Source organism: Mastigoproctus giganteus, chromosome 3, assembly GCF_048544385.1.
Source record: "Mastigoproctus giganteus isolate SK-2022 chromosome 3, ASM4854438v1, whole genome shotgun sequence".
Lineage (NCBI taxonomy): Eukaryota > Metazoa > Arthropoda > Arachnida > Uropygi > Thelyphonidae > Mastigoproctus > Mastigoproctus giganteus.
The window spans coordinates 216453602-216525690 of record NC_143577.1 but is presented as its reverse complement, the minus strand read 5'-3'; the positions used below and the strand labels follow the sequence as shown (position 1 = coordinate 216525690).

At 37.9% G+C, this 72089-nt stretch overlaps 1 protein-coding gene across 1 annotated transcript; it reads left to right on the top strand.

The window, feature by feature from the left end:
- The first annotated feature begins 31514 nt into the window (after positions 1-31514).
- Positions 31515-66318, top strand: LOC150088710 (glycine receptor subunit alphaZ1-like). Its single transcript, XM_090370290.1, has 6 exons — positions 31515-31610; positions 46185-46411; positions 57222-57304; positions 63106-63231; positions 63497-63870; positions 66086-66318. The coding sequence occupies exons 1-6, from the start codon at positions 31515-31517 to the stop codon at positions 66236-66238; spliced, it is 1059 nt and encodes a 352-aa protein (XP_090226416.1). The 3' UTR covers positions 66239-66318.
- Positions 66319-72089: the final 5771 nt, after the last annotated feature.

The following is a 72089-nucleotide window of genomic DNA, read 5'->3' as shown; positions in this document are numbered from 1 at the left end:
ACCTGGATAAATTTGCTGAAAGTACGGCATCATTCACTTCTCTACTAGATCTCTCTCCTCCTCCTTCAAAGTCAGCCTCAATTGATAACCGTGCATCTTTAGGTCAGATCTCGGACACTAACTTGTCCTGGATTTCTGCACCAGCCACTTTGATTTCTGTTCTGCTTTTCATAGACTGGAGACATAGGGAACTGAATTCCTCTTCAACTGATGATACAGAATACATCACACGAAGTTGTGATTGATCCTGTTCATCTATCTGTTGTGAACTATTGCGATCGTTATTTATATAATATTTTACTGATATTTATATGCATATCTTACGTTTTTATTTTAATTTTTATATTACTTTATTCTAACCGTATGCTATTTTATATATAATGTTATATGTAATGCTCCTGATCAACTCTGCTGTAGCGGACAATTCTACAATAAAGATTGTTTATTTATTTAATATATAAAAGTAATTGTTTTCACTTCACTGCACATATCTGCCAACATAATATTCACCCCACATTTTTTAATACTTTGTAATCAACAGCGCTTGAAATGTAAAATATATTTGGCTCTGTGATTTAATAAATTAAACAATCGTGCTTATGTTTTCAGCGCTTTCATAATGCAGTTTAGTTATGCCTTCCTAAATTTTAATAACAGTTGCAATATAACACGTATTTAATTTCTGCAATGATTAATATAGTGTATTTGTGTGCGTGCGTGCGCGCGTGCCTGGCCGCTGCGCTACCAGGAAGCAGCGATCTCCAGGAAGGCGGCTTCTCAGTACCCGTCCACGCCACGAGGAGGCGGGCACACCTATACACGTACTAAACTAAATGTAATATTACCAGCACCCACAGGAAGAAGCGCAAGTCGTATGGGCGAAGCCGTCTCCTATAATCACGTACGGTGCTGAAGACCACAAAGAATCCCGCACCAACCGGAGAAAGTGTAATACAAGCATTGATTGACACATGACTAATATAATAATAAAATAGTAATAATTCATGAATTATGCACTTAGTAAACAAAATACATAACAAAAATCGAGAAAAAAGCAATAAATTGTATGCGCCAACCGAGAACATTTCTTTTCTGTGCATCCGCCATATTGCCCATTCATTCCTCTAATCAGCGCACGACAACAAACATAATCCAGTTCTTCAGCTACAATACACGGTAATGGATAGCTTACGTCATATGTATTGAAAAATGAATGACAATTGCAGGATTTCTATTGGTCTGAAATTTAAAATGGCTCGACAAGTCTTTCTGAAAGAGCTATGAAAATTTCGTGAAAAAGTCGAGTTACTACATGCCATGACCGATAGACAGGCGGAACAAGGAGAAGACAATAGGTGCTTTGCGTATATATGCTAACGTGCCTAATAACTCTTATAGTCTAGAGCGATATAACGTAATCCATAATACCATAACATCTATTAAATGACATTGCAAATGTAAGAAGGGAAGCCAAAGGTTTCATGTACATATTCATCTTTTTCCATTTTTCATTTGAATAACTCTTACAGTCAAGCATTAAAAAAATTATATATATATATATATATATATATAACTTATCATCTATTAAATGACATTAAAAGTGCATGACATATATAAATGTAGGAGGCATATTCTTCAAACTGCTCACACAGTACCATGAAATTTCGCAATTGTTATGCGGGACTGAGTGAATCAATATACACGTATATATCCTGGTGCTTGTGATCGAAATCTTTGAACGTTACTGCTATAGTAGAAATTGCTGTTAACGTATCAACTCCATCACAAACTGAAACAGTAACACTAATGGACAAAGGAGAATGAGGAGGAATCATTTTAGCAGTGTTCTAGTGCAGTGGTGCTCAATCTTTTGTCAATGTCGAAAGACTATATTGGGAATTTTCTGAAACTTAACGAGCCGGGTAAGAAAAGGGTAAGTTTAACGTTTGATGCTGTTTTTCTCCGTAAGAGTTAATGAATACGCATGCCGCCCTTCTCGAAAAATAACTACAGAATGCAGCATTTAAGCTTAGCATGACTTTTAAATTTTCTATTTATTATTATTAGCCATATGGCGCAAGGAAGCCTGAGGCTTATGCTGCACCAGGCAAAAAAAAAAAAAAAAATTGAATTACCGCGTGTGTGTGTGTGTGAGAGAGAGAGAGAGAGAGAGAGAGAGAGAGAGAGAGAGAGAGAGAGAGAGAGAGAGAGAGAGAATGATGATATCCAGCTCAGGACCCTGGATGTGCCAAGCCCATCAAGGAAAACGTTTACTATTTAAACTTCTAAAAATAATGTCAAAGCACTTTCAGTTTTGTCACATGCGTACATCACTCTGTATATCTAATGGTGTCTGTGCGGCTGGTGGATGTATGCTTATATCTAAATAGCCTTAAAGATGACTGATTTCATGCTAAGTTTAGCTCCGTATTTTGCCTGTAGGCTACTGACTAGTGATAATTTTAAAAATTCCTTCGGGGACTTAATAAAACTTTGTCGAACGTCGGCGAAGGTGCGTGGGGTGCCTAGGCCTAGGTACCCTACACACCTCCTCCCGACTTTCACTTTCTCCCGAAAGCACAATTGAAAAGAGAGCATAATACACTTGTTTGCAACAAATACTCGTATATGCTATTCACAGATATTGCAAAATCTTAAAAGGACTTGTTAAGCCTAGGAAGACTTAGTCAGTCCTGTGCTGCTTTGTGAGAAGTTACTTCCGGAAACACGGCTTTTTCTTCCCATAAAAGAGGCAAACTGACAATTAAATAATAATTAGGCATTAGGGACACCTTATACCAAATTTTATTTCTTTACTTTTACCTTTACGCTTATTCAAAACAGCCCAACCTAATACTATAAAATATATGTGCATTAGGATTTTGGGAACGACTACATCATTTTCCATATCTCGTATAGTAAACAACTTAATCATTGAGATGTCCGTATTGTGATTAAATATTTATGATTCAGAAATCAATTTCGTCAATATTTCGCTGACAACAGCTATTATTTAAATTTATCACGCGGATTCTTCATTAACTGTAGACTATTATAGTGCAAGGAAGTTAATAAAATGCTGCATTTGTTTTCAGAGTTCTCCATCCTAATGGTGTCTGTGCGGCTGGTGGAACTAGCAGTTTTCTATTCGTGTCTGTTCAATCGCCTAGCAAAGTAAGTATGAGCAACACGTTCATGTGAAGTTAATGGAAGCTTTGTGCCAGTAAGGCTTAGAAAGCGATTTCCTAACTGGATACCGTTCAGTAAAAGCGATCGGAAATATGATAATGCGTAGTTATAGCGTTCGTATGAAGACTAAACATGTTAGATAATGTACGTATTGCATTGCAAAGTACTTCGGGAATTAAATTCGCATAACATACTCCAGAAGTGTTTACCAAAACGACTTCATCAGGTCAAGACCACGTCATGGGTAGTAACGAGATTGGATTTTTGCAATTGTGGGGGGAGGGATATTATTTGATTTGTTATAATTAAAATGATGGTCATTTATCATACAAGTCATTTATCATACAAGATCTAAATCGACGTTGGATTCAGATTCTCTCGTCACGTAATAACTAGGTTTGGAATGTTTTAAAATTTTTGTGTAATCAATTAATTTTTGCATAAGTTAAAAATACAAAGGGTACTAGGAAAGTTTTGCAATATGACGCAACAATGAATCACAGGAAGCTGCTTGTTGCTGCATGTTGAGACATGTCCATACGTGCATAGTAGCCGCCGCGCCCAGTCGATGGGCTCAGTTATTCATTAGTAGTGAGAGTGTAAAGTGCTTACGATGGCATCGTGGTCACGAAATGAGATAAGGACAGTTTTGCGGTATAATTTCGTGCGTGGTTTAACCATAGACCAGTGCTTAGAAGAAATGACTCTTGCACTAGATGATGATTGTCCACATCGCACAACGATATTCAGGTGGTATAGAGAATTCCAAAGGGGAAATTTCACTCTGGAGGATTCTGAGAAGCCGGGAAGGCCACGAACGGCAGTTACGGAGGAAAACGTTACTGCTGTGAGGAAAATGCTTGACGAAAACAGGCGAGCGACCTACCAACAGATAGAGGATACTTTGGGCCTAAATGCACCAGCAATTCGTTCGATTCTGCAAGATCATTTGCACGTGAAGAAACTTTGTTCTCTCTGGGTGCCGCATCAACTGACTGAAGAGCATATGACACGACGTGTGACTGGGTGCCGGGAGATGTTAAAAAAGTTTGATAAGGGACAATCTCGGTATGTGAACAACATCGTGACAGGTGACGAGACTTGGCTGTACTATTACGATCTGCCGACCAAGGCTCAAAACAAAGTTTGGGTCTTTGATGATGACGACACACCCGTAATTGTCAGAAAATTCCGATCTGTAAAGAAGAAAATGATAGCTGTATTTTTCAAATCGAGTGGAATTGTGGAACGTGTCGTTTTGGACACGCAGAAGACAGTCACAGCTAAGTGGTATACTGAACAATGCCTGCCTAAAGTCATTGGATCTATGAAGAACCTGCGGCCAAAGTCAAGAATGGACACCTGGTACCTCCATCATGAAAATGCTCCAGCTCACCGCGCTACAGCCTGCACCGAATATTTGACCACGACAGGACTGAAACTTCTCGAGCACCCTCCCTACAGTCTAGACATTGCTCCCTGCGACTTTGCACTGTTCCCGCATGTGAAAACGAAGCTAAAAGGGAGGCGGTTTTCCAGTGATGAGGACCTTCTACGGGCTTGGAACAACGAGTGTGCTTTACTCCCTAGTGAAACTTGGCAGAACTGGTTTAAAGATTGGTTTCGGAGGATGGAGAGGTGTATTGAATGTAGAGGAAATTACTTTGAAAAAATTAAATAAACAAAGCTGTATTGCAAAACTTTCCTAGTACCCTTTGTATATACAGAAGTTTTTTTTTTTTAACCACCTTATAACGTAGGTTGATCCCAACCCTTCTCCAATCGCTCTCTGTCTCTCTCTCTCTAGTACATCGCCCAAACGAACTTTCAAATTCTCTGTCTCCTACAACCCTTTTAATCGTTTTTCTTTTCTGTCGTACTGAATTTATAATTTAAGGGGAATAAATTTTCTAATTGTCTTACCGTTGCCTTATAAATATCTCATTTCAATATCTTGATAGTTATCTTGATTAACAAAAATAGCATGTCTCAAACCGAAATATCTTTTCTTTTATTCCAAATGATTTATTTTAAAAGTCATTATTTAAAATGATTTTCTTCTCCGTATGTACCGTGAGCATTGCTTGTATATATCTTTGAACAGCCTCTGCTCAAAATTTTGAATGATATGTATCTATGCTCTGGAAATCAAGCACCGATTATAGAAATTGTTTGGAAAAAGTAAAAAAAAAAAAACAAACAAACATAAATCTAGTTTTAATTTTACTCACCATTGTATCATTCCACTTTGATATGCTATAAAATGTTAACCTGGCCAATATTTGAGGTGCGAAAAGTGGTTACAAAAGGACAAGGAGTTGGAGTAATTTCTTAGTTACTTAGTGCGCTATTTTCGTTTCCGGTGAGGATATTTTGAAGTTAATGCAGTGAAGGAAATCTAGATCCAACGGTTATTTATTTATATATTTAATAACACATTATAAGTTTGCTAGCAAGCACCAATTATCGCAATTGTCGAGCATCAAGTAAGAACATTTGGAAATGGAGGTCGCAGTTAATAGTAATAGTGATGAAAGGCGGTATCCAGTTTTAATATGAGAAAATATAAGATTGAGCATGCAGAAACATAGACAAAATGAGAATACTTAGCAACTATCTGTCCTTAATTTTCTAACAGACTCGAAGGAATGCAGAACGTTACAATCCTGAAGGATGAGATATTCCCTTCTGGTTACGATAGTTTTACTCCTCCTCCAACAGAAAATGGTGAGCAGCTTTCTTTTATACTAGATTAGATTAAAATAATAATGTTTAGATACAAAATTATGTGTTACTTAAGAGAAAATATATAGCAATTAACCCAAGTTCGGAAATTTGTAAAAAAGAAAACACTGCATCTTAAATATATGCTGTTCAAAGATACAGTATACTAAAATACAAAACTGAGAAATTTATAATTAGTAGTAGTAGTGGCATGTGATGCAAGAAAGCAAGTGTATGAGCTTATGCAGCAGCTGACAAAAAAAAAAAAAAAAAAATTACAAAACAGTTCCGTCTAAATGTTTGTCCAGTTCCTCCTTAAATTTATTTAACCTATCAACTTCCACAACGATATATGGAAGTTTGTTCCAGCAATTAACCACCCGCTGGCTAAAGGCAAATTTCCGCACATCTATTCTACATCTGTCCTTTCTTAATTTGAACTTATGTCCCCGTAGGTTGGTAATCTGAACAAGTGGAAGGATCCCATCAGAATTCAGCGTGCTCAACCCATTCAAGGCCTTATACACCTCAGTCAGATCACCTCGCAGGTGCCTAGTCTCCAACTGCTGCAATTTGCAGAACTTAAGCTTCTCCTGGTAAGAGAACCCCTTCATTCCCGTCACCAATCTTGTTGCCCTTCTCTGTACACGCTCAAGCAAATCTACATCCTTCCTAAAATGAGACCTCCAGACCTGTACGCAGTACTCAAGGCGTGGCCTGACCATTGCCTTATGCAGAGGGACAATCACCTCCTTTTCTCTGCTAGAAAAATTCCTGTATATCATTGACAAAATCCCATGACCTGCCCTGGCAGCCTGTCTGCATTGCTCAGATAACTTCATATCTGACTGCACAATTACGCCCAGGTTTTTTTCATTTTCTACCATCTTAAGTGTAGTACCACAGAGTTGGTACGTTTCTCCAGGGTTACTTCTACCCATATGCAGTACTTTGCATTTGTCAATGTTAAACTTCAGTTGCCACTTCTCAGCCCATCTGCCCAAATTTTCTAGATCCTGTTGCAGTAGCACACTGCCATTCTTCTTCTTCTTTGGTCCTTAGCTGGCAGCTGGGGGAGGCGGTTGGCCACGCAACCAGTATGCTGCTGTAGGTGCCGCAGGGTTTCGGACTTGCTCTGTGATGTTCTTCCATACCTTACGATCCATGGCTTCAGTCCTGGCCTGGTTAAGGTCGAGACGTCGGCTCTTCAAGTCATCTTCCACTTGCTTGGCACACGTTTTCCTAGGCGCGGTCCGTTGGATGCTCCATTGGGTGGGTCGTTGTCTCCAAAGGAGTGTGGATGGTATTCTGTTCGTGCCCATTCTACATACGTGGCCAAACCATCTGAGCCTTCGCTTCTGGATTTGGTCGGCAATGGTTGGTTGCTGTTGGCATCTGGCGCGGATGGTATCATTAGTGATGCGGTCGCGAAGAGAGATGCCCAAGATCTGCCGCAGGCATCGCATTTGGAATACCTCAAGTTTGTTCAAATCTAACTTGAGACAAATCCATGTTTCCGATCCGTAAAGAAGAATGGGCAGGATCAAAGTCCGGAAGAGTCGGATTTTAGTCTTTGTGGAAATGTTGGTCCTCTTCCATAGACACCATTTGAGCGAGGCGAACGCAGTGGCCGCCTGTCCAATTCTGCTGTGGATTTCCATGGTGGATGCAACTTTCTTCTCCTGGACCAGCGACCCAAGGTATTTAAAGTCCTGCACTTGCTCGATCTGGACGCCTTCGAGATAGATGGTGGTTTGCGACCCATCTGTTGTCAGGGCCTTTGTCTTACCAGCATTGATCTTCAAACCGTATGGCCGGGCAATGCGGGCAATGTCGTAGAGGATGTCCGTGGCTTCAGCGTCGTTACCGGCAAGGATAGCACTATCATCAGCAAACATCAGGTCAGTCACATAGTGATCCTTGTCATATTGTATGCCCTGTCTGTTTCTGAATGCTTGCCTCATAATGGCGTCGACCACGATGTTGAAAAGCAATGGGGAGGCTACATCCCCTTGGCGGACTCCAGTTTGGATGGTAAATTCCTCAGATAAATCGTTCTGGATGCGCACCTGGCTGGTTAAACCGTTGTATGCAGTTTGGAGGAGTGTGATGACTTTTCGAGGTACATGTTCAACCTCTAGTAGTTTCCATAAGGCAGGCCGGTGGACACAGTCGAAAGCAGACTTAAAGTCAATGAAAACAATGACGGTTCGCTGTCCACACCGGATCCTCTCCTCCATCAGCTGACGAATGGCAAAGATTTGATCACAGCATCCTCGCCCGGGTCTAAATCCTGCCTGTTCTTCTCGACTGGTTTGCTCGCGATGTTTTTGCAGTCTTGACTGGATGATCTTCATAAAGACCTTTCCGATGATGGAAAGGAGGCTGAAAGCACACTGCCATTACTGTCATTAACAACCCTGCAAAAGAGCTTCGCAAAGGAAAACGGTTGCTAATAACAAAATTAGTTACATACTATTACAAATACAAATTTAGTAATTAAATTTACTTTATTTGCTTTGAGAAGGGCGTTATGTGGTAGCACTACTAAGTTAATTTTAAGAAAATACACTTTCCACATGGTAAGTTTTAAATTAGATTTATTGTAATTTAATTTGTAATTTTTTTTACAATTATTTACCTTCTCTATTACATACTCAATAATACCACAGCGCATTCTTCTTCAATGCATTATTCAGACTCTTTTGGTTTGTTATATTTTCTAATGGACGACTTAATTAGGATATCTTTTAATATCTGAGTTAATCACGATGTTTACGCCACTTTGTTTTTTTTTTTTTTTTATGAAAACCCCAAACACGAAAGGTATCAAAACCTATAGTACTTAGTACCGTGCATGGGTTGGGGGAGAAGTATGGGGGGAGGGGGATGCCGGAAACTTTGCTCTAGAGACTAAACATGGGTTTCACCACTTCAAGCCTCCAATAAGCAAAGTGGTGGTATTTCACCGGTTGATGAAAGTCATCTACCATTTACATGAATGAGAAAAATTATTTGTGAAAGATGGATTCGTATCTTGATAATTTTGAACAGATTGATTCGTAATTTAACATTAAATTTATTGAATACAGAATATCCAGTATTCCAGTAATTAACAACTCAATGGCTAAAAGAAAACTTCTTACAATCTACTCTAAACAAAATTACCCCTTTAAATCTCTCATCCTGTAATTCACACAATGGACCTTCCTTCCCGCCTGCATCGCTCGGAGAATTTCCATGTCCGAACGCATTCTAAACTCCTAAATCCAACTCATAAAAATCCCTTTCTTCCTGCAGTTTTAATTCAACACCACTAAGTATTTAAGTTGTTATAGATTGCTGTTGTCAAAATGTAGAAGTATTATAGCATTACAATAAAAAATAACGTATATTACAATAAACGGGGGTAAAATAAAGTCAGTTAAGCGTTTTTTCTTTCCCCCCGTTTCTGATGATCAGGAGCCTCTCTATTGGGCACTCAGGAAGAGTACACAGCACTAACTAACTTCGCAATACAATTATTCACGAAGGAAAACAATTATCGCGATACAACCTGATCCTTGGGAGGACAATAACACCCAATAGATATATTACAAACCAAATGTCATGGACGAACTAAAAATAAAGGAGAGACACAGAAGAGTCAAAGCAAGAGCAAAAGAATAAAATCTCAGCATGAAGAAATAGACATGCTATTTGAGCCACAAGAGACTTGCGCAGGGCTACTCCTCCTGGGAGAGAGACCAAAGCAAGAATCCTGGGGACGGAGCACCTCGGACTTGATTAAAACGCGTCACAACGATGAAGTTTCTGAAAATTATAAAACTGGAATAACATCAGAACTAGAGTTCCATCTGGCTATCAAATCTCGCACCTGCGAGATCTCTTTAAAACCCCAAACCCTGGCTGGGGAGGGAGACACACGTACCCTACCCAACCCTATTTCCCTCTGGTGGGTCATGGGCATGCCCCACTAAAAAATAGGTGGGTAACCTTCCCTATCGACCCCTCTGCTTCCTATTTCCCCCCCAGCCTACATCAAAATTTTAAGCCACACCAAAATTCTTGCCTGACCCAATTAGACTTTATCAAACCCTTCAGCGTAAAACCCCAAACAGTGCTCCAAAAGCAAAACCCCAAATTCGCAATAAAACATCCTCGGGACTATTTATTTTCTAATTTTTATTTTATTTATTTTGGTCCTAGCCACTGACATCCAAGGCAAGTAGGTGGCAGGACCTGCCAGAGTACTGATTCAATCACTGGTAACACCCGGCCGACTTTCCCGTGGCTGGTATTGGTAACGTCAGGCCCCACTAGGGGCCCGGCGGCTAACAGGCTGGATGAACAATGGGCACAGCATACTACATAGTACATATCCCACACACTTTTAAATCTCTGGCTCGACCGATAAAGAGAATATACGCGGAGATGGGAGAAATCCCAGGAACCTTTAGACCCTCAATATACCAAATAGTTTGCGAGCACTGGGTTTTCACTTTCCACGGTAGAAATATTTGGATGAAAGTGTTCACCTTGTTCACCACTGACGTGTAAAAAGTTATTTGAGAACAGGTTTAAATGGAAACAAGAGGAAGTGTATTTTTAAGAGACAAATTTCAACCGAGATTTTGGTAGGGTTGTAAGCTTGGAAGTGCAGTTCCTCTTATATACTGCACTAATTGTACAGCATATATGATTAGCCCACTTCTTGTCCTGATCACCTAATTTGCAGCCAAAATAAATTTCACATGGTTTCTCATAGACTCATGGTTTCATCGTAAATTTTTTGTAACATCTTCAATGTTCCTGCACCAATTTTATCGAATTTTACTAAAAATTTAATAATAGTTCTTTGCTTTAAATTACGATCACTCATTTTTCCGCCGAAGGGTTAAAACACTGATTCACTTAAAATTCACTTACAGTACGATATGAATGTTGTTGACATGCGCAGTAGTAAGGTGGTAAACAACGATTCTTATTTCATTTTAGCCGCATCTTATATAACGAACGAAACAGATTGCATTAATGATATAACTGGTGTGACATAAAAACTCTTGAAATCTAGACCTGAAATGGGAACAGCGAATATTACTTTTTGTTGCAGACAGGCTGAATAAATTCAAGGTGACTATTCGTAACCTTGAAAACAAAATACATTCCATGATAGCTCATTCCTTAAATGTTTGTTGTTGGTTTCACCAACGACAAACATGTTTATAGTCCTTATGATGACAACCTCTTTTATTGGTGAAAATACATTGGAAATGTATTTTTACCAATGTATGTTCTCTCTACATTAGGCTCCTCAGGGGTGGCAGCATAGGGATATGGGAAACAAGGTTTCCGCCTATCTCTGAAAATAATTTTTCGGACAGACTGCGGGGGGAGGAGGAAATATATAATATTTGGTTTTACTCACAACTTGAACCAACGCCCACCTCCTTTTTACAAACGGACTGCGCATGATTAAACAAATTTGCCATAGCATGTATTTATTAAATTTTCTTTTCTAGATTTTATATATATATATATATATAGGGTGTCTCAAAAATATTGGTACAAACGTTTAGGGGAGGTAGGTAACATCTAAAAGGAATGTGAATCGCATAGGAAGCCATAACCGGAAACGTCACCTTAAGTCGGTAGGCGGCGCTGTGGGAAAATTTATGGTTTACTCCCAGATCGCGAGAGGGAAAATTTATGGTTTACTCATTCAAGCAGTAGTCGCCGCACGAAGAGCATGCATCGATATACGAACTGTGAGCTGGCAGACATGCACCTAGTGTATGGATTAGCAGAGGACAATGGACGAGCCGCTCAACAAATTTATGGAGAACGCTTCCCAGACAGACATGTACTGGACCACCGTTTGTTTGCGCGTGTGCGTCAAAATTTGTGCGATTATGGGTCATTCAGAGTTAACAGGAGTAGTGCGGGCAGACCACGTTCGACGCGAACTCCCGCCATGGAAGAAAGTGTGTTGAATGCCGTCCAGAATAATCCTACTACCAGCACACGTGCCGTTGCCTCTGCCTTAGGAGTGTCTCGTTGCAGTGTACAGCGTGTCTGGCATGACGATTCCTTACACCCCTTTCATCTCCAAAGGGTTCAGTTACTGCTCCCCTAAGATCATCCTGCACGTGTGGCTTTTGCGCAGTGGTTTCTCCAAGAAAGTGTTCAAGACTTGAATTTTCCAGCCTATGTTTTGTTCACTGATGAGGCTTATTTCACTCGGGAAGGCTTATTTCACTCGGGAAGGCTTATTCAATCAGCACAATGCTCATGTGTGGGCTCACGACAACCGACACGGTGTGGCCCTCATGCGGCACAACATCGCTTCGCAATAAATGTGTGGGCAGGTATGGTCGGTGACTGCTTAGTCGGCTCATACCTGTTACCATCCCGCATGAACTTCGCTAAATATCGGATCTTTCTTGAACAAGTTCTACAAGGATTACTTGACGATGTTCCAGCAAATGTGAGATGCAAAATTTGGTTTCAACATGATGGGGCGCCTGCCCATTATGGAAGGTGTGTTCGTGACCATTTGAACAGGTGTTTTGGGCGTCGATGGATTGGCCGTGGTGGACCCGTTGCCTGGCCCCCACGCTGACCTGATTTATCGAGTCTTGATTTCTTTCTGTGGGGGGGGGGCCTCAAATCTATCGTGTATGAATCGCTGTGGAGATGGAAATGGATCTCGTGGCGAGACTCGTCTGCGCTGCTGCTACTGTCAAAGAAACTCCAGGTGTGTTCGACCGTGTACGCCAATGCATGCTGTGTCGGTGTCACGCATGCATTGCGTCTCATGGTGGAACCTTCGAGTATCTGTTGTAACATCATGAAATGTATCCATCTCGTACTCCATTGTTAATATTATGTCAAATAAATGTTTGCCACTAATTACTGTGTTGTGTCATTTCTGCTTCTTGTGCGTCTGCTACTACTTTCCCGTGACGTTCCCGGTTATTGGTTCCTATGCGATTCACATTCCTTTAGATGTTACCTACCTCGCCTAAGCGTTTGTACCAATATTTTTGAGACACCCTGTATATATACAGGGTGTTTCAGTTAAACGTTTCAGAACTTCTAAGAGGGGTAGGGTACATCCTGACAACTCGAAATCATATAGCAATGTGGGGTCGGAAATGCTTTCCTGAAGCGGTGTTGTACACAGAAGCACCATAAAGAAAAGAGACCGTAAGTGAGAAATCGTTATAATAAAAGGTACATGGATTAAAGTAAGTGTTCGAAGTTTCTTCAACCTCGTATTGCTTTCGCACAGTGGTACCTTGGAAAATGTGCTACAAATCCCCTTTTTCCTGCTCAAGTGTTGTTTTCCGATGAGGCATCCTTCACAAGGGAAGGAATTTTCAACACGCATAACGACCTTATCTGGGCGGTCGAGAACCCGCATGCAATACGACGTCGTGCAGCACAGATTCGATTTTCGGTCAATGTATGGGCCGGTATTATGGGAGATCACCTCATCGGACCTTACCTGTTACCGTGTCGTCTAACCGGACCTATCTACTTGATCTTTCTGCAGCAAGTATTGCCACAACTTTTGAGAGATGAACAGATTTCTGCATCGACGCAACAGACAATGTGGTTCCAACACGATGGAGCCCCTGCCCATTATAGCGGAGATGTTCGTAACTACCTGGATGTCACATTTGGTCAACAGTGGATCGGACGTGGTGGTCCCGTGCGTTGGCCTGCTCGGTCACCCGACCTATCATGTCTTGATTTTTATTTCTGGGGTCATATGAAATCGCTAGTTTATGACACCCTGTTGACAATGCTGAGGAGCTGGTTGCAAGAATCGCAGTAGCTGCCGAAGAAATTCGAAATTCGCCTGGAGTATTCCAGAATGTTCGGATGTCCATGCGTCGGAGATGTGAGGCGTGCATTGTAGCCCGTGGAAGAAACTTCGAACACTTACTTTAATCCATGTACCTTTTGCTTCTTTTCATGTATTATTAAAACGATTTCTCACTTACGGTCTCTTTTCTTTATGGTGCTTCTGTGTACAACACCGCTTCAGGAAAGCATTTCCGACCCCACATTGCTATATGATTTCGAGTTGTCAGGATGTACCCTACCCCTCTTAGAAGTTCTGATGCGTTTAACTGAAACACCCTGTATATATATATATATATATATATATATATATATTAATAATAAGAGGTTGTAGAAAATGGTAACATGGTTAGAATGATATTTATATAGTTTAGGGACACTGCTATAAATAGCAGAAAGAACCAACGACCATAATGGCATACAGGTAAGTAGAAAGGGAACAAGCTGAAAAAACCGGAAATTGAAAAATCTAATCTACGGAAAAACCCGAAGGTACCTGAAAAATAAAAATAATAAAATAAAATAAAGGTACTTAATGCTGTAGACCCCATGATTTCAATGACCATCAAGAGTCAACCGTCGAAACCAAAGGAAAGACAGCAAGAAGTAAGGCCTCTGTTTCTGCCATGAAATATACATAGTACGTGGATAAAATAATTTTTATTTATTTTTTTATTTTTATTTTATTAATAACAAGATACACAACAGGTAACCATTAACAGTGTATCTGAGATCAGATCAATAAACATAATAACAATAATATGAAATCCAACAGGACGATAAACATTGATATAGATTCAAACAATAAAAGCATATGTACAAAAGAGGATTGTATTAAGTTAAGTTACCGGTAAAACAAGTAATAATTAATCCGTTAGAGAATAGAAAAATAATATAACAAATAAAAAGCTACAATAATTAGATGTGAGCTAGTCACTTTGCAGTTTAAGTGAAGAGGCAAACTTGTGGATGGAGTTCATCAGTGATTGGGAGTTGTCAAAGAAGTCAATGCGAGAGTCATTTGCTGATTTGCTGATTCTGTTCAGTGGACTGAACTTCATTAAGTCCGTGTTGGCAGAGTCAAGGCGAAACGGTGTAAGGTTCCTGACTTGTCTACAAGGAGCATTGAAGTTTATTTTACTCAGGATATCAGATGCTTCGTAAATTCCAGTGATTACTTTGGCTAGAAGGACGATGTCAGCAGTAACTCTTCTAGTGCACAGAGGCCTCAGATGAAAGTAATTACACAGCGATTCATAATACACTGAGTGATAGAATAGAGGATTGCGGTACGTAAGGTAACGGACAAAGTTTTTTTGGACTGCTTCAATTTTGTTAGTTAAAGTCTTTGTGTGAGGATTCCAGATGGGTGAACTGAATTCAAGGATTGGCAGAACAATAGTTTTATAGAGGATAACCGCATATCTGTAGCTTTTGAACTTGTATGTGTTCCGTTTGATGAATCCCAGTGTTTTGAATGCTTTGCTGGTGATTTTAAGGACATGGGCATCGAATTTAGCACTGCTGGAAAAGAGAATCCCCAAGTCGTTAACTTGGTCACACCTTTCGATGATTACAGAGTTAATACTATACTCCGTATTCATTAGTTGTGGAGATCTGCAAGATGAGAAAGAGATTACTTTGCACTTCGAGGGGTTAGCAGACAAGCCATTCAGAGATAGCCACAGAGAGAATTTATTGAGAGCACATTGAAGCTGTTGAGAATCGGTAGTCTCCTTCACTGCTGAGTAGATCTTAAGATCATCTGCATAGAGAGCAACTTGAACATTGGAGGTGTACATGAAAGAAGGAAGATCATTTACGAAAACAATGAAGAGAAGAGGACCTAAGGGAGAGCCTTGCGGTACTCCGCTTAGTGGTATAAAACAGTCTGAGTTCACTTGATCTATGATAACGCTCAAGGAACGATGCGTAATATAGCTGCGTAGCCATGAGAGCAAAGGGTCACGGATACCATATAGCTTAAGTTTTTCCAGAAGTTGTTCATGCGGGACTTTATCAAATGCCTTGGATATGTCTGTGTAGACTGCATCAACTTGTAGGTGGTTATCAAGAGCTTCCGAGGTGTATTGCCAGAAAGGAAGTAAATTTGTGACTACTGACTTGCCACTGCAGAAACCATGTTGATTCTGATCAATAAAAGGCTTGAAGAATTCGAAGAGATGTTTGTGCACTGCTGTGTCGAAGAGTTTAGCCAGGCTGTTTTGCAAGGTTATGGGTCTGTAATCGCATACGTCATTTTTATCACCTTTTTTGAAAATAGGAACTATATTGACCTGCTTAAAGTGCTTAGGATACTTCCCCAGCCTGAGAGACAGGTTGAAGATCCGCAGTATGAGGGGTTTCAATGTAGTGACAGTCCTTTTCCAAAATAAGCCTGGAATGTCATCTGGGCCTCTAGTATAGTCATTTCTCATGCTTTTTAATGCCGAATTTAAATCTTCATCAGTGATAAAGAGATTAATGAGGATATCATCTTTAACAGGTGTGAAGTCAGGAAATGAGGCAGGTCTCAATGTATCATTTGTTATAATGAAGCCAAATTGAATATTGAACTAAGCGCGGGCGGCAGTAAGGCCAAAAAGTAGTGGTAGGCAAGGGTAAAGCTATCGTATATTTCATGGCAGACCCGACAGAGGGGGAGAAAAACACACATAGAAAGGGAAAGGGAGAAAAGGTAAAGAAAAAGAAAAGCAAAGTAACTTACTGGAATCAAGTCAGTATACATACAGTAGAGAGAGACACATCGCACTGTGGCAGTAGGAAGCCAAATGAATTACTGCTAGTCTGTTCAAAGTATTTATGGTACGTCACAGCAACCCCAAGTGTTGGAAATTGGAGACAGTATTCGGACAAAATTAAAATTAAATGGGTATATTGTGTGATTGGCATTAAACAAATGAAGTAGTACATCCCATGATATAAAAGAAAATGATAAGCTTGCAAGGCGAGCAAAGTATGTTATAGTAGAAAATAGCATCTCGATATTGCGTTCGGTAAACTACTAGCTCACGAGAATTAAAAATGTAGGGTGGTATGATTGTGATTATCTGCTCGGGTAGCACAGTGGTATCATCATTTTTTTGGTAGGATAGTGAAAAGAGATCGGAAGAGGAAAAATTAGATGGGCTCGGACAGTCCAGGGTTGCGTTTCCCATTCCTGTAGTAGGACCCTGAACATAGTTCTGGGAGTATATTTCATGTGTTTCAGTCAGTAATGTTAAGCCGACCGGGCTAGCCAGGTTAGTAAAGTGCCTGCCTGGCAACCCAAACGTAGCAGGTTCGAATCCTGCTTCTGGCTTGGATCAGAGTAAAAATGCAAAACCTTTGGTGGGCATTATGGCCACAGAAGCCGATGCGCTAACAACTAAAAAAAAAAGTAATGTTAAAATAAAAAATTAAATTAAAACAAAATAAAGTTTTCTAGACTGTAAGACGTCAAAGAGGCTAGGAGTATTATCTGTACAAAATGTACAAGCCTGTAAGCAGTAGGATATCAGCTAGCTATAATATTGTGGATATCAGTTAGGTGGTTAAACGTCTTTTTTATGTTTGATGATATGGAGTGCTTTATTGAAATGGTAATAAAGGTAGGAGGAAACTTGTTGTCCAAAAAAAATTATCGCACTGAGCAATATCCTGAAGTGCCTTCCCATAATGGCTTGCTTACAAACTCCCCAGGTTTTAAGTTTCCTCGCAAAAACAACAGAAATGCAAGCATAATAGGAACAAGAAATGTGCAGTCTTGTATTAAAATTAGAAACAGAAATAGTTCGACGCTTAGAAATAATAACATTTTTATTAGCAGGCTAGACCCGAATACTACTTCCCAGCAGATGGACCAACTACTATTAGAGTTAGAAATTCCAGGTAGAGCGTTCAAAATAAGAACGAAACATCCCACATATTCATCATTTAGAATTGAGCTAAAGGATTGTGACATACAACAATATCTAAATCCTGATATCTGGCCAAATGGTCTACTCATCATGCCATTTTATGGAGCTATTGGAGGATCGGTCAACAACCCTAGTGAAAAGTTACCAACTAATTCTCAATCTGCTGAATTCTCTGCATAGCTAGAGAATAATATTCCTAATTCTCATCTTAATCCATCATTTAACTTGCCATCCAATACATCTGTTTGCAAACATCCTTCTAACACAAATATCCATCTCAGCATTTTTCTTCAAAATGTAAGAAGCATAAAAAATAAACTATCTACGCTTATTTCATTAATGGTTGAAGAATCGCATGACATCATATGTTTAGTTGAAACGTGGATGCAGGAATCTTTACAAGATGTCTTCCTACTGCCGAAGAATCTCAGCTACACGCCATTCATGACATCAAGAATTAATCGTAGAGGTGGTGGGGCAGCAATAATTTTAAAATCCAAATTTAAAGTTTTGAACACATACAACTCTAATACTTTCAACTTTGAAGGAATTTCCCTACTAATTCAAGTTAAGGAATCTCTGCTTCAAATTTATAATATTTATATTCCGCCTGGACCTACTGATGACATCATTAATGAAGTAATAACCTGGATCACCACTGTTCTTAAGCCTCAAACTAACATCATTATAATGGGCGACTTTAACCTTCCCCTGCCCAAATATAATCTACAAATGAAGCTGCTGTCTGACTCATTTTTAGTTCTAGGAGCAAACAAAATCAATGTCCCTGTTACAAGAGGTAATCAAGCGCTTGATCTTGTATACTCTAACTTTCCACTGCATGAAAAACTTAGTACGAACATTACATTTCAATCTGACCACAAAAGTATAGAACTGCAAGCAACAATTTGCTGCAGGAATCCTCGCCCCCTTCTGGAAATCACTAAAAGAATATCATCAATTAAATTCCTTCAGAAAGAAAAGTTTTTGCAGCTCTTAAAATACTACCCATGGGATTCTCTCAAAAATATTCCTATACAGGACGCCACCTTTCTTCTTATAAAATGGCTGAATCAACTGAAAACAGAGTCGGCATCCAAACTTGTTAGAATATCTTCTCACTCCAAACCTTGGTTCCAATCCCACCTGAAACCATACTTTAAAAGTAAGCAAAAATACCACAGGCAGTGGAAGAAATACGGCACTTCATCAGCACACATAAAATATAAAAAGAGCAGAGCTTTGTTTCAACTCAAAAAAATTCAGTCATACAAAAATTATGTTATGTCCACGCTAAAGCACAATAAAAGAGCACTTTCTACAAAAACAACAGCTACCTTACAGCATGATCTAGTTGTTGAATGGATAAGATGCAATATGAAAACAAGCAGATCTGACATTTTCACTGAAGGTATACAAAACAGATTTATAGCATTTAATTCCTATGAACAAGCAGACAAAGTGCAACATGTGTCTCCGGATCAAGCCCTGCTAGTTAGCCAACTTGTGAACAAAAATACAGTTCAGCATGCAGTTAACCAAATACGCCCTGATAGTAGTGAAGGCCCTGACGGCATCCCTGGTTTTATTATTAGATTGTCCAGCGTATACATCATTGATTCGTTAGTGCATATCATTTCCAGGTGCATCTGCCAGCCATTCCTTCCAAGACAGTGGAAAACTTTCAGGATTACGCTGATTCCTAAAAAAGCTTGCAGAAATAACCATTCCGGCCATCGACCAATTGCTGTTTCGTCAATAATCACTAAAATTATTGAAAAAATCATGCTCCCATATCTTCAACATGCAATCTTCGCCAAAGCACCTGTCAATATGCATTTTGGTCCCAGAGGGCGCTCCACAACAACAAGCCTAGCTGACACCATTGTACGCATCCAAACTGCATTTCAAGACAAGGCACAATGCGACGTATTTTATTTTGACATCAAAGGTGCTTTCGACAACATAGATCTCGAAAAAGCTTTTCAAATACTAAAAAATCACTTTCTCGTTGACGCAATGATTATTTCCTATCTTCAATACAGCCTAAATCGCAGACTTCTCCTCTTCCCCACTAATACTGACGATATTCTCGTCACAACCTCAACAGGCATTCCCCAAGGAGCCGTTCTCTCCAGTACAATATTTTCAGCATCTCTTCAACCACTTCTACAAGAAAATCCAAATCTACTGGCATATGCCGATGATTTAAAATTATTTATAACCTCCAAAGCCAGTGATGATATTCGCAAAGTTATCAATGATGCGAACTCACAGATTTGTGAAATCATCAAGTACCTGAAAGATCTCAATCTGAATATAAATGCAAGCAAATCTGCTCAAATTACTTATTCCCTTCAGAAACAACCCAACCACATAGAAATAAAAATTGCAGATGTCCCAATCCCAAATGTTTACGCTCACAAAGACCTTGGAGTTGTTTTTGATAAAAATCTCTCCTTTAATGCCCACTATTTATATGTTGCTCAAAAAATTCAAAAAGCAAAATGGTTAATCAAACAAGAAACAGCAGCGATTCAAGACAGAAAAACAGTCATTAAGCATGTTCAAAGATGCATCTTTCCCATTCTGTCCTATGCTTCCGAAATCTGGTCTGGTGCTCCCCAAGTAACCGTCAAGAAATTCCTTGCCCTGGAATATTGGGTTCTTAGATGGCTCAATAGGAAGCTTCGCTTTCCCCATACAATATCGAGGCAACAGCTTTATAAAAACCTAAAAACAAAGCCTCTGCAACAGATGATCAACGAGTCTGGAGTCATGCTTCTTGCAAAGATAATCACCTCTGCATGCGATTCACCAAATTTAGGCAATATAATAGCTGCCCCCAACAGGGAAAATACAAGAAACCAGCGATTCAAATCCAGCCTCTCCAGGCTCAAACAAATGGACAGAATGTTCCCCAATGCATTTCTTCACCTCATAAATCATCACAACATTGATTGCAACAGGTTAATCAACTCTGCAGCCTACAGGAGTCAGATCTCCGATGAAATGAAGAAAAATAACCCAACCAGTAATGGCAGCTGAAAGCTAAATGCCCTGTTCTGCAATTTTTAAATTCATAACTAAAATTTCTAACCATTGTTAATATCTATATAAAACTTGCTATGTACATATACTTTATATCATTCCTTTGTATTCTTATCTGCCCCTAGCCATGTGCTGTAATGGGCTTGCTGTATTTGCAATAAATGAATATTTATTTATTTATTTATTTATTATTGTACAGTATTCTGATGTTATGAGTTATCAAACTATTACAAATGGTAGCTAATCCTGATACACTAGGAAAGAGTGATGTTAGAATGTATTGGCGCATCGGCTTCTGTGGCCATAATGCATCTCCCAAAGTTTTTGCATTTTACTCTGATCCAAGCCCGAGGCGGGATTCGAACCAGCAACCTTTGGGTTGCCAGGCACTTTACCCACCTGGCTAGCCCGGTCGGCATGTTAGAATGTACCGTTTATGAGATGTTAGAGTGCCAGTAGCTGAAGTTAACTACATTAAAGTTGCAAGTAGGGATTGTTTCCCGGGATCGCGGTTGAATTTTGCTGCGGGGATTATACCGGGAAATTTTCTTTATCCCGGGATTTCCCGGTCTGAATTACTAACTTTAATAATCAATACTAACAGTCTTACACACACATTATAAGTAAATATATATATATATGCGATCATCGTGCACTGGCAAGATTTTTTTTTTGAGATATCGAGATAATTTGAGATATCGTCAGCAATAAAGATATGTATTATTTTAATTTAGGAATATATTTATTTTTGATACATTACATTTGCAATATATATATATATATATATATATATATATATATATATATATATATATATATATATATAAAGCAGAAAGCGAAAGGCCAGCACTTTCTTACATATCTCTGTAATGTCATCGTTTCTCGTGTCTCGACTCTTCTCGATTATACATGTCATTTGTCCTAGAAAGATCCTCTTGCAGTTAAGCCGCTTTATATATATTTTATTGTTTTAATATTTTGTGACGATGGAGAGATCAAAAACATTCGTCTGGCAGTATTTCATTAAATGTAATAATAATGAAGAAGCAAAGTGCAGTCATTGTGGTGCAATACTGAAATGTAGAGGTTTTTCTACAAGTGCCTTTCTACAAATGCCGAAGCTACAAGTTGCTTCGGCATTTAAAAACTAAACATTCTATTGAGAATAAATAAATAAATAACTAAATAAATAAATAAATCTTTATTTGTCCTACCAAAATTAAAATATAGGTGTACATTGGTAAGAGACAAATTCCCTTCACGGCAGAAAATGCCAGGGGATTAGCATAAAATGTGAATAAAAGAATGTTTAAATACAAGAAAAGTTAAATATACACGAACAGATGAAATACAAACTGCATTACTCATCACTGTATTACTGTCTAGAGTCCTGGCAATTGTAATACAATTTCATCTTAACATCACATCCACTGAATCAACTTGTGCGAGATGTACACTTATTGAAATAAGTACACACAGTTCTTGACAGAAATTCGAGATGTATACTTATTGAAATAAGTACACACAGTTCTTGACAGAAATTCACACAACTACTAGGCAACAGTAGCCTCAGCGAACCACACTGCGGTTTGTTTCCTATATTTCAGATCTTCAATGAGTCTTAGTATGTCAATTCCTATACGCGTTAGGCACTGAATAGATTCTAACGCACTGGCGGGTATAAACCTGTCGGCCATCTTCAGTCTGTTGGTCTTCATTCTCAAGGATTTTGTACCTCTTAATGCAGATGGCGGGATGTGCCACTCACAAAGCTGCCAGAAGCATGGTGATGATATCGTGCCAGTCATCATTTTGATTGTATTTATTAATCGTTTCCAGGCAATGATGTCTGGTAAACGCTGCAGTTTAAGCTGCCCAGAGAGCTGCGTGGTTCTTATGAGGGAGATGGTGCTTATGGTTTGCCCACTTCAGCAGCCAGAATTCACTCGCATATATTCTCCTAATTTGGGTAGGGGTGGCTGACGCCCACAATTCTGCGCCATACAAAATGGCCGAATACACTGTGGTTCTTAAATATCGTGCGGGTGTTGTTGTCTGTTTCACGTGCAAGAGGTGCTGTTTTGTTGTCCAACGTAAGTAGTTCATTTTCTTTACAATCAGGTCAATATGAGACTTGAACGTAAGTTTAGTATCAAAAGTTACTCCCAGATCTCTATGCGTCTCAACAACTGGGATAGATTTGCCATTAAGTTTCGGGTGTACGAGCATAGGCGATTTTTTGAGAGAGTACACCATGATTACAGTCTTCTGTGGATTTAGGGCCAGGCCAAATTTGTCTAAGTACACGAAGCTTATAATTAATCTGGTCGCATAATGCCCTATTGGTCATGGATGGTTGGATGGGTGTTAGGATCTTAATATCTTCTGCATAAGTGCATGCATCATCCCTACCTTTGCAGAACGGGATCATAATGGCGGTAAAGATGAGTCCAGATAATACTTCACCCCATGGAACTCCTGCATGGAGTTGGCGTTGGAGGATCTGACTATCTGTGCGGTAAAAAATGGACCGACGAGTAAGTAGGGCCTGTAGGAACTTCAGCAAATTTCCTTTTATTTGGAACGCGTGTTGGAGCAGATGAAGTAAGGCATGTACATCCAGACTATCGAAGGCTGCTTTTAAATCGGCATATATTATTGCAATTTCCTTTCTAGCTTGAAAAGCATTTAGTATTGCGGCTTGAACTGTGAGGAGGTTAGTAATAGTATATCTTACAGTTATTGAATAATGAATTTGTTGAGGCTGCCCAGCCAGTATCTGATTCGACAACTTTGGCAATAGAGCTTTCTCCAGTACTTTTAACAGGGTAGATGCAGTAGATATTGGCCTATAGTGCTCCACACGGTTAGGGTTTATAATTTTCGGCATTGGAATTACAGCATACTTATTCCAGTTCTCAGGGAAAACTCGGCAAGCAAGGATAGAGCCTACGTCGGCAAATGATTGTAACCTCAAACGTTCTGCAGGGGATGAATCTGTAGAACGCTCTTCGAAATGTTTAAAAAGTGTTCATTCTCAGCCAACATTGTTTAGTTTTTTTAAAGAAAGACACAAAAGAAGAAATCATTGCAAAGCGTGTAGCTGTAGATGGATTTCCTATCAGTGCCATATGTAAAAGTGAATTTATTCAGCAAGCATTCAGTGAAAAAGGTTTGCTTCTTCCTAAAAATCCCAATCATGTTATGCAATTAGTGTATAAACAGTATAATATTATAAAAGAAAATATAATAAAAGAAATTGAACAATCATTAAAAAATGGTAAGATATTCAGCCTTTCTCTAGACGAATATTCGTCGCTTAAAAACAAACGTTATTTAGCTATTAATGTTCATCAAGATAAAGACAAATTTTGGAATCTAGGAATGATTGCTATTAATGGTAGAATAAACGCCGAAGAAATGGTTGAAGAAGCAAAACAGAAGTTATTGGAGTTTAAATTATCAATAGAGCATCATATAGTTGCGTGCGTAACGGATGGGGCGAGTGTTATGGTGAAATTCAGACAGTTGATAGATTGTGAACATCAGCTTTGCTATTCCCACGGTATACACCTTGCAATATGCGACGTTCTATACAAGAGATGGAATGATTCGGAAGGTGTAATTGAGGTAGAAACAACTGAAGACAGCGAGGAAGATTTAGAAGAGGATGAAACGGAAAATTACGATTCAAATCTAAGCTTCGAAAACAATCCTGATAAGGAACAAAAATGTGATTTCAGAGATGACCTATTCTCCGGTGCATTAAACATAGCTAATATCATTAATAAAGTTAGAACGATTGTGCGAATGGTTCGAAAGTCTCCCTTGAAAAATGATACTCTTCAGAATTATGTTAAATCTTCATTCATGCAAGAAAATTTAAGCCTAGTACTCGATTCTAAAACTAGATGGAACAGTTTGGTAGCCATGTTAGAACGATTCTTACAGTTAAAATCACAAATTGAGAAAACAATGATTGACTTATAACATGAAAATTCCAATATGTGAAGCGGAGTATACAGCTCTTAATGACCTTGTGCGTGCGTTGAAACCCGTCGAAATCGGATCGCAAAACCTTTGCAGTCGTGATGCGACACTTCTTACTGCAGAGGGAGTTTTTTCTTTCATTATACAAGAACTTTCTGAGCAAAATTCTATCTTTTCGAGAAAAGTTCAGGAAGCACTAATTTTAAGGATAAACGAGAGAAGGCAAAAAAGCATTGGTTGGATTATTGAAGTATATAAAAACTGGAAAAACGTATTATAAAAGAAATAGAAAAATAGTAGAAACCGTGTTGCAACCATTTCCAAGCAAGTCAGCCTTGTTGGTTACAGCAAAACGAATAATAACTCGTCTTGGGTTTTTCGCTTCTGAATCATCGCAATCTGATTCGTCACATTCCGACTCCGAGAAAGAGTGTGACAGTGAAAGCGAAAGACAGCAGACACTTTGTGAGAAATTGGCGCGTCAAATCAAAAATCAAACTGAATGTGTTTCTAAAGACCCTCAACATGAAGCTGAAGGTCAATCACTTGCAAAGAATATATCCAAGGAGTTCGAAATCTTTGAGGCAACTGATGAAAAAAAACAAATGTATTAAAATTAATGGACGCTCTCGAATCCATACCACCAACAAGTGTAGAAGTTGAAAGGTCCTTTTCGGCTGCAGGACTATTTATAACCAAACTTAGAACTAGACTCAGCGATAAAAGTGTAAATTGCCTGTGTTTCTTACGTTCATATTACATGTCAATTGCCAAATCAGTTTCAAAATAAACTAAAGTGAAATAAAGTTTTGTTTAACAATGTAGTCACTAGTCTGTCAAGGTTTAAAAAGAACATGGTAAGTTTCTGAAAAGTAAGTTTTGAATTCGCTTCAATTTGTAGTTTTTATATATATGTGTGTGAATAAATAAAATGCTGTGAAATTTTCAGTTTTAATTCCACCTAAAATAATCCCGGGATCCCGGGAAAAGAACATTTTTATTCCCGGATCCCGGGATTACCGAAATTCGGGAAAAAGACAATCCCTAGTTGAAAGCATCGCGTTTGTTATATATATTGATTGTAGTATGTGAGCCACTAGTGTAGCTACCCTTTTTTTCGGGCCCGGAGGCAAAGAACATGTTCGGGCCCTACGTCATTAATGAAAATTGCAAAAACAGGAGACAGCCAAATATGCCGGGCCCCTAAAGGGCCCGGGCCCGGAGGCAATTGCCTTGCCTGCCTACATGGTAGCTACACCACTGATGTGAGCCATTAAAATCAATGTCCAGATCTAAGTAATTGGCAGTAAGGTTATTGCAGTTGGTTCTTTCCTGGGTGAGCTATGTAGGTATTTGAAAAATCTCGTAGAAAATTGGGCCAATTAATTACTAATAAATTGTCAATGTATCTGAACATGCATAGTTCAGTTGGTAGTGAAGTTTCTGAGCAGTATAGATAGAGGTTAGCTATGACACAACTAGTAGGGAAGCCCATGAGAGTTCCCTTGGTTTGCAGGTAAACTGTATTACCATCAAAGATTAAATTATTGGAGGTATATAGGTTAATTAAATTATTCCAATGTCCAGGTTTGCAGTTTATTATATGTTTATATTTATTGCACAGTTTGTTTAAAACTAACTTCATATTGGTTAGATCAATACTGGTGAAAAGACTATTGAAATCAAATGTTTGTATGTGTGAAATATTGCTATATTTTTCAGAGCTTCTAATACAGGTAAATTATTAGTAATTATTCTATTGTTAGGTAGGATATTCATAATGGGTTTGGGCAACTGTTCGAAGGCCTTACCAGGTTTATGTGCGTAGCTGTTTTTACATGTAATAAATCTGAAACCAGTACAATTCTTATGAAACTTGGGTAGGAAATATATGTAGGGAAATCGGTAAATATTAATGTTAAGCTTGAATTTTTTCTTGAAAGCTATTAACTTTTTTGTAATAATGTTGCTGTTATTGGTAATAGGCTTCTAAGTTACATTAGAATTGAGTTCTGTATATAAAGTATGGAAGTAAAAGGATTTGCATATGAAGGCGTAGTTGTTGGAGGCCTTGTCAACAGGAATGATGATAAACTGTTTATGCAGTTCTGATAATTGTTGTTTAATTTTGGTGAAGTTGTAGGAGGAAAGCCATACGATATTACAGTCTTATAGTTGTTGATTAGGGGGGCTTAGAGGGGAACAGGTATCCTGTGTGTTATCAGACACTCAGCCTAAAACACTGATGGATCCAATATCTCTCTATTACAGAAGATTTAGGAGAAGTCCGGTTGGCCTGCCTCCCTAAAATCCACTCATGCACACCTTCTCGATGGTCAGCCCTGTTACGTCACTTAGGTGGCAACGAACGTGTAGAGTGGTTCTCTTCAAGACGCCTGGTCAGCGTGAAGAGGAAAAGACCAAACCCTCCAGCAATGAGAGCACAACAATACAAATGGCCCTCAGTCCCCAGCAGCTTTCACTCTCCCTCTTACGGCAGCGAGAGGAAAAAGGCAAAACAGCGCAGACAGAGGAACTATAGGAAATTTTGGAATTGGTGGAAGAAATAAAAGAGGTGAAAGACTTGTGGAATTTGCAGAATCTCAAGGACTGTCAGTAATGAACACTTTTTTCAAGAAAAGGGTGAACAGAAAGTGGACATGGAAGAGTCCAAATGGATTAACAACTAATGAAATCGACTTCATCCTCACTAACAGAAGATATATTGTGAATGATGTTACCGTCCTGAATAAGATAAATGTTGGAAGTGATCACAGAATGGTAAGATGTACACTTGATATAGATGTAGGAAAGGAAAGGAAAAAACTGACTCGAGTAAATAATACAAAGGTCTTTGAAATAACAGAGGAGGAGAAAAAGCAGTATGTACTGGAACTTAAGAACAAGTTTGAGCTTCTGCAGACTGCTCAGGACCAAGATATCGACGAGGAATATTACAACTTTCTGAAAGTGATAAAGCCCAAGAAACCTATAGGGAAACAGAAATCCAAAGAAGAAAAAATTAGTCAAGAAACACTTGTCATGATGAACCAAAGACGACAAATGAAGAGCAAGAAAAACACTGACAGGGAGAAAATTGAGTATACTGAGTTATGCAAAGCCATTAGAAAGAGACTCAGAGAGGACATAAGAAGATTTAACACAAGAAAAGTAGAACAAGCATTAAGGGAAAACAAAGGATTTAAATCAGCAGCCATGAGCAGTAATACAGAAAGACAAATGATACTGAAACTGAAGAATAGCGATGGTGTACTTATAAACAGCAGAGAAGGCATAATTCAAATAGCAGAAGACTACTATAGAGAATTATACAAGGAGCGAGGGAATGATACCAGCAGTGGGGAACATGGATTGCAAAGTAGCAACACATACGACATACCCGATATTCTTCCTGATGAGGTAGAACATGCATTGAAGAAAATGAAGAATCGGAAAGCCCCAGGGGAAGATGAAGTTACTGTAGAGTTGTTAAAATTGGGAGGAAGAGACATAACACAAAAACTGGCAAGGCTCTTCACAAAGTGCATTATAAAAGGTGTGATGCCTAAGCAATGGAATAATGCAATCATAGTTTTGCTGCATAAGAAAGGAGATAAATCAGAAATTGGAAATTATAGACCAATTAGCTTGTTATCCCATATCTACAAGTTGTTCACAAGGGTCATTACTAACAGATTAGAAAGAATACTTGATGAGAATCAACCAAAAGAGCAAGCCGGCTTTAGGACAGGATTCTCAACTATGGATCACCTTCACGTAATATCACAGCTAATGGAGAAAGCGAATGAATATAAAACACCATTATGCCTGGCATTTGTGGATTATGAAAAGGCATTTGACTCCATACAGCATAAGGCAATGTTTCGGGCACTGGAAAGACAAGGCATAGATACTCCATATATTATGATTTTGAAGAAAATATATGAGAGTGCTACATCCTTTATTAGACTAGACAAAGACAGTAGCAAATTTAAAATCGAGAAAGGAGTTCGACAAGGAGGCACAATATCTCCGAAGCTGTTTACTGCTGCCCTTGAGGAAGCTTTCAGAAGATTAGACTGGTCGCAGAAAGGAGTCAATGTGAACGGAGAGTACCTAAACCATTTACGATTTGCAGATGACATTGTGGTCATAAGCCACGATCCCAAAGAATTAGAGGAAAATCTTAACCAGTTATGCACAGTTAGTAAGGATTTTGGACTAAAGATGAATATGGCTAAAACAAAAGTAATGATGAACAAGTATGCCACGGAAAGGGAAATAATGATTGAAGGAGCAGTAATTGAAAAGGTAGAGTCATATACTTATCTGGGACAAGTTATTAGCTGTAATAATGATAAATGGCTGGAAGTCAAGAGAAGAATAAATTTTGGATGGATAGCATTCAGGAAATATAGTCACATACTGAAGAGCAATATCCCAGTTTGTCTGAAACGTAAAATAATGAATCAATGTATACTCCCCACCATGACTTATGGAAGTGAAACTTGGGCACTCACCAAAAGAATGGAAGAGAAGCTAAGAACTACACAGCGAAGAATGGAACGAATTATATTGGGAATCAGACTGTTAGATAAGAAGAGAAACACATGGATTAGGCAGCAAACTCAAGTAAAGGACATTCTTATCAAAACTAAAGAACTAAAATGGTCTTGGGCAGGACACATAGCTCGAAGACATGATGACATGATGACAGGTGGACTAAGAAAATAACAGAATGGTACCCAAGAGGAGCTAGAAGAAAACCTGGAAGACAAAGGCGGAGGTGGATAGATGAAATTCATGAGTTTATGAGTAGTAAATGGATGGCCAGTGCTCAAAACAGAAGGAACTGGAAAGTTGCTGGAGAGGCCTTCATCCTGCAGTGGATTGAAAATGGCTGATGATGATGATGATGAGTTGTTGATTAATTCTCTAAACACAGTATTTATCCATATTTGGAAGGCTTCTATAAGAATGTTATATTTGTAAGATAGCATTAATCAGTAACTAAGTAGGTCTTGATATAGTTGCTCTTTTACAGCAGTAAGGTTGATTTTTGAGTATAACCTGCATTTATAGCCGTATGAAAGGATCTTTCTAAGCTCCTGGTAAAGAGCTTACTGGTAATTTCTAAATTACCAGTAATTATATGCCCAAAATGGGCATTAACACAGGGCTGTAAGTTTTTCTGGTAGCATATGCATCTGCTGGTATCAGATTCGAAGCACTTATTCCACCTGTTGAATGACACTGCATCAGGCAGTAGCTTCCTTGTATCGGCGTTGGTGAGATGGTAATACCACACATGTTTTTAGGCCTTCTTCGTACAGGTTCTTCGCCAGAACAGAATAACTAGGTTGCGATGGGCTTTTGTCTAGGTGCCACCCTTGATTCTGGGATACACGTACGCAAAGCAACAGGAGGTCATATATAGTATCTTATACAGTATATGTATAATGAGAATGTTAATGTATATAAAATTGTGTGTGTATATATATATATATATATATATATCTTCTTTGTAAGTTTTGTATATAATTTGTAAATAATTGTGTGTACAAATAAATGGGGAAAAATGGAATGTTGAATGACACTCCTTCTATACAACAGGCCTCCAACAACTATGCTTTCATATTCCACCTGTTGAATGACATTGCTTTGTATATTTCACCACTAGTTCTTTTTTTTTTTCTTTTTTCCCACAGGGTGGACAACCTGTGAGATAGAGTGCATCCATTGGTATTACACCACCTCCACTGGATGCGAACTTGGTGAATATAAGCAGTAGATAGCAGAACCGGTCCCAGCTAAATGTGCTTAGAGACGGGTACAAGGAAGCGACTGACCAGGTGTTGGCTGTGCTTGTGTGTGTTTACATAAACACACACAGACTGACAGTTTGCAAATTGACATTTGCAAATTTAAACTAAGATCCTTCAGCAATCACAAAAATAAGGAACAATCTACCATCATACTGATATATAATGCCAACATGGAAAGCATTAATATCAACAAATGCGTTAACACATATTGAAAGTAAAACAGCGATAAGGGGTTCTCTGTTTCTGTGATAATCAATATGCACTATGGCGAAATCAATTTTGAGGTTGAATAGCCAATCTAAGAGCAGTCATAGAAAAGCAAATTTCATATTGACCATATGAAATTTGCTTTTCTATGACACATTTATTACAGGAAATTTATAATTATATTTTATTTGTCATAGCAATATAAATTTTCTTCATTTACGTTATCAGACTTACAGTAACTTGTTTAATTTTAAAACTAGCATAAAATTTCCTTTGCCTTTCTATTTTTCACAAGCAGTCTTGAAGTAATATACTCAACGTGATGAATGCATTTATTTTGACTTACATAGTTCTTAAAAGTTCGCAATCATTGAAAAAAAGTTAACGTATCAAATCTACTTCTGTTTAATTTTCAGATACGTTTCAGAAACGAGGAAAGCGTTTTCTGGATAAATACCAGTACAGTAGAATTTGGGTTATCCGATATTTCGATTACCTGAAATTTTTTTTTTCGAAGTCTTTTTTGCTTTTGTTTTCCCTTAGTTTCACTCAAAGAGATTTGCACAGTTATATTTAATTGTACGGAACAAAACTATCACATGAATACGATAAACATATCGCGCGATGATCAGCTGACCAACAAAGATCCGATTCAGTTATAAGAACAAATAGTAAGAATGCAGCAGGAATACAAAATGCAAAATGCAAAAAAAAAAAAAAAGGAGGGGGATAAAAGATGGCTGAATCTTTTAGTTTGTTCGAGAACGGGGACTCAAATTATGAGTCATCTTCAACCATTCTTGTTGAAGATAACCCAAACATAGTATGGAGAGTAAATTTGAGTTGAGCATTGTAATCTTTTGCGCTGCTAGAATGAACTGTGTCAAGTGGAGAAGCAAAATTTTATGCAGACTTTTATCCTTCGTTTCCCATAATAGAACAATTTGGTATAACTAATAAGTATGCAAATATTAAATTTTATTTGTGTATTAAGTTTTAATCTCTGTTTGCGCTAAGGGGGCTTTCACTATATAGGGGTAATTTTATTGCTTTCCGGTGTTAATGTTCTTTCGTTTAATTTTTGTTTTAATGAATAGCTATGCTAAAGCTTAAACTGAAAGAATATGGCAGGGCTATAGCTGTTATTGTTATTTGGTTTTTAGGAGCATTAGCAACTAAGGCCATATTGAGGCTATAGCCTCAACCTACGGGGAATTCACTTGACGTAATGGTTAGTGCAATAGCATCATTGTTATGCGTGAGAAGTGAGAGAATGACCAAAATAGTGAAAATGGCATAGTTTTATGAAATCTCATATTGTAAATACCTTCACAATGAGTTACCTGTTGTTGCACCACCTCGATTAAGTAACGCTTCGCCAGTGGAGAAGACAATTGTTGCTTATTCTCAGTGGATACCACCACCCGACGATCTTTTCAAGACTGTTTGGCAAAATCAGGCAACTCGTTGTGAAGGTATTCACATGCGATACGATAAAAACGATGCCTTTTTCACTATTTTGGTGATTCACGTACGGATATCAATGATGTTATTGCACTAACTATTACGTTAAGTTTAAAAACTTAAATTAACTTTGCGAATCCAGCCTTATACTTTATTACATACATTGAAATGCTGCATTTATGACTTATATATGCATAATTTTTTTATTATTCTTGATGAAATAGGTGGGCCTGTCCAGGTGTTTGTGAAGATCAGAATTCAGAATCTCCTCTCTGTAGAAGAATCAGCGATGGTAAATATGCACTTCCTAATTACACACACACACACACACACACACACACACACACATCTGAAACACGTTTTGAACGTTTCGCACTAGACAGGATGATATACACTACATTATCAGAAGTAACCGGACACCTTGCATTTTTCAATGAACCTTGTATTGATACAAAGTTTAATAACGTGTAAGACTGACTGCCTTTGGCCTTAACTACACATTGTATCTCTGTCGATATACTCCGAACCAACTTTTGATAATAGGAAGGCAGTATTTTGGTCCAGTCCTTTCATACAACGATCAATTCAGCTACTGATTGTAGAAGAGTTGGCTTAGCTCGAAGCTGACCTTCCATAGTTCATCTCAAAAGTGTTCAGTGGGATTCATGTTGGAGCTCTGAGCGAACCAGTGAAACTTTTGCACGCCCATGCGTTCAAGCCGAATCACTACAGGTTGTGCATTATGACATAGGGCGTTGACATGCTTAAAAAGAAAAGGGTCCTTCCCCATACTATTGCCACAGTGCAGGAAGAGCGGAATTGTCTAGTGGCGCGCAAACTTATTTCACTCGCGACTCCCTTTATTAAATATAAAATTGACGCGACCCCTCAATGTAAACCCCGAGGTAGGATGACCAGATTTTTAGAAAACAAAAATGGCATTTTATAAATTATGTAGTAGAAAATTATATTCGAATACTAAGGAAGGAATAAAAAAATTGTCTCCTTTTTAATTTACATATTAAAATAATTGTTTAATATTTTAATTGAATACAGTATAGCAAAACACAATAATTCAAATTCTTCAATTAAAATTACAAAACAAAACAATTAATAAAAGGATGAGCCTGGATAACTGATAATATTTGGTGCAATATTTGAAATTGCTACTCTCATGTCGTCTTCTGGATCAAGTCTGGAACGTTGTTTTGCTTTTATAGCTGTTAATTTTGAGAAGCCAACTTCACATAAATTTGTAGACCCAAAAGGTAGCAAGTTTGTATCGTCATTTTCGATAATTCTGGATACTCTTCTTGAAGAGAAAGCCAACATTTTTCACAAGTTGGAGGTCCTGAAACGCGCAAGTAATGATTCGTCAGACTTCAGGTCGATAAGATCTTCCTTTTACTCAATGGTAATTTCGGGGCACGAAGAAATTTAAAAAACAAGGGGATCACGAATCCAATACAACTTTTTTTTCTGGAAATACATTAAATCGTTTGGAAAAATTCTTAATTAGCATTGTCAGGTGGGTGGCAATGATATCCCTAAATTGTAGACTGTCAATATTATTACTATTAACAAATTCAGAAAAACAAGGGAATGTTTCAGTATTATTACGCTCCAATTCAATTTTCCAAAGATTAAGTTTCTTTTTGAAAGCTTCTATTTTATCACTGAGTATTAATATCAGTTCCCTGTTCTTGAAGACTTAAATTTAAATCATTAAGTTTTTCAAATACAGGGTGTTTCAGTTAAACGTTTCAGAACTTCTAAGAGGGGTAGGGTACATCCTGACAACCCGAAATCATATAGCAATGTGGGGTCGGAAATGCTTTCCTGAAGCGGTGTTGTACACAGAAGCACAATAAAGAAAAGAGACCGTAAGTGAGAAATCGTTTTAATAATACATGAAAAGAAGCAAAAGGTACATGGATTAAAGTAAGTATTCGAAGTTTCTTCCACGGGCTACAATGCACGCCTCACATCTCCGACGCATGGACATCCGAACATTCTGGAATACTCCAGGCGAATTTCGAATTTCTTCGGCAGCTACTGCGATTCTTGCAACCAGCTCCTCAGCATTGTCAACAGGGGTGTCATAAACTAGCGATTTCATATGACCCCAGAAATAAAAATCAAGACATGATAGGTCGGGTGACCGAGCAGGCCAACGCACGGGACCACCACGTCCGATCCACTGTTGACCAAATGTGACATCCAGGTAGTTACGAACATCTCCGCTATAATGGGCAGGGGCTCCATCGTGTTGGAACCACATTGTCTGTTGCGTCGATGCAGAAATCTGTTCATCTCTCAAAAGTTGTGGCAATACTTGCTGCAGAAAGATCAAGTAGATAGGTCCGGTTAGACGACATGGTAACAGGTAAGGTCCGATGAGGTGATCTCCCATAATACCGGCCCATACATTGACCGAAAATCGAATCTGTGCTGCACGACGTTGTATTGCATGCGGGTGTCGACCGCCCAGATATGGTCGTTATGCGTGTTGAAAATTCCTTCCCTTGTGAAGGATGCCTCATCGGAAAACAACACTTCAGCAGGAAAAAGGGGATTTGTAGCACATTTTCCAAGGTACCACTGTGCGAAAGCAATACGAGGTGCATAATCCTCCGGTTGCTGTGTCTGGACACGCTGCACGTGAAACGGATGCATGTCTTGTTCTCGGAGAATCCTCCAGACGCTGCAATGGGAAACCCCGACTGCGTTTGCTAGACTTCGTGTACTCGTTCTTGGATTCCCCTGTACATGCTGCAGCACATTCTGTTCGACGGCTGGAGTCCGTGCTGTTCTTACCCTGTCCCTGTCAGCTCTTTCAAATGAACCTCTCTCAGCTAACCTCTGGTGCAGTCTTGCAAAGAAATTATGACTGGGAATACGCCTCGTCGGATATCGTTCCGCGTACAAACGCTGTGCGGCTGGCCCACTACAATTTGCAGCCCCGTACGCCAAATGCATATCGGCTAACTCTGCGTTCGTGTAATCATCCATCCTACTAACTTGGCGTTCTTGTGCGAAATTAAGATTCCCTGCACTAAAGCTCGGAATTTTCGATTCTGCCCATTGGTATATGATTTCGAGTTGTCAGGATGTACCCTACCCCTCTTAGAAGTTCTGAAACGTTTAACTGAAACACCCTGTATATCAACAAGGTAACTAAGGTTTCCAAGCCATTTTTGATTTGTAAACAATTAAGCAAGGTTCTGATTTTTATCCGATAAAATCAATAAAAACTGCATGTTTGAAGTCAAAAAGACGTTGCAACACTTTACCACTGGACAACCACCTCATTTTCGTATATAAAAGAAGTGTTTCATAAGCGAATCCCATTTCATTACAAAGTTAGTGAAAATTACTATTTAAGCTTCCACTTTTAATAAAGTTGATCACACTTACTGCATCTTTCAAAACTTCGTCCAATTCAGTTTGCATTTCCTTTGCTACTAATGCTTCTCTATGTAGACTGCAATTGCAATGGTTCTAAACTATATTTGGAGCAATTTCCTTTACTTCGCCCTTTAAACCGTTATTTTCTCCCGTTAATGTAGCCGCACTACCAGTACAAATCGCAACGCAGTTGTTTCACGTTAGATCATTTCTTTGAAAGAAAATATTTATAACATAAAAAATCTTCTCGCCCGTCGTTCTTCCTTCGAAAGCTTTGCAAAATAGAAAAATCCTCCAAAATATCTCCCTCATAGCAGTATCTGACATATACAATAAGTTGAGCAAGGTTGGAAATATCTGTGGATTCATCTAACTGTATTGCAAAAATTGGACTTTCTCTCAATCGATTTAATAAATTGAATTTTATGTTGTCCGTGATAACTGTAATACGCCACAAGACTGGTCTCTGGACAGAAGAATGGTTTTTAAATCGTTGCTGTATTTTTCTCTATGCATAATTGAAATCATTTTTGTTGCAGCAGGGAGAAGAAGTTGATATGAAAGCACCGAATTACGAAGCAGAATAAAACATTCGTGCAACAGACTTGCTATTTGCAGCACAATATGTCAATACCTAAGCAGAGTATGAATACATTCTGTGATAGATTTGGGTCAATTGATTCCGGTCCTCAGGCGCTGGAGTCTGCTAGTATTAACAATATGCATCTATATTGTCCATAACAATGAGTCCATAGCCAGTGAGCAAATTAAGGTATATTCCCGACGCAATAGGCAGTAGGGTTCAATTGTATCTCAGATTAGTTCGAGTTGTACATTCTCTACACCTACAGTATTGAAAAAATAATTTTAACAACAGATTTTTAGCTTTTATGTACACCAAAAATAAATTTATTTAAAAATTGCCGCGACCCCTCTGTGGGTCGCGCCCCGTAGTTTGCGCACCACTGGTCTAGAATGTCAACGTGCCGCGAGGCATTTATTTTTCAAGAAAGGTTTTTCCTTTTTATTTATTTTTCCTTCAACCAGTGGTTGAAGCCCAAATCAAGAAACAACCCCTTCTGCCAAACATATGTTGTACACATTGGCAATTAACATTCTCCGAGGATCCGCCATCAGATGATCCGCCATCGAGGATCCGCCATGGACATCAGATCAGAAAACCGTGGATCATAATTCATTACTCCTTAACACAGCATCCCAACATTCTGAGACCAATTACAATAATTGTGCACCAGGCAAGTGAACGCTGTGCATTTCTTGCTGTGGCGTTTGGTTTGTATGCTGCAGCTCTTTGGTAAAATCAGATGTTATGCAGCTCCGTACGTATCGTCCTCATAACAGAGCAAGGCCACAGGAATTAATACCAGTTCCTTTGCCCGCCCCTGAATTCCTGGTAGACAGATTTCGATGAGGGTTGATGGGATCCACGTGTCTCTCTTCTCAGCGCCTTATGGTCTCTTTCAGTCAGTTTCTACAGTCTGCATGAACGCTTTGTGGCAGTAGTAGTTCCATGAAGTTTCTGTTTGGTGATTAGGTCAGCTACCGTAACTAGCTGAAGTGTCGCACTTTTGCTGTATTGGTACGAACAGACAGATTGCTGATATGGCGAATCATCCTTTGATGACTCGCCAATGTAAGTCGCTAATTTCGACGCCTCGACTCAGCTGCTGTACTTCGTTGATCTCCTTAGTTGTAGCTTGAACGCATCTGCCTTTGTACCAATTCTTACCACATAGATGCTGGATATGGTTTATTTTTCCCAAATCACAGGGATGTCTGGATTTTTTGCCAATATAGTGTATATCAAGCAACATTAATTACATATCAGCTTTTACATTAATATACAAATATACTGTCCTCTCAACTACTAGGTCAGAGGAGTTTACATTAATTATTCTGACAATGAATATTGTTAGAATAATTAATTATTCTGACATTAACCGTATTTAGCAGTGACGCAAGCTTGAACCACGGTCCACTCAAAGTGTGTGTGTGTGTGTGTGTGTGCGCGTGCGTGCGTGCGTGTGTGTGTGTGTGTGTGTGTGTGTGCGCGCGCGTTTCTTCTGCTTGGCTATTCGGCTAATAGGTATACCCAAGATTGGCTTTGCCAGTTCAGAGCTACAATTTGGCTCTTAGGGAATGACTTTGAGATCTGACACGAATGGTCAGGATGGGAATAGAATGGCCAATTTCGGCTCGTGTGATGGCGAATCGCTGAAGGAAGAACAGCCTCTAATGCCGGATGGTTGCTATAGTGAACCTATTCTTGAAGTGTTATCTTGAAGGTCATAGTAGGACACGACATTATTCATTTCTTCAATAAAAGCCCATTTCCTTCAAATTTACTGGCATCCGCATACTCAGAGATAGTGCTGTTAAAACACACTGAACCGTATAATTGATTTCAGTTAATTGCCTGTTTAATTTTCAATTATTAAACGAATAAGTATAGCATTTAAGAGATATATTTTGTAGGAATAACATCACTGTTTTAATACAACTACAGTAAAACTTCGCTTTAACGGACTTGAAGCAGTGCCGCCATAACGTGTTAAATGGGCTATAGTCTAGGGCAACAAGTCGAAATGGGGTGGCCAACAAGTCGATCGCGGCTTTAATCTCGGTCGATCACGACGAATTTTGAACATATATAAAAAATAGATTATATGTGTATATGTAATGGGCGGCACCTAGAACGTTTGTTCAACTCTGCCTCGTATCTCTGTGAAGAACAGTATCACTACAAATGGGCCAGATATGTGGGTGACGTAGGTTTGTGTGTGTGTGTGTGTGTGTGTGTGTGTGTGTGTGTGTGTGTGTGTGTGTGTGTGTGTGTGTGTGTGTGTGTGTGTGTGTGTGTGTGTGTGTTCTGTTGTTATGTCTGGCCGCTTGACTACCCAGAAGCATCAGTCACCTGGACAGATGATTCTAGGTACTCGTCCACACCACGGGAAGGTGGGCCAGTCCCAGTAAAACACGTACTGTCTCAAAAGAGCCGCTGGTCCACCTAGTGTTGCCAGAAGGTGGGTCAGGATCCTCTGGGGGCCCATTCCAGAGGGGGGAAAAGGGAGAAGGAGAGAAAAAAAAAAAAGGAAAAGTCACCCGTGGTGCAGGTTATGAAAAAAAATAATAATAATAAAATAAAAAATATAATAATAAAGAAAATAAAAAATAAATAAAGAAGAGAAAAAAAAATTAATTAATAAAAACAATAAACAAAGTAACAAATTAATTAATAAAAACAAAACAAAGTAGACAATAAATTTCAATAAGGCCATATCTAAATGGCAAATTAAGCAGGAAAAAAAATTTGGTGCGTTTGAGGGAAAAAATAAAATGAAATAAAAAAAATAAATAATAAATAAAAAAACAGCTGCACCGGATTAACTAACTCCAGGCAGAACGCGACGAAAAAAAAAAATAATAATTATAATAAATAAATAGATAAATAATAAAAAAAATAAAAAAAAGTTTTTCACAGTGGACTTTCAGTTCGTTGCACGAGTATTTCTAATGCGTCTTGCTTCAACAAGAGTTTGCCTTCTACGCTCGAAGACTTGTGCAGCATAGTCTGCAGCGCCGAGAGGTTTTCTGGTGTTCGGAGTAGGAGATCCGGTTGATGCTCAGTAATGTTTGGTACTGCCTGTGTAAGAGTTCTTCTTATGTCTTCATACAGCGGACATTCAAATAGCAGATGCTTCCAGTCCTCCTTTTCTCCACAGAAACAGCCATCTGTTGTAGACAGTCCTAGCTGAAAAAGCTTCTCGTTGAGGGAGCCATGTCCAGTGACCAAGAAGGAGGATTCCGAGGTCAGCGACAGCCAGGACTTAACAGTTTTTGTTGCAGTAAATGAGACCTCTGGAAGGAATTTTCTAGTGATGGCGCCTGTTACAGAGGTATCCTATCTGGTCTGCCAAATGTTTATTAGTTCATTGTAGCACCTGAGTCTTTCGGCTTTGGGGTTGCTGTTTAGATCCAGTTCAATTTCAAGGATTTTAGTTGGAATTTTCTTCTTGATCCTGAAGTTTATACCTCGATAGATGATGTACAAATCCAGTGGTAATGTTCCGGCGATCACTTGAATGGCAGCTGTGGACACTGTTTGGCAAATTCTATGAGTAGACAAAAGCATACTTCGCTGGATGGTGTTAAGTTTGTCTCTCATTTTGACTAGCTTCACTCTATGAAACCATGCTCCAGCCGCATATGTCACAATAGGCAAAAAGACCGCTCTGTAGTATAAGGACAGAGTTTTATTTGAGTCCCCAGTCATATCTGGAAAATCTAATGATGGCCGCTGAAAATCTTTTAGCCTTGGTCCCTAAGTGCATAAGATATTGGTGGAAGCTCAGCTTGTGATCAATAATCACCCCCAGGACTTTCGTCTGTGTTACGATCGGGAGTTGCTTTCCAGAGATCTTAATTTGTGGTGGGCGTCTGAGATCTAGCTTGAATTTGAAGAGCATCATTTTTGTTTTATCCGGATTGATTCGTAGTTTGTTGAGCATCGTCCAGGAGTTGAGATCGGACAGGATACGATTTGCTTTACACTCTAGGTCAAAGCGGGATTTTCCGGGAACAACGACAGTGAGATCATCTGCGAAAGGCCACTATTTTACATTCATCCAAGGGTTTTGTGAACCAGCTGTGGAGGACCATATTCCAGACAAGGGGTCCTAGGACAGAACCTTGTGGGCACCCTCGAGAGGTCGGTCTGGTTACCTGCAGGTAGTTGGATTTGACTACTATCTCGCGCTCTGTGAAATAATTTCGAAAGAGCTGAGCTAGCTGGAGGGAGCACTGAACCTGGCGGAGGCGGGCCAATGCACTGTCCCACCAGACAGTGTCAAAGACGCCCTCGAAATCAACGAAGATAGCCAATTCATATTTGGATGTAGAATTTTCTATGTGGAGGACCAGGTCAAACAGAGCCTTCTCAGAAGAGCGCCCTGGCATAAAGCCATACTGTGCTGGGGAGAAGAGGTTTTGTTCACAGAGTAACTGCATGATTCTTAGTGCCACGAGTCTTTCCAGTAGAACAATGTCTTTCCATTGAAATCGGCTGAGGGTGGGCAATAGAGTGAAATCAAATAAAATGATAATATAGAGGCTATGACTTGGATTAGATTAGTCAAAATTTATGTTATTATTATTATGCACCGCACTGCATACGCTTATTACAAATCCGTTGAACCACGTGACTACTCTTGTCGCCGCGAAGCAGCTAGGCTTGTCTAGCACACAGAGTGTGCTAGACGATCGTTTTCATCAAGAGTGGGAACTAGAATACTTGTTTTGTAATAATAAAAGAAAAATGTTGCTGTTTGATTTGCAATGCTTCCGTGGCTACACTCAAAAAAAGGAAATTTAGAAAGGCACTTCAACGTACTCCATGTTGGGCTCCCTTACAGCTTTCAATATTTATTAACGATATTAATATCTTTATGGTAAATACCAATCGGATTTTCCGCCTAATAGTGACCTTAGAAAAAATAAATTAAAAGAACTTAAATCCAGATTATTCCCGCAACAAAATTTCTTCATGACACCTAATTTACAATCTAAAGTTGTAACTGTAGCATCATTTAAAGTGAGTCATCTTCTTGCAAAAAAATGCAAACTATTTTATGATGGTCAATTCATCAAGGACGCATTTTTAGAAATAACGGATTATCTTTTTGAAAATTTTAAGAACAAAAATGAAATTAAAAGTGCTATTCAAGATCTGCAATTATCTCGATAATACTGTGATGCGAAGCATCGAAAAAATGAGTGAAAATGTGAGCGAACAATTGCGTGCTAATATTGCTAGTGGTATGTACTTTTCTTTACAACTGGATGAATCTACAGACGTCAGTGATACAGCTCGATTGCTCGATTTTATTCGAATGGTTTTCGATGATTCTGCCACTAGAGAAGAACTGATGGGTATGGTTTCGTTAAAAGAAAGAACTAGAGATCTTGATATATTTAACGCATTCAAAAATTTTATTGAAAAAATTAAATTACCACTATTTAAGCTCGTATCAGTAACAACAGATGGAACCAAAGCAATGACAGGGCATCTTAACGGATTCATCGCATTGTGCCAAAAGGATGGTGAATTCCCAGATTTTTTGAGTTACCACTGTATCATCCACCAACAAGTGTTAGCCAACAAAAGATTAAATTCTAAGTGTTATGGACATAGCTTTCAAAATCGTGAATTCCATCAAAGGACAATCTCTTCAAAGGAGACTTTTCAAAATGCAACTCGATGAAAATGAACCGGATGTGATATTACAAATGTGAGGTGGTTGAGTCGGAGTAAGTTTCTACAGAGATTTCGAAATTTTCTGAATGAAAATTAAAAAAAATTGTTGATCAAAGGGGAGAGATTATCAGCAGCTACAAGATACGGAGTGTTTGTGTGGTCTGGCTTTTTTGGCAGATTTTACCAGTAAATTAAGTGATCTGAATTTGGAATTACAAGGAAAAAATAAAAATGTGGGTGGCATGATTAGTAATATTTCTGCATATAAATATCAATTTTTGGCAATGGCTAAGGATCTCAAAGAAAAAAAAAATTATCATTTTCAAATATGCAAGTTCATTTGCAAAAATATCCTGTTTTTGAATTTAATAGTGAGAAATATGTTTCTGAAATTGAGGAAGTTGTGGATGACTTTGAAACAATTGAAGACATTGTTCAATATATTTCTTATCCATTTAATGTCGACTTAGATACGAAACAAATTGAAGAAAAAAATCGCTGAGATTTTTTGCGTGGAGAAAATATTACTTGAAAATGAAATTATTACATTGCGAAACGATATCTTCCTAAAAGCCAAATCATCAGAAAAAGAAATATGTTTGTCGAGAAAAGTACCCAAATGTAAAAAAATTCAGTGAACTTTTAAATTCCTGTTTTGGTTCCACATTATCTATGTGAATCGGTCTTTTCGTATTTGGAAAAAAAAAAAAGACGGAGAATCGCTCTATTCTTACGGACTTGCATTCTTTACGGTTCGCCTTATCACAGTATATTCCCGATTTTGAAAGCGTAGCAGATGACATGAAGACACAAATTTCGCATAAATTAAAAATTTAAATACGTATGAATTTAAAATAAGAATTCTGAATTGTATTTAAATTTAAAGACAACATTTTTCAATATGTGTTAATTAACTTTTTTAATCACGTGCAATGAAACTTGAGATGGTACATTTTGATCGCGGCACATTTTGAAGAAAAAAAGTAGATCGCTTCACAAATTAAGTTGGCCACCCCTGGCCTAGGGGATATTTCCGTTTACTGGCCCCTTCGTCTTTTGTGTTTTTTTAAATATATTCCATTTTACTGTTTTTATAACAATTTCTATTGTTTTATTTATAAACAAGAAAATTTATATTTATTTTTAAATAAATATTTTAATGTTACTCACTAAAATCATGTTATTAGTCCAGGGGATCCGAATTTCTTAAGATGGCAGTACTTTCTTCGCCATATTCTGACACGCTAGTTAGGCTGATTAAAGGAGTCATATGAAACCTCGGCGAGGAACTCTTTAAACTTCGATTAAACTTTAATCAGAGTTTTTTGCTGCCACTGTATAACAAAATAAAATTTAAAGCTGTTCTGCTGCATACAACAAGTGCAGTAGAATGCAGTATTACAACATGTAATGTTTTTTTTTTATTCTATTAACAAGTGTTTTTTTATATTAATAAATAAATTTCCATTTATTTTCTAGACAGCGGAGGCCAGAAGAGTTTACAAATTCATTGTGACGATATACATACTTAGTTATTAAGGGCAGCCGGATTTTCACTGCCACAGTTCACAATGGGATGTGCAATTTTTGTGGCAGCATACGGGATCGAACCCACAACTTCCTTATTTGTGGCCGCTAGCCACAAGAACATCGACGGCACAAAATTAACCTTAATGATGAAAACTGTGGGATATTATATATATATTTTAATAATTGCGATATTATCACGAATAATTAAAATAAATCAACAAAATAATGCACACCGAAATAAACAATTCTTTATCTCTCGCTCAAGTAAACTAGAAAGTCTCAGTCGCCACATTTCAGAATTTCAAGACGGGATACTGCCGAAATACAACCTCTATGAAATAGAACCTCTCTCAATCAGTGCAGTTGCTCAATGGAGAGCTGTTTCCGCTAATAGAATCACAAGACCCTAATTTGTTGAAGACGAAAACCAAAGGCAATTAAGAATGGATCAACAGAGGAATAGCGGTGTGGGTGTGTTGAGCCATTTGCTGTTACTCATGTCCATCTGTAACATAAGCAAAGTGTACATGAATAACGTACATATTAAATTTCCAAATTCCAAAATTAGACAAATTTGATTGATTCAAACGCCATAATTTCCTAGATTATGTTATTCTTAATGTCTTGCTTCGTTAGTAAACAATAGTGTGGTAGTTTCGATGAATGTACAGTATTCGTAAGATCAATTACAGGTTGTTATTTTGATTACTGTCATTTTAGCAAAAAGTAAAGGGCGCGTGCATCTCCTAGCAACCCATGGGACAATGTAATTTCCTTCCATTATAAATACATTCTGCCTGTATATTCTGGGACGGCCAAATAGAGCTAAAGACTACAAAAATATCGTATTTTGTGGGATCACGTGGTATCGAAAAATTAGCTTTCGTAATGCCAGCCATACATGCTCTAGAAGTGTGACAAACTTCTGGAGGTCAAACACGTTCAAGCAAGTTTTTTGCTAATGCTCGAATGTGTATGGCCCGCTTAACTCTTTATTTGTACCCTCATTACTCGGCTACGGTCAGCTTGGAAGAAACCATAAAATTGACTGTTGTAAAGAGGAAGGGTGAGAGAGAAAGAACGTCCTTGTGCACGGTTTCAGAAACCTTCAATTCGTAAAGTAATAATGAATAAAATTAATAAGCCGGGAATGGTGCACTGATAATCCTCTTATGCTCTATTACTTGGAAGGAACCATAAAGCTTCAAAATGGATCGTTGGAAACACGACTCTGGAAGAGTATGGGAGAGGAAATGAAAGGCTTCGTTCATTTTATAGACTATGTGCTGTTTCATATGCCTTCAATAAGTTCTCTAAGTAATGGAAATTAAAAGAAACTGAATTTAGGAAACCATGCATGGATAGTCCGTATACGGATAATCGGGACTTTACTGCATCTCATACAACTTCAGTTTCAAAGAAGGCGCAAAGCTCTCTTTATTGCTTAACAGGAATGGATTTATAATGTGAAAAGGGGTTAGAAAGGCGTTATTTTCGCTAACTTTATGTTTAAAATTAATTTTAAAAACCATTAAAAATTAAATACATAAAAGACTTACATAAATATAATATTGCTTAAAGATTTCTTTCTTTAAGTTAGAAATTGCTTAAAGATTTTTAATAGTGGGCTATTAAAGCGTGTATATTTAAAAACATGCACTTTTCGGTCACAATCGGGTAGGAACCCGATTTGACCACAATATTCAAGATAGTTCCAGTTAACATGGGAAACGTTTAATTAACTAGAAAGAAGTGCTCCTTTCTGATTCAAAAATGGATAGATATTCCGAGAGAGAAATAAAGAATATACATTTAGAATATAAGAATATTCTAAATATAAGAATATAAGAATATACATTTCTTATAGTTACCACCTTCACAAAATGTGGTGTGGACGGCGGGGTATGACAGTCTTAATTTGGTACTGGTTGCATTCCACCATGTTTTTCAGTTCGTTTCCATTATTTATTTATTTATTGTCATTGTTTATTTGGTAATGCGATTTGGTCATATTTAGTATTCCGTTTTAAATTAATAAGATGAATGCCACACTATTACATTCTTTTAGGGTATGCTTTGTTTTCATGCTGCAGTGCTATATTGGAGTGCCATAAATCAACTGGAGAATTTGAATCATTGCGCAAAGTCGTAGTCATGTTTTTAATTTTGTTTCTTTTATAACAAGTCTTGTTATTATATTAAAAACTAATGGACTTTTATTTTCATTAAATTAAAATTCCTTAATAAGGAGTTATAGGCGTTGATTAAACTAAGAAGTTGGCCCAGCAACAAAATATCAGCAGAATGAGATATTCCGAATATAATAGAATAAAAATATAAATAAGCAAGTAAATAAATAAAGTAAAACTTCTCGCGTAATTCGAAATTCACATCAACTGGAAAAGAACTTGTACTCAAACTAAAATTATAATTTTAAATGAAGATGGATTGATTGTTCAAGTGTAATGTTTCAAATTAAAAGCTTAGTGATCCAGAAAGTCAGTAGATGGAGACACCATCTTGATGGTAGTGTGCTGGCAAGTCTTGGGGTAGTTGAATAGAATGGACAGAGAATATATACAGTACTACTCTGTCTCTTGTGTTGATATCCGTGAGGGGGGGGGGGGGATCCAAGAGATTTTTTTGTTGGATAATCAGAAAATTTTGTTTATCATTTATTGTATCGAAAGTGAAGATAAAATGTTTTCACTTATCTGTTTACAATTGCAGATGTTCTCTTATACCATAATTTTCGTGAAGAAGTGGAAAGACTCCAGATTGACATTTCCAAAGAGACTAAATCTGTCAAAAATCTCGATCAATCCAGCCTGGTACAAAGATCTGTGGATACCAGAATTCTACATCCGAAATGCTGTGGAAAGTCACGTGAGGCAATTCATTGATCCCTCGATATTTGTTTCGCTAGACGAAAACAGCACGGTTCAATTCAACTGCAGGTAAAATTTCTTCATAGATTTTTTCCCATGTTAAGTAAATAATGCCAAGCTTATATCAGCATAAAAGCCATCTCGGTGAATTACACGTGTTTGTTTCCCTTAACCCAGAGGTTCCGAAACTTTCTGACCCCCTAAAATGATAAATGAATTAGTGCGACAACATCTCCTACGAATAAAACAAAAAATTTTATTTTGGTATAGTTAGGCAAGAAATAAAAATAGTACTGTACTTTTAATAACCAAATAGTAATTTGTATATATGAAAAAAATTATAAGCCTTACAACTTCATAAAACGAAAGAGTTTCATTGGAAATAAACGAAAAAAAATTAAATATAAAATCCGAGGCAAAATATCTTTTGGAAACATTTTTAAAAATGTTGTAAATATTTTTTAAAAATGTTGCAAATATTGTTTTAAAAGCTGTGCCCTCCTGTCTTAACCAATTAGCTCTCGCTCTCGCTCGCTCGCTCTCTAGCTATCTTTAAATTGATCTACTTTCATCGCCCTTTCTCTGCTCTACTTCAAGCCTGTTGTGTTGTTGTGGTCTCGCTGTTGGTTTATGGGTGTAATACCTCTTTTTACATTTCTTTGTTTCCTCCTCACATTTCTTTTGTTTTAGTTTGTTCGCTGTTTTTTGATAATGATGCCATAACCACAGTGCACATTACTCTTATTTCTGGTCTTGTTCCTATCTTCATAAAAGTGTCTTGGCTAACATTATTCCAAGCGATCTGCAACATTTCCCATTGTGAAAACGGGCAACCTTCACTGACTTACGATCTAGAATTGGATTGGTTCCCCAACTTGTGTGCCCAGGCACATTGATGTGCCGCGAGGTTAGGAAAAACACCATCGAGTTCAGCGTTAATTACTATTTAGGTATGCCCTGAATATGCCTCTTTTAACTTCAGGTGTGACTTGAGTGACAAAAGATAAGGAACCACTGGTCTAGATGATCCCATAAAAGCTCTATTGTGTTTAAGTCAGGCGATTAGAAGTGATCACAGTATAATTTACAATACCCCTTCCTGTTGTTTAGTTGTTAGAAAGTTGCTGCACAGCTTAAAGCTATGCTTCGGGTCATTTTCTTGTTGTTGTAATATAAAATTTCTTCCACAGATAGAAGTCCAGAGGATTTTGCATTATGTTTAATCATGTTTTTATACCCTTCTTTTCTTAAAATTCCTGCAATTCTGATGATGGAACCATCACCAAGCTTGATTGTAGGTACTTTTTTCTTCAGTTGATTGTGTCGCAAACTCTATGCTTGGATAAAAATTTTCAAATTTGGATTCATCCGTCCATCGTACGGATGCTGATGGCTCTTAGTACAAGCCAAACGTTTCTTTTGATTTTCCGGTTTTAATAAGAGTTTTCGGACCGCTACATGACCATGAAGTCCTGCTTGTTTAAGACGAAGTTTTATAGTGGACGTAGACACGGGAATTTCTCTGTTCCTATTGAACTCAGCTCCGATTTCAGATACAGTAAATGGTCGATTGCGTTTAGAAATCGGTGTTATGGTCTTATCTTGTGCTGCGATTGTTATGCGCGGTCACCTGATCGTGGTTTGTTCTTTAAACTGCAAGTCTCGTTGAATCGTCGAATGGTAGTTTGTAAATGAAAATGAAACATCTAGTTTTTTCCACTACTTCTCACGAAATACCTTTCTTTACAGAGAGTTATATTACCACCTTCTTAAGAAGGTTGTAATATAACTTGATTCAACTGATTGAATTTTAATAAAAATTGGTAAACAAGGTGGCCCTATTTAAACACTTTGAAAATTAAGCAAAATGAAATGTGCTTCTAAACTTTTAGGCGGGGTAGTATATTTAGTATTAAATAATACACTCGATGTCGCTTATTATTAATAACTAGCTGTTTTTATCAGTTGCTTACTGTAATACGAAATTTCATTTCTAAATGTTATTTAAATCATGCAGTTTCCTTTGCTTTGCACTTGTTCACTTCTGCTGGGTCCCACCCAAGATTGGCTAATTTAGGTACGGTGGCTGAATTAATCGGCCTCGGGTGGGGATTACATGGTGTTTTTCTTCCGGAAACTCAAAAGTTTCATCCATAAACAGGCAAACCGACTGGCGCCTTTTGGTATAATTTTCCGCGGTGCAAATCTAATCTTAACAAATCAAAACTTTATCCTATTTGAGGATATTTTCACATATGCCCTTCTTGCAAAATTTTAGCTCTTTCGCGATAGACGTTCTAGCTCTTTGGCGATGATTTTGGTCATAGTGCTCCAATTCATATAGTGCATAATCACAATAACACTTGGAGGGAAAACCCTAATTCCTTCATCATCTTGGGCATTTAACTACAGCCTAGATTGAAGAGGACGTTTAAAAATTATCTCTGTCCAGGATTCGAACCCAGACCTCTCCAAAAACGAATAAGGGATGAGATCTTAGAACAGTGGTTACGATCATATTCTTTCGGGAGGGAAAAAAAAAAAAAAAAAAAAGGCCTGGATTCGAAACTCATCAAGACAGAAGGAATTATGGCTCCCACCCCCTCCCTCTTTTTTTCCAACCGTGACTGAATTAGTTGGTCTCGGGTCAGGGTTGCAGGGCTTCATTCTTGGAAGCTCGTTTTTTATTATTTTTTTTCCGTGAAAAGAAAACCCGTTTTTCTAACAAAACAGATTAACCGATCATAGAATTCACGAATTTTACAGACATAATACACTGAAGCCACGCATTCCTAGTTGCCTATGCGCAAAACAAGACAGAAATAAAAGTAGTAAACCCGCTACACTGCTAGAGGCCTTCCGGAAAACAATATGGAATTTCCATACTGCGTATTTTAATCTGAGAAGCAAGCTTAAAGTCTGTTTCGCCTAAGGTAAACAAAAAAAAAAAAAAAAAAAACCTGAAGTGAATAAACCACTTCACTATCACTATACAGACATTCGTAAGTACATGGCACTGATTGGTTAAGAAAAGCTCTTGAAATGAGGAAGTTTGCAAACACACAGGGTTTCAAATTAAAAGGCAGCAGGGTCAACTTCACTTATATTTCGGTTTAGGCTATTTGTCGTCTTGACCTTTTTTGCCACATTTGGGCTGAAATTTTTGAATTTCATGATAGTAGACTAGGTATTATCTTTAGATTTTAAGATTTCTAAATAAAAATTTTCCTTATCAGCGGTTTCTTTTTTTCTCAATGGGAAAGTAGTCACATCCTGTTCCTTGATTTAGTCTAAAAACATCACAAGTATAGTAGTAAACGAGCGTAAACCATTTCATTTGAAGAAGGGAAAAAAATAAAAAATAATAAATAAATAATAATACAACGGTCGGCGCGTGTGAATACGCGACACAAACTGCCAAACACGAGTGTGAACAGCGAACAACGCATACAGCCGTTGTGTTTGTTTTGTTTTTTAATTCAAATAAAATGGTTTTACACTTGTAGTAGCAGTAGTAGTGGCATGTTATGTTATGTTGTTATGTTATGTTATTTGGTTTTTAGGAGCATTAGCAACTAAGGCCATATTGCTCCGGGAATATGCGGTGGTCATTCACTGACCTTTCCGCATCCTCCGTATTTGGTGGTGACGGGCTCGAACCCCGGTCTAATCAAGAAGCGTGTGCTACGCACTGCTGTTCCTTCCCACCTGGCTATGGAGGGAGGCGTAGTAGTGGCATGTGATGCAAGAAAGCAAGTGTATGAGCTTATGCAGCATCAGCCAAAAAAAAAAAAAAATCACACCATTCCCTCCAAATGCCTGTCCAGTTCCTCCTTAAATTTATTCAACCTATCAACTTCCATAACGACAGATGGAAGTTTGTTCCAGCAATTAACCACCCGCTGGCTAAAGGCAAATTTCCGCACATCTATTCTACATCTGTCTTTTCTTAATTTGAATTTATGCCCCCTTAGGTTCGTAATCTGAACAAGTGGAAGGATCCCATCAGAATTCAGCGTGCTCAACCCATTCAAGGCCTTATACACCTCAATCAGATCACCGCGCAGGTGCCTAGTCTCCAGCCACTGCAATTTGCAGAACTTAAGCCTCTCTTGGTAAGAGGATCCCATCATTCCCCTCACCAATCTTGTTGCCCTTCTCTGTACACGCTCAAGCAAATCTACATCCTTCCTAAAATGAGGCCTCCAGACCTGTACGCAGTACTCAAGGCGTGGCCTGACCATTGCCTTATACAGAGGGACAATCACCTCCTTTTCCCTGCTAGCAAAATTCCTATATATCATTGACAAAACCCCATGACCTGCCCTGGCAGCCTGTCTGCATTGCTCAGAAAACTTCATATCTGACTGCACAATTACTCCCAGGTCTTTTTCATTTTCTACCACCTTAAATGTAGTACCACACAGTTGGTACGTTTCTCTGGGGGTTACTTCTACCTATATGCAGTACTGTACTTTGAATTTGTCAAGGTTAAACTTCAGTTGCCACTTCTTAGCCCATCTGCACAAATTATCTAGGTCCTGTTGCAGTAACACACTGCCATTACTGTCATTAACAACCCTGCCAATCTTTGTATCATCTGCAAACTTCGACATTAAGCCTGATATACCTTCATCAATATCATTGATAAATATACAAAACAACAGTGGACCCAACACCGAACCCTGTGGGACTCCACTAATAACATTAGTCAACGAAGAGCAGCACCCATTGATTACCACCCTCTGTCTCCTCCCATTTAACCATCCCTTTATCCATTGTAGCAACTTACCCTTAATACCATTCTGCTCCAATTTGTAAAATAGTCTTCCATGCGCAACAGTGTCAAAAGCTTTCCTGAAATCCAAATATATGATATCAAAATTATTTTTTGCATCCAGTTCCTTTGTCACCACATTATAATATCCTATCAAATTTGTCATACAAGACTTTCCCTTAACAAACCCATGCTGTGTCTGAATTATTGCTGTAGTCTTGTCTAGATGATCCTGCAATGCATCTTTAACCAGTGACTCCATTATTTTACCCGGAACAGAAGTTAAACTAACAGGTCTGTAATTACTCGTGTCACCCTTCGATCCCCCTTTGTGAATTGGGGATACATTTGCACATCTCCAGTCCGTGGGGACCTCCCCTGAGTCCAAGGATGCTCTCATAATTATGGCTAAGGGTTTGCTTAGTTGCTTTGCCGCCTCCTTTAATATAACTGGATAGATCCCATCCACTCCAGGTGCTTTTCTTATGTTTAACTTCAACAATTTCTCCTCCACTTTGCTCTCAGTTATTACAAAATCATTAAGTATCCTGCTACAATTTGATAATCTTCTGCCATTTTCAAACCTTAATAATTCCTCATGTGTGAATGTAGATGCAAAATACTCATTCAGTTTGTTTGCTATCTGAGCACGATCATCAACAGTCGAACCATCGATGTCTGTCAAGTGGACCAATCAGATTTATCCCCTTCCTTTTAGAGTTTATATAAGTAAAGAAATCCTTGCTGTTTTTCTTAGCATCTTTTGCCAAGGATTTCTCATATCTGCCTTCGCCAGCCTAACCTCCTTTGTGACCTGATTACAGACTAGCTTATATCTGCCATAGGCTTTTTTTTTTTTTTTTTTTTTTTTTGGTAGTTGTTGGCACATCGGCTTCTGTGGCCATAAGCACCTCCCAAGGTTTTTGCAGTACTTTGATCCAAGCCCGAGGCGGGATGCGAATCCGCGACCTTTGGGTTGACAGGCAGGCACTTTACCCACCTGGCCATAGGCTTCTGAGTCACTTGATAATTTATATGCATCCCATGCATTTTTCTTCTCTGTTACGAGTCTCATTAGTTCATTAGATAACCATTTAGGTCTAAACCTTGAAGAATATTTCTTAATAGGTATGAAACTTTTAGTAGCATCCACGGTTAATTCCTTGAATGCTTCCAACTTAGAATTTACTGTTGGTAACATCGTCAGTTGATCCCACTGTACAGAATTTAAAAACTTTCGGAGACCACAGTACTCACCTTTACGGAAGCAAAAACCCTTTCCTTTATCCCTGATGATAATTAAATCTTTAAGTAAATCCCACATCAGTACGCTGTGATCACTGCCACCTAGTGGTTCTTTTATCTGCAAATTCTTAATACACGAATGATCACTGCTGATAACCAGATCAAGAGTATTACTCTCTCTGTTGCCTCTCGAACATGCTGCTGCAGAAAACAATCATCCAATAAATCCACAAAAGTCTGACTAGTGTGTGAGTGACCAACCCACAAGTCAATATGTACTTGTTTCAGAAGTACACCGATGATGTTTTTAGACTAGACCAAGAACGAGGAACAACTTTCCCATTGAGAAAAAAATAAATAAATAAAGCTATGGTTAGCCAAAAATTTAATTTGGAGATCCTAATATCTAAACAGTTATACTAGTCCAATTTTAAATTCAAATTCAAAAATTTCAGCTTAGATATGACCAAAACAGTCGAGGCGACAAATAGCCTAAACCTAAAAATATGCAAGGTGGACATTGGTAGCTTTCAATTGAATATACGCTAAGATCAGGTTGCGTGAAATTATAAATTGACCAACTCCGTGTCTAAATAGCTCTATCTTCCTACCTGATTCAGCATGGTAAGCAATATCCAGCATTTCCTACAAAAATTCTAGTTGCATATAATTTATAAATATTCAGCTTGGTTCCTATTTATAAATAAATATATAAATAAATGGAGTCGATTTTTCCCCCCTGCTTCTTCACTTCTTATGATCATTAGAATCATGTTCACATTACATGAATGAAAATTTAATAACAAATCAACACTGTCTGGCCGCTTTATTAGAATGGAGTTTCGAGCTATATGCGGTAGTCTACACAAAAATATGTAAATAGAAAATGCCATAGTGCGTGCATACGTGCCATAGTGCGTGCATTCCTGCATACGTCACGTATGCAGGAAAGTACTATAAAACCGTGTGACCCAATTAGTGCCCAAATCAGGTTGTGGGGATTGGAGAAGGTCATGCCAACCTACAAAGGGTATGACTGTCGACGCATTTAGCAGATGTTATAGCTGTAAGACCTAAATCTTACAAATAAAATAGAAATTTGTTTTGCTAAAATAAATCCAGGAAGGACGATGGAAAGGGAGTGTTAAGTTTAAAAATAGTAAGTACTAAGATGGGATATTTAGTTTTAATGTAAATAAGATTAAAGTTTGAAGAAACACTGGATTTGGGAATGGGAAAGTTATAAACGTATGTGTTTAAATAGCAGCTAAATGGAAACGAGTAATTTCGAGTAATATAAGAGAGGTAACAGCAACAGCAGCCAGGAATACGGAGGGGGTACCTTTTGCGAACAGGCGAGAGAAGGGTTGCTGAGGGAAAGAACAATAGGACCGTGAAACTGGATTATGAAGAGTCTCTTTTGATCTAAGCCACCGTTAGGAAGTAAACAGGAAATTAGTGGACGTCCAGTGTTCGCGTCAAAAGAAAACGGCGCCAGGGTGACTGATTTTTGGGTAATTTCGATATATTTATATTTAGCAGAGAAGGCGTGAACACCAAACTGAGTGTTTTGGAGGTGACCGGCAAACATAAAAAGGTCATACTGCCGTGTAAAAAAAATAAGAAACTTTCTAGAGAAGGGTTGGTTTATGCACGAGGGAGACAGTTGTGGTGAAATGTTTTAGCAAATAAATAGAAAGGAATGAAAAATTAAGCATAGTATGGGGATTAGTTGCGAGTCTTTGTGGGAGGCGTTCAAAACTTGAGGGAAAAGGAAAAGTTCAGGGGGAGTAACTGAGCAAGTGCCCACTCTGTATCTGGCTTCTCTGTGGTCTAAGGGGAGAAGGTTTGTGGGTAGAAGTGAAAGTAGAATTTTTGGTGGTTGGAGTTCACATCTCATGGTAGCAAGATGAAGAAAAAATGGGTGGGAGAAAGGGGTAATGAGGCGTAGAGGACGTGAGTACGTGCGGACTGAAAGAGGTGATGTTTTTTCTTTGGAGGTATGGAAGAGTGGGAAACGTGTGCGTTGAAAGTTGTGCAGATATGTAAGCCAAGAAGAGAAAGAAAGCTTTGTCCAGTATCGGAAGCCAGTGATAGGGTGATCGGCGTCCCTGGCAACGTAATCACAAGCTGTGCCTGTGAAGTTTTGTTGTGTAAGGGCCTACACTTGTGTCTATGGTCCTGCTCGTTGAGAAATGGCTAGTTGTGCAGATATGTGAGCCAAGAGAGGAAAGGAAAAAAAATCAGAGTACCCAAGAAAAGAACTTTTTCGTTTCTGGCTGCGTTGCTGCCAGAAAGGACTGAGGCAAGTCATGTATCACTAGGAGTTCCGATTTACTTTCAGCACTGATGGAACCACGAGGCACTGAAACCATCTTGTTGTGCTTCGACAGTAAAGGATGATAAGGAGGTATAATGGTGTGAGGAATACTTTCGTGGCATACCTTCGTTTCCTGATCTCACTGAGAGGTACCGTGAGTACCAGAGCATACTTGAATATCGTTGCGGATATATCCAAAAATGCTTCTTGTTTAAACCCCCTCCCTTTATGGACAGGTGTACTTTCAAGATGATAATGTGGCCATCCAGTGTGGTTTTAGGAACTCGAGGCATCTGTCCTGTGCATCTCAATCCGAAATTGAAAAGGCGTGTTTGTCAGCAAAATCCTCTGCTCACGTCACTCCAGAAATTGAGGACAGTTTTGTTACATGCGAAGCCACAATATTCCTCCTGTCACTTTTCATCACCTTGTACACTCCATGCCACGTCGTGCTGTAGCAGGGATTTCGGTCAACGTTGGTCCAACATGCTATTACCTCGTGATATTAATAAAGTAGTTAACTCGGCCACCTAGGACACCCAAGTAACTAACAGCTTTTTTTTGAGACTTTCGAGGCGATAACGAGTTCCAGTTGAAATGTCGTCATTGTCAGAGCAAATTTGTCAGAATAGTTGAGTACAGAGCCTGCTTCATTTATTCATTAGTCATTAAGTGTAATAGAAATCCCCCGATAAATCTTACAATTTAAGCTCAAACCTCATACCATGGAGTTAATATCAATGATCTCGTAATCCAGAATATCCTACGTATGCCTTTCACAGAACATTTAAAAAATGTTGTGTGAAAAATTTTATAATGAGAAAACTTTTATACTCTGTAATACACAATTTACTTATACAACATATTTTCAGTTTCCGTGGAAAGAGGCCAAGAATAATAACCGCATTTAGAAAATCGAGTAACTTCTATATGGTTTTCTTTCTTTACTGGTTTGTGAGTTCAATAAATATCAGATCCATTTAATCAAAGAAATACTAGTTTTCTTGTGTAACCGAAAGGACTTATGAAAATTTCTGCAAAATACTTTTAATATAAGGAAATCATGTAATGCATTCAGTTCGCCAAATAATGGTCAGACCCTTCGATGGCAAACTTTTATCATAGGACAAACCATCCTTTATTGAATTTTTTTTTTAACTGGATAACATTATTATTACCACAAATCACGAGAAGCATACTTTGTGATTTGTGTAATTAAATGGAAATTTTTTACAAGTCGCTCAAACGCATATAAGTAACATAATAACATATTATACAGGTCATAAAGCCCTGCACCGGTTTCAAATTGCAATAACTAAAGTTATACAAATGATAGAACCATTTAGTAAAAATTATATGAAAGTTAAAGTCTTAAAGCTTTTTATATAATAATTTCAGGATGAAATTATTATATAAAATTTGATTTTTATTTTGTTCTATTTATATTTTATATTTTATCAATTTCTCTTTTATTTGCAGATACTGAATGACCCCAAATGGCAACAATTGAAGCAAAAGTTAACTGCGTGCTTTGGCTTGCACAGTTTAAATCAATAACAGCTGTGAGAAGAAAGTTCACTACTCATTATAAAAAAGATGCACCCCATAAAAATTCAATAAGTAAGTGGATGAAAATTTTTAAAGAAACTGGAGCAGTTAATGACAAACCACGATCTGGGAGACCCCGAATGATGGCGGCCATGTTGAAGTGTGATAATTAAAAACTGCATTAGGAATAAAACTTTAAGACTTGAACTTTCATATAACTTTTACTAAATAGTTCCATTATTTGTATATCTTTAGTTATTAAAATTTAAAACCGGTGCAAGACTTTATGACCACTCTGTATTATTGATATCATAATAATTATTGAGATTATATGATCAAGTAACATAATATTGAGTAACTTATATTGAATATCTAATCAAAACTGTCTTAATGTTGATGGAGCACATCTCTATGAATAAGAGCGTCATAGTTGAAAGTGACCACTCCCTTCCTGCACGCACAATAAGGCAAACTTGCAGAAACATGTGCAAGGTCTCACGAGTTATGTCATCAATGGCCAGTGCAAAGTTTTGTTTCAGTATGTCCAAATTCTGGGATTGTTAAAGTATGCTTTTTTCCTTTAATTATTCCCATAAGATGACGTCAAAGATTTGTGTGTATTACACTCTATCCAAAGAATTCAGTGAGCATCTCCATTACGGAATTCGCGATGCGAGTGATTGTTCCTTCCATGGATTGCGTTCCTCAATCTCCAGCAAGATGATAAATTGCTGAATTGAATATCCACTTTAAAGTATACCTGACATGTAGGTATTACAGTGAAATACGCAACGGTACTTAGTTACACGGAGGGGTTTTGGGACTTTTGAAAGACCCTGCATTTTTATTTCACTGGCTGATAACAATCGTTATGTTCAATGATGAATAAATTCTAATATCTTCTCCAATATCAAGTAAGATGCTTATTGTCTTATAAAGAAATTATAAGGTTTATAAAGTCATCTATTTTTGACTTTTTTTTTCTCCAGGATGTCAATTGTGAGCAGCTGTGATATGAAACTAGAAAACTTCCCTCACGACACACAGAATTGCGATATCACTCTACAGAGTTGTGAGTACATTTGTTGAAGTATATTTATAGGTTTAATTAGAGTAGATGCTCGTTAAACGAGTATATATTTTTTATCGCATTTGTTCAAATACAAGCAGAAACTAATTTTCAGTACAGGCAGAAATTCATTATTAATACACTGTATTTATAAAATACAAAACACAAACGTTTAAATGTAATAATATCAGAATATTAATCTACAGTAACTTTTTTATTGCACAATATAGGGTAAAGATGTGCGAATCGATTTAATTTATAGAAAAATTTGTAATTTTTCTAATACTAAAAAAACGCATATGTTATGGGATCGGCGTAAAGATTAAACCTCACAGCTGGTATATAATATACGGTATAAAATAACATTATTTTAAAAAAATAATGCTTTAAAATGCTTTAAAAATTGCAAATATTTGTTTCAAAAAGATGGTATTCACTTAAACAGAGGAGGTGTAAAATTTTTGCAAATGCCATTGAGAATGCATTCAAGGTAACTGCTAGTTCGTGGGTCTAGGAAAATGTTTGTTGTAATAGCGTTTTAGGAGCATCAGACACAAAGCCATATTGCTTCGTGTATATTGTCTATAAATTGCGTGTGTTCAGGTCGATTTTCTGTTTACTGGACGAAAAAACCCAGTTTCCGGGAGAAAAATTTGACAACACACGACAATTACGGCTGAAATATTATCAGAAGCCCTCAATTTGCTTCAGTTTATCATTTTAAATGGAAAACAAAATGAAAAGTTCACCAGGTGCAAACTAATATTTAGTTGAACCGCCTCTGGCGCTGATGACAGCAGCACACCGTCGAGGCATTTACAAGATCAATTTCTGAAGATCATCAACTGATAGTTCGTGGTTCCAAACACGAATTATGGCTTCCTGAAGTTCGCGAAGGGTCTTTGGTTTCTTTCTGGCAACTGCAGATTCCACACGATGCCAATAGTTCTCTATAGAATTCAAGTCCGAGCTGTTTCCTGGCCGCATAAGAGTTGTAATGGGCCGTTCTTTCAACCATTTTTCACCTGTAACAAATGTAAACACATTACTGTCGAACCTCTAATGCAGAAATGAAGCTAAAGTAACTACAGAAGTGCCTACTTACACTATTCGCCCGATGACAAGAAGCAGAGTTGTCCTGAAAGATGCAGTTACTTGGCAGGTTGAAATGGTCTCTAATGGTTGGCAGCAATTTGACTTCCAATATAGCCAGGTATCCATTGAATTTACGGAACCTTTTATAAACTGCAAGTGATACGAAATGCACTCCCATATCATTTGGCTTGTAAGGAATTCACTGTAGACACCATAGTCTGAATGGTATTCTTCACCACGTCTACGACGAATCGTTTGTCTCCCATCAGAGCCATGCAGGTTGAATTTCGTCTAATCCGAGAAAATAACTGACTTCCACTTGACATGCCCCTTACACCAAATTAATCGGGCTCTTTTTTTTTTATTTTTTTGTGTGAGGAGGGGCGTCTTCTTAGGACGACGGGCTACAAGTCCATTTTTGGAGAGGCGTCTTCTGATTGTTACTGCACTTGCTACCACTCCTGTATGTTCTACCCATTCTTTTTTCAGCTCAGACGAAGAAGCTTTACGGTTTTTAAGGCATAAGCGCTTCAAAACGCGGCCCTGTTTTCGCATAGAGACTCGTTTGCGTCCGGGTCCGTTTTTCCCATCAGCAGAACCAGTATTCTTGAGTTGGGAAAGAAATCTACTCACTGTTGACTGATTACAAGACACTGTATAAGCAATATGACGGGAAGAACATCCTTCCTCACGTAAAGTCTTTCTTTCTTCGTGACGTCAACGGCACGTAAATCGGCATCCTGACACAAGCAAGGAATGACTATAACTCTTGCAGAGCGTGCTTATATAGCTGAAAGTAACAGTTGATGCAGTATTACGTCATCACCCACGCGTGTCAATCTTATCTGATGCAATCTGTAAGAAATATTGCCATGTACATGTACTTACATTATTCGGACGACAATTACAACTTTAAGGGATGATGCCCTTTCTTTGAACACCAGTGTATAACCATGTGAAACAACTCCTAGCAACAAGCTGTGTTGAGTATGTTGTATCGTATCTTTTATGTGCAGTAAAGAGAATTAATTCACAGAATGGTGATATTTTTTTATCATAGAAATGCATAGAAGTGGAGTGAATTGTTCATAAACTACAGCGGATTAACATTTTTCGGGTAAATCGAAAAATGTGATAAATCAATTCTGGTCAATTTTCTGGTAGAGCAACGGTCATGAACTTGTTTAGAAGGAGAAATGCATCCGTTTCCATGAAATTCTTCCTAAATAATGTATTAACGTGCAGTTCTGTTGAAAGGGTGTGGTTCCTAGAGGAGTTGGCTTACATCAGTATAATACTCGTAGATGTTGCTAAACCAACACTGAAGTGCATCCAGAAACGTGAGATTTAATCGTACTTTCATTATGCCTTCATTATACGCATCTCGTCTTGAGCTTTCTCCTTTAATGCATGTTATATATCGTATTAATTATCACACTAGTGAGCACAAAATACTTATGAATAAACAGAATATACGAAGGGCATTTTTGTATTCAGTTTGGTTAAATTAAAAGATTTAATAAATTTTTTTTGATCAGTTACTTATTACTATATTGTTTTTTTATACCAAGGTCCACTTATAATAATCAATAACTGACTACTTGTATAGCGCGACTACGGTTTAAAAACGAAACACGAAGCAGCAACTATTCAAAGAGGTAACTCCGCTCTTTGTGAATTCTCCAAACACCACACTCTGTTAGAGAAATGATAAAACTACAAACTCATTAATAAGCAGCACTGTGCATTATATCTAGGATAACGATAGAAGCCTACCTGCTGAGACTGCGTAATGAGCCGGACATTAATATGTGGGGAGAGTTTATACATGTGAAGAACAGAGAAGAAATAGTAATATTACTGTTTCAAAAATGACTATTACAAAATAGTAATATTGAATATGGATTGCTCGTTGCACAGTTCACTTAACGGCGTACTCTGTTATGCAATGAGAGAGAGAGACATCAGGCGAGCAGCAACATGAAACCGTACAAAGTTTTGACAGTCGCTAACTTGCGCATTCAGAAGAATAAATATTGATTGTCGTTTGAACACTGATGAGCTTCGATTGTTTGTCCAGCCATTCTTTCTATACGCTAGGAGTGGACACAACGATAACATATTCATAGCAGAGGTGTGTCACGCGGAAACCAGGTAGGCAGCGCTCCATAATATTGCCCAGAATACAAATCCTCCTTTCAAATGAGAAGATCAATCCTGTAAGGAAATACTGCAGCCAACAGGACACGCATTATTTCACAAAGTTAAATACGCTTTGCGCAATGCATTTCAACAGGAGGAAATTTACAAAGTCAAATGAAAGATGCATCGATCGACTGCCTTTTGCATGATCATAGTGGATTACTTTTTCAAGAATATTTGACATCTCAGGGTATAGTTTTTTATTGTCTTTATTTTATAACTCTCAAAGAATATTTCTACCAAAAAATCTGCACTGCGGCTATTGTCTTCACCATGTCTGTACATCCGCGTGTAACAACCCGACTCCCGGTGGATGAATTTTCATAAAATTTTGTATTTATTTCTTTTAGAACGATTTGTCGAAACATTCCAAATTTCATTAAAATCTGGCAAACAGAAATACGGCAATTATTAGTATTTATTTTCTCTATATAGTTTGTATGGAAAAAATAAATCATTGATAAAATGTGGTTTTAATGTAGTATTGTTATCTTTAGTTAATATTAAATAAAAGAATATAAAATAACATAAAAACTAAAATAGATAAAATAAAAATTAAATAAAATAAAAAACTAAATGAAGTAAAATCATCATAAACCATAGCAGCTTTACCCATCTTAACCAAAATAATTAAAAGCAAATACTAAAGAAAAGCTATGGCTAATTTATTATAAAATATTTTTATGATTACACCTGAGCACACTAACTGATTTTTTGAACATCTAAAATACGATGATGCATGCTTATATATATGAGAGAGAGAGATTTTAAAAAAGTATATGGGAGGAGAGTAATAAACATTATACAGTTGTCATTAAACTAAACTGCTAAGTTTATCAAACGTAAAAAACTATAAGTTTTATTAAATAATCTATAAAATTATAATCTTCGTAATTAATTGATAAGAAGATACTATATTTACTTTTCACTTCTACTGCCCACAGAAAAAAAAAAACAATTTAAGAAAAAAATCGAATGCGCCTGAAATGTAACGCACTGTATACATTAACTTGTATTCATCTGACGTGTAAGTTAGTGCAAGTACATCATTTCTGCACGCAGAAAGCTACTAAGTAACTAGGAATTGGCATCATTAAGTTAATCTCATATTGTGAATACCTTCACAACCAGTTACCATGATATTGCACTACCTCGAAATAAGTAACGCTTCACTAATGGAGAAGACAATTGTTACTTATTCTCGGCGGATACCACCACCCAGTCGGCATCTATGATCTTGGTTTATTATTTAAACGTAATTACGTAAAGTTTTGCTTGAAGTTTGGTATCTTTATAAATAAACATAACTGAGAGAGAAAACGTAATCAGATTGTAATAAACGAAATAAAGAGGCACTGTACTATGTTTCTGTTTTAAGTTCAGATAAAAGATAAAATTAAAGTCAAAGTTGTTAAAGATAAAATTACAAAAGGTGTTTTATAATAAAATCCAAATCAATCCAAAACGAAGCTAAACTGTATACATAAAGCTTCGGGAAAGGACTCTCTGTGAGAAATGATCGTCGTGTTTTCTGTTCTCCTCACCTCCTTTCACAGGAGAGCTTTCTTATTTGGTTCATACAACATTCTCTCTAAAGCAAAGACTATTAAGCCACTCTCTGAAACCAAGACCGGTATTCTTGACTTAAGAAAGAGTGGCTTTTCATCTTTTTCAGATGAGTCGAAACTATCTGTAAAAGGTCATGTCGAGTCCCCGACATGATCTTTTCTGCAGAGAACGTGGTACACGGTCCCATCCACCTGATGTTAGAAAAGGGATGACTGTAATGGCAGCGGTCTCATGGTCTGAGAAAGTATCATCATAAACAGCTGCGCCGATCACTTCATCTTTAAGGGGCACCTTGACTATGCTACTATATAGGAACCAGATCCTCGAGCTAAATGTGAGACCTATCAGATGTTATTAAATTCATTTTCATGGACAATAATGTTCTTCCATGGGCTCAGCTAGTTGATGAATTCATTTAAAACGAGAATCACCGGAAAATCTGGTAGTAGGTGATTACCTCAATTACTCTCCTTCCATATCTTATGTTGGAGTAGTGCTTTTTATTTAGAGTAGTGCAATACCGAGGCAACTCGTGGCGAAGAGTATCCAAAATATGAGATCGATCTATGTACAGAATTAGGCTATGCTGTACATATACAAATCTGTTTTACAGCTCTGATTTATTGAATTTTTGACTAGCTGATATAGTTTTTACCTCGCTCAGTTGGAATTAATCTTCCTAAATAGTGATCTTGCCTGAGGACACAAATTTCCTTAAAACGGACACTAAAAACTTAGCATTATGAATGATTAGCTCAGATTTGTATTGTTGCTCTTTCAAGTGCAAACTCAAGTTAAAGCCTCAATAACCGAAATTATTCACGTTAATTGAGCTGAATAACTGAAATGATTCCATACGAGAAAGCTGTATTCACTATTTTATTTTGTTCTGTATTAATATAAGTATCAAGGTTTAAAAATAGTTGTATCCCCCTTAGTGACTCACGATATAAGTGACATTACACTCAGGTGGTGGCCGGAACAAGCACTCAAACTACACGGGAATTCTCAGCTTCCACAGTTTGATATCACTCGCCTCACTCTGGATGAATGTGAGCCTTCACGTAAGTACGTCTTTACTAATGCTTGAAATGGAAATGATTTGAATTGGATTAAATATTATAAACAATCTGAATAAAAGCCACGGTTAATTTTTAAACCGAACAGAAGTGAAAAGCTTTACAATTTTTGTCGAGAATAAATGAGTCAAGGTGATAAATAGTGATGTTGATGTAAATTTTGTCTAATTAACACGGGAATAATGACTTAAATTACTTTTGGTGCGTTACAGAACCATTATTTAAAGAGTAATTCTTATTGATTCTTCAGGCAAGAAAACGCGTCCATGCATCAGCGGGACTATCACCTTTCAGCGTCGTAGTGGCTACTACTTGATAAATGTGTACATTCCTTCCATGCTCATAGTTCTCATGTCTCTGCTGACCTTCTGGATTCCTGCCGAAGCTGTCCCTGCCAGAGTAACGCTGGGGGTAACCAGTCTATTAACCATTATCACGAAACAATACCAGACATCCATTCCCAAAGTGTCGTACATAGTTGCCCTCAATGTTTGGTTATCAGGATGCATCGGATTTGTCTTTTTAAGTCTCCTGGAATATGCTCTTGTCATCGCAATAGCCAACAGGACACCACAACAGCAGAAGGTTGATGTAAAACCAGTCAAGATCAAGGCAGGCCAAACGGTAAAGAAACCGAATAAATAATAAGTTGTTTATTTTGTTCTAATTTGCTATCCTTTATATACTGTCCTATCAAAACATTTTGGTAGGACAGTGACATTGACTGTTGGTGAGGGAAAGATCAAATATGTTGGATGTGTGGTTATTGTTAGTTATTCTGGTAGATAAATTGCGATTACTAATGGCTTTGCACAAAACTTGTGCAAAGCCATTAGTAATCGCAAAAGTCTCAGCATCTCAACCAGTTGAATCTGTGTAACTAGAATATTAAACCCGGCTTGAGTTGTGAACTTTAAAATCTCCAAGGAATGTTTCTACAAATATTTCTCCACAAATGATGTACGCTCTTATTTGTTGCAACTTCTAGGGGTCGGACCTGTTTCTGCTTAATTAAAAGTAAGGTGGCTTTTAAGATCTAAGGACTTTTTTTTTTTTTCCAAGTTTTGTTTCCTTTAAATTAGAATTAGATTAATTGCCTCGTTACATCTCCCCGAGATTTCTTTGTAAAGATTAGAAATCAGAATTTCACTTTTTGAAGCTCTTCTTTTCCAGCTGTGCTCGTTCTAGCATCGGACATTGGCGATAAATTCTTTAATATTTCTTCAATCCATTTATTCGTAGGTCTATCAACATTGTCCTTAGTTTGTGCCTAGTGGTTGCTTATATAATGTTGTTATAGCAAAGTTGAACTAAGCTAAGACATTATGTTACCCATTTTTCATGGATCCTTCATTCCAGAAACAATTCTCTATTGGTTGATCTCCCCTTGAATTTAGGCATTCTGATCTTTCTACTTGAAACAAAAAATAAAATTGGTCCTTGAGGCTTGTTACAGACTATTTCAGGTATGACAAGCTAGGGCTTGCTAGCTAAAAGTATAAAACGCTGATGTAACTGATATTCAGGTGACAACTGCGAATCAAGTGGACCAAATTTCGATGAAGTCCTGCGTTCTGCGAAAACCAAATCCTCTGCTTGCACCTTCACAATGGTGGGACTTTAGCAGTGATCGAGATGTGATGTCCACACCACACGGAGGAATGCCGCCACTCTGCGTCACCAGACAATACTGGGCGCTAGACGACTCTCATCCACCGGTGCAATACCACTACTTTGCTTAGTGGAGGCTTGAAGTGGTGAAACCCATGTTTAGTTTCCAGAGAGGATTGCTCCGGCAACTCTCATCTCTTCCATCATGCAGTATGATTGATGTATTTTGAGACTATGATGGGCATCATGACGAGATCCAATATTCTTTACATTTCAAGGGTACAGCTCTGAAATGATGTTCGTAGGCCGCCGGCTTACGAACATCATCAGAATAGTGCGTAACCAGGGATATTGTCGAGGCCATATTACATCAAGGAGCTGGGTATATTTTTGCTGTGTATACTCTGTATTCAAAAATTTCATTAATGTCCCCCTCTACTTTTACTTTTTATACCGAATACATGAATATTCAAACTAATAGAACTTTTATTTGTTGTTGTTGTTGTAGGGTTTTAGGCGCATCAGCAACTTATGCCATATTACGCCGTATATAATATGTCTATTAATTGTGTGTGTGTTCATGGCCGAGTTGCTATTTGCCGGACGCAAAACCATGCTATCCTCGCCTGAGACTGACTGACTCAGTGAAAAAGGCCCATAAAAATTCCTCGCACTTCTGACTGAATTCGAACTCAGGTCTTTTCCACCTGGTGTGGGGAGGACGACGATTATACTAACTGTGCACGAGGACGACAGAAGCTTACGGGAGTGAATCACCAGTCTTAAAAGAATACATCCAGAAATATGTGGATGAAGTGTAGACGTATCATCTTTGTGGATTTCCACAAAGATAATATATTTTTTTCCCGCTTAGAAATGCTTCGTAAAGAAGAGTTGTTATCCCCATATTATTTCTATATATTTTTTCATAACTTCATTTTAATGGGGAACCGCCCAGCTAGATATTTAAGATTTAATTATTATTATTATTTTTATTTATTTAAAATAGTAATATGCTAGAGAATTAAATAATATTTAATTCTCTAGCTCTCCTATTATCAAAAATATTGTGCTTGAGATATGATTATGAACGATGAATTTTTAATACGGTTTTAAGTTTTATATGAAGAACATTTGGCAGAACTTAACTGAGTTTAGGTAAATATGTGTAAGAAATGTTTCTTATGATATCGGCTTTATTTATGTGTATTGGGATCTTTCTTTGCAGGTCAGGCCGAAGATGAGACTAGAATCATGGGTAGCCACTAAAGAAACAATTGCGTTCAAAGGCACCAGCCAGCTCGATTATGTATCAAGAGTCTTATTTCCACTCGCCTTGATTTCTTACTGTTCAATCTATTGGTCAGTTTACGTAAAATAAACTCGTATAGCAAAGTTAGTAATCGAAATTACTCACCCAGGTGTGGCGTGCTTCTTACTGGAAGAATGGATCAAAGCCATCAGATGTCCCTGTAAATCACATTAAAAGAAATTTTAATCGTATTTTCAAACTGTTACTTTTTTCGTTAAATAAAATGTTAGAAATGTTACGAAAATGTTAGAAAATTCTTTATATAATAATAACTCAAGAGGTCTCTAGATTTTTATTTTATGTACAATTCTTTCCTTAACACTTAAATTAGGTTTCAAAAGTAGGAGCTACTTTTTGAACATTTGAAAGTAGGAACTATTTTTTGAGCGTTTAAGAGTAGGAACTAATTTTGAATGTCGGAAATATTTTTAACTAAAAATATTAGGACACAAAGTGACATTCACATAAGCAGGGAGAACATAAGCAACTAGACTGCGATTGCAGCAGGGGAAATAGCATTTGCAGCGTGTTTCCTCTGCCGAAATAAAGGAAAAGAAGGGGCAAAATTGTTGAGTGTCGCCATGGCCAACTATAGCCAGTCCACCCTTGCATATAAGTGACTAAAACACTATTTTAATATGTTATGGGCCCACCTTTAGCTTTTTATATGGCGAATAGACTATACGGAAAACTTTCCACCAATTTTGGAAAATTTTTGGCGGAGATATTCGCCTCTCCTCTCGCAGGAAATCTTTTAACGCAGCTTATGAAGTCTGTCTCCATGGTCGATTTCTATACGCCTCTTTAATTAATCCCACATATGTCCAATGAGATTAAGACTGGAGTTCCAAGCTGGCCATTCTGTGATAGCATTTTGTTCTCTTCAAACCAGATAATTAGAATTTGCACTATGTGATAGGTAGCACTGTATGCTGAAATATGTATCTGTATTTATTTTGATAGTTTTATTATTTAAACCTTTACCTAATCGTAATTATGATTTCAACTGGAAAGGGTAGCGTAACATTTCGCAGGATGTCATGATTGTGGTGAGAAATTGCCATTGACGGTTCACCTGTAATTCTCTTATTCACGCTGTGACATGTATGCAGAACTTTCCCTAGCTCAGTGTTCTTGCGAACGTCACAAGGTGACCCGCTGGTCAACTAGTGACCCAAAGGAACATTTTGTTAACCCACTTGAGAAAGTCACTAATTTTTTACAAAAATAAAGAGTCTATTTACTAAAAAAGTCTATGTTTTTTATTTTATATATATAAGATTATTACGTGTATACTTTGTATATGTGTAATTTGTACAAATTCTATAATATTATAAGGATTTCTAAATGTGCACATAAAAATTTGTTTGAATTTGAATACTGACCCATTAGCTGAAAACTCAGGATCAAATTGACAAAAACATACACTATAAAAAATGAATTAAAAAAAAGAACGTTTACGACAACTGCACTAGCTAATAGTGACTCTTCTCTGTGCTACACGTAGAGTGCAACAACCTTAAATTACAACTTGGTGTAATGTTCTCAGAGACTCAGTTTTGCCTAATAGTACAACTTGGTGTATAAGCAAGATAGGGTCTCTGAGAACACGAGTTATTCATTCCCTAGAGCAAAATTAAACTGGGGACGCAAAAGAAACTCAAGTGTCTAATTCTATGCTGGATGATGCTCTCCACAGTCGAGAACCAGGACCTGAATCTTTCAGTGTATAATGTTCTGTTTCTGTAACCTTACTGAATGATTAAACTGTAACTGAAAGCAGAAATATATTCATTAATAATTATAGAATTGATTATGTGGCTAACCACTATCAGTTTCTAAGGGTGCTAAAGGGAGTATGGTTTATGTGGCTACTAATAACCTAAAACATAACGAATTGATGACTTGATCAAGAAATACAACGTCACGCTGGGAAAATGCTGCGAGAAGGAACAAAATGTTCTTGCGTCTTCAATTCTGTACAGACACGATAGTCGGGTATATGTGGTGAAAGTCCTGGAGATTAACTGTAGACTTTAGGACCTGCAAGGCTTATGATGGGGAGTGGGAGTTTATCCAGAGTAGCTTGCTTTAGTTAATACAATAAATTTGTTTTGTAAAAATGAAATTCATTTGAACACAGGAAGTGCAAAGGTTTTTAATAATTGATTATAGGGATCACTGAAATTATGAGATTAGTGACATGGCCAATATCACACATGAACCTTTCTTGTGGGTGCTTGTGTCTGACATACGCACAAAATTACCTTATACACAAAAGAAACATTGAAATAGGTGAAAAAACCACTAGTAGTCAAACACCACCTGAAAAAAACGCATTTAAGCAGCTACAAAGGGATGAATCAGGATTAAAGCCAAAACAAACAAAACATAATGTATACGTACGAGGGATGGTCAAACGTTTTAACCCTCATTAAGAAATATTTCAGTTAGGGATTCAGAACATGGTTGGAAATCATCTTTCTCTATGTAGCTACCTTCTAGAGCTACATATGTGGATGAGTTCTTTCAGGCCTCTTGAACAGAACTCCTCACTTTGAGAAAACCAAGCTTCCACTTCATTAACTACCACCTCATCAGTCTGAAATTTGTTCCTACCAATGGTTTCTTCACTTTAGGGAAGGTTAGTTAGTTAGTTATTTTGGTTTTTAGGAGCATTAGCAACTAAGGCCATATTGCTCCGGGAATATGCGGTGGTCATTCCCCCATCCTCCGTATTTGGTGGTGACGGGCTCGAACCCCGGTCTAATCAAGAAGCGTGTGCTACGCACTGCTGCTCCTTCCCACCTGGCTACGGAGGCACCACTTTAAGGAAGGGGAAGAAGTCTGAAGGTGAGAGGCTGGGAGAGTAAGGTGGGTGCTGCAGATTTTGAAAGCCACACATGATTGCAACGTCCACTGTGAGAGCAGCCAAGCAGGAGCACTTTCGGTTAGGAGGCGGACAAATTTTAGATAGCGTCCCCTATCTTTTCAACTTACAGCCTCTCTTCATTTTGCCAGTAGGCTGTAGTAATCCACAGTGATGCCGTTCCGTTTTGGGAGGTAATATGAAAAGACGATAACTTTACAGTCCCAGAACACTGCGAAGGCAGACAATTAAATTTTGGAAATAGTTTTGTAAAGATGTTTTCTCCCGGAAACTCGAATTTTTCGTCAGTAAACAGAAAATCGACCACAGAACACAGGCAATTTACCGACATAATATATATAGCGCAATATAGTCTAACTTATTCATGCTCGCTAAAACCCTACAACAACCAGCCAATCAACCAGATGAGTGTTTCCGTTGTTTGCCCATGTGTTTTGTTTCTGGGTCATAGTGATGTAATCAGTATTCATCCATCGCCACAATTCGACAAAAAAAATAAATAATAATAATAAATTAATTAAATAAAATAATTCTTTCTACAAAGCTTTAAAAGTTGTGCGGAACGTTCTTTTCTGTGGAGAAAAGAGTGCCAAGACAATCTACCTGTGCCAAGACAACCCTAATTTCCTCGACTATATTTTCACTGGAGGTGAGTGCTGGGTGTTTCAGTACGATGCAGAGATGGTGTCAGAGCATGCAGTAGAATTCAAATTCATTACGAGGACCCGAAACGTTTCCTTTACGAGAGTCCAGGATCAAGACGATGCTGATCATGTTTTTCAACAAACAGATTCACAAGGAATTTGTACCTGTAGGGAGGTAAGAGTCAATGTTATGTTCTACGAACAGGCGCTCCAAAGACTACTGAAGCGCATTTCCCGGGTGAGGCTACAATTTCAGCCCATTCCGCACTTGTTGTGAAGTGCGGAATGGGCTGAAATGGGCTACTATTTTTAGGCCACCCGAATAATTAAATTCATCTGCCGTGCTGTGTCTTTGTCTGTTAATTGCGTGTGTTCTATAGTCGATTTGTCTGATCGAAAAACCAGTTTCTGGGGAAAAAACCTTGCTCTCTACGCCTGAAACCGACTAACTTAGCCACGAAGTGAAAAAAACACATTAAAGTTCCTCGCGTCATCGACGGGATTCAAACCCGGGCCTTTTCCACCTGATGCGGGGGGGAGGATGGTGACGATACCACTATGCTACCTGCGCAGACAGTACAGACCGACCAACCACCCTACTCTTCCAATCTTTCGAAATGCCCTCAAGGGAAAGATTTCAGGATGTTGAGGACATAAAGCAAAATATAACCGCCGAACCGAACATGATCTCTTTGGACGCTATCGCAGACTCTTTTCAAAAATTGTAATAAGTGCATTCAATCCGATGGTGATTACTTTTAACAAAAAAAAAATATATATATATATATATATATATATTATTGAGCTCCTTCATTTTGTGTTCTTTTCATTATACCATTCCAGGAACTTTATTGCCACGCCTCATATATTTGCTGTAAATATAAGAGCAATATACAGTGGCGGAAAAAAAACTGCGTCATTTGTGAATTTTGCAAATAAAATATTGTGGGTTGAAGAAATGTTCGAAAGTGGGGAACTTTCCAACTGTTACATGGGATATATATATCTCTATAAATGAAACCCAATAAAACGACTCCACCTGATATAACTAATTGCCATAAATATCTTCCCAAAGGGTAAAATGCATAATTAATGGAAATATGAGAAATTATGCAAATGGCAATCATGACAACCAAACATACATTTTATTGCATTTACGTGTACCAACTGAAATGACAAGTTAACGTAATAGTATTATGTACTGTAAATCAGCAAAATAAGTCCTCAGTATTTTGCTGTTACTACGAAATTAGGCAACTGTATATTCAGAAGTTGATTAACTCTATGCCAGATCGTTGCAAGGCTGTAATTGCAGCTCGAGGAGGAGCAATTTTAGACAGCATTATGTACCAGAAATTTTCAATGGGGTTCAAATCTGGACCAGTCCAACACTGTAATGCCAGCATTTCTGAGGTATCACTGCACCTTAAGGGAGAAAAACGAGGCAAAACATTGGTGTAATATGTTTTAAACCCTGTGAGACAAGAAGACAAACTCATTAAATCTCAATAACATAAAACGTACCAATTTTGCCGTGTGGCATGGTACTGAGTCCTGTTGAAAAATGCAGTTTTAGATGTCTGTGTTGTGATCCCTAATAACGGGTTTCAGGCGCTCCTTCAAGATGGCAGTGTAGGTTTCTGCATTTGCTGTTCGGTTATAACCTTAATTCGTCCCACCTCTTTGCTTGTTATGCATTCCCAGACCATCTGACCAGCGGGGAACTTTACAATCGGTGTTATGCAGTCAGGATGGTATGCCTCCGATTTTCGTCTTCTGATATATCGCTTCCAATCCGAGCCATGCAGGTTGAATTTCGATTCGTCAGAAAAGATGACGGTGTCCCATTGCTCTTTTGTCCATGAAACATGCGTTTTAGCTCAAGCAAGTCGCTTCTTACTCATTTGTTGGGTCAACAAAGGCTTCTTCTTGAACCGATAGGCATGCAGACCACATTCCGAAAGCCACCTTTGGATAGTTGTTTCAACACCAGATTCCATCTCAAAGTAATGTTTTAGATCAGGAGCACTAGCATGGCGATTACGAAGGCATAGCCGCCGTTTCAAATATCGATCTTGGAAAGACGTGTCACTCTCTTACGGCCTACTCCAGGTCTTCTCTTCACATCACCGGCTGCCAGAGTGAAAACTTAAAATTACTGGGTACCTGGTCTGCCTCCACGAGGCATAGTGTGGACAACGTTGGGCCCCAGCAGGGGTCTAGCGGCTAAATGGCCAGAAGAACAACGAAACACAACACTACACTACACTTACAAAATCCATACACTTTTAAATCTCTGGCCTTCCCAGTAAACTGGTACACCTACAATGAAAGCAATGCGGAGATGGGGGAAACCCCTGGTGCTGTTAGACACGAACACACTATA

Bases quoted from the DNA above. Each gene is read 5' to 3' on its own strand.
- LOC150088710 (XM_090370290.1), top strand. From the start codon at position 31,515: ATGGCTGAATCTTTTAGTTTGTTCGAGAACGGGGACTCAAATTATGAG. The intron at 31,611-46,184 runs GTAAATTTGAGT...TTACAATTGCAG, and splicing joins ACCCAAACATAGTATGGAGA to ATGTTCTCTTATACCATAAT. The intron at 63,232-63,496 runs GTAAGTACGTCT...TTGATTCTTCAG, and splicing joins GGATGAATGTGAGCCTTCAC to GCAAGAAAACGCGTCCATGC.